This window comes from Zootoca vivipara, chromosome 6 (genome assembly GCF_963506605.1).
Source record: "Zootoca vivipara chromosome 6, rZooViv1.1, whole genome shotgun sequence".
Classification (NCBI taxonomy): Eukaryota; Metazoa; Chordata; class Lepidosauria; order Squamata; family Lacertidae; genus Zootoca; species Zootoca vivipara.
In genome coordinates, this window is record NC_083281.1 from 60,277,991 (window position 1) to 60,349,652 (window position 71,662).

At 47.7% G+C, this 71,662-nt stretch overlaps 1 protein-coding gene across 1 annotated transcript; it reads left to right on the top strand.

The window, feature by feature from the left end:
* Positions 1 to 22,840: 22,840 nt before the first annotated feature.
* On the top strand, positions 22,841 to 56,762 carry CPNE7 (copine 7). The gene is made up of 15 exons (XM_035118586.2): positions 22,841 to 23,014; positions 38,773 to 38,955; positions 40,882 to 40,956; positions 41,216 to 41,290; positions 41,839 to 41,922; positions 42,579 to 42,668; positions 43,822 to 43,920; positions 44,475 to 44,561; positions 45,875 to 45,934; positions 49,831 to 49,964; positions 51,778 to 51,832; positions 52,013 to 52,064; positions 52,415 to 52,548; positions 53,742 to 53,978; positions 56,377 to 56,762. Exons 1-15 carry the CDS (start codon positions 22,841 to 22,843, stop codon positions 56,518 to 56,520), a joined length of 1,683 nt encoding a protein of 560 aa, XP_034974477.2. The 3' UTR covers positions 56,521 to 56,762.
* The last annotated feature ends 14,900 nt before the right edge of the window (positions 56,763 to 71,662 follow it).

Genomic DNA, 71,662 nt, shown 5'->3' on the forward strand with positions numbered 1-71,662 from the left:
GATTGGCCCACTCCTATGGAGCTGTCAGGAGCAAACTGGGAAGGAAATTGACAGATGGAGATCCCCACCCTTTGGCCCTGCTGAGGATGCTCTTTCTTCTGGGCTGCCCCGCTATGAGCAGAATCTTCCCCAGAGCTGTCAATCATCTTGCAGGCACAGGGAAGCTGCTAACACGCGCTGTGAACTAGAAAGAGACCCCAGTGGAGGAACAGGAGTCATAGTGAACTCGCCCAGCTTGATCAAATCCCGGGTGCTGGCAGGTTGTGAGGGGGACATGCTTGCCTGCTTGGCAGAGGCCTCACGGAGCTTGATGAGGGTACAGCGGGCAGCTGCTTTTGCCAGGGGGCTCCTAATCCTCGGGGCCTGCGGAAGGAAACATTGTTAAGCAGCCACAGTGTGAGTTTCCCAGCCTTTGGTATCAGTTGCTATCTCCAAAATCTCCATCTCTCTATGGTGACTTGGAGCAGGCAAATGTGCCTCTTGCTTGTCTGGATGGAGGACAGAGCAGGATATGTAAGTGTGCGTAGAAACCAACTTACCATAGAAAGGTAAACTTTGCATTTGTTGCTCTGTCCACTTTTGCATCTGGTCCTGCCCTCCACTGGCATCTGGTGGGCGGCCCAGAAAGAAATGTGGCTCTGGGGCTGACAAATTCCCCACCCTGCATTAGATGGTGGATAAGACTTGCTTTGGTTTCCTTATATACGTCACCAGTAGTTCTTGCCCACAGACTGAGGAGAGGGTGAGAGTAAGCCCTGACAGCAAGAGCCAGACTTCATTTTCCCTCTGAAATCGACCCGTGTTTGTACCTCTGCATATAAATTAGCGTACGCAAACATCATGCAGATTTATGCCCTGGGCTTGTGCCCTGAGCAACACCCCTGGTGGGTAGATGATCCACTTTGTATGCCGAAGGTCCAGGGTTCAATTCCTGGCATCCCTAGGTAGGGCTGAGAATGTGCCCTGCCTGAAACCCTGGAGAAGCCACTGCTTACTAGCTTAGATCGGCAATGCTTTGACTTGATAAAAAGGCACCTTGCTGCATTCGGAGAAACCAAGCTGTCTTTTAAGATCTTGGATCGTATTGTATAAAAATGGCCGTAGAGAAGGACAGCCTTTCATCTGTGGGTGAGCGTTGCTTATTGAGAGGGGGAAGCCTAGTGGGCCCCCCTCCCCAAGGACCCATGTTGATATTAATTCAGCATGTGATGGAGCCGACTCTCTTTCCCCCGCCTTCTCCTTTTGGCTCCCAGGCACTTGTTAACACTCATTTAATTAGCAAATGCCGACCTTTTGACTGAGCGGCTTAATTAGCCTGACTCTCTGGCAGCTACTTGGCCCAGGCAGCTGAACCTGGGCTGCTCTGCGAGGGGGAAGGAAGGAGGCCTCTTGGCTCCGTGGACCACAAAAAAGTCACTGACTGATTGGGCCGGAGGGGACGGGACTGAGCATTCTGGCTGATTCACACAGTCAGTTTGGATGTGCTCGAGTCAAACGTCTCTTTGCTTTTTACCAGGGATTCTTTGACACATCTCACCCTGGCTTGGTGAAGACATCAATAGGAGGCTCTCGGGACTGAAGAGTCAAGCAGCGGTTTAAGATACGGCTTATTTATTTAGGAGACTCCTGTGGTTCCAAGCACATCCAGAGTTTGGTTTCCTTCAAATGAATCACAGAATGACAGAATTTCAGAGTTGCAAGGGGCCTCAGGGTCATCTAGTCCAACCCCCTGCAATGCAGGAACCTTAACTAAAGCATCCATAACTGATGACTACCCAACCTTTGCTCAAAAGCCTCCAAGGAAGGAGAGCCCACCACCTTCCGAGGGAGTCCATTCCACTGTCAAACAGCTCTAACTGCCAGAAGGTTCTTCCTGATGTTGAGTTGGAATCTCCTTTCTTGTCACTTGAATCCATGGGTTCGAGTCCTACTCTCTGGAGCAGCATGAAGGAGGCTGTGAATGAGCAGAAACTAACCTACTCTGCAAATATAAAACTTCAACAAACTGCTCTGCCCACCTTTGCTTCTGATCCCCTACGGTACCACCACTGCGGGCATATTGGCCTGAAGAGAATGTGAACCTCAGGCTGAAAAATGTTCCCCACCTCTGCCTTCCCCAACCTGGTGCCCTCCAGCTGTTTTGGACCATAACTTCCATTGGGCTGAGCCAACTGCGGCTCATGGGAGTTGTATTCCCAAACACCTGGAGGGCACCACATGGAGGAAGACATGCTGTCTCAGAGGGCTCTGGACAGCGGCCACTGTGGCTTGTGTCTTCACAGCCAGCATTGGGCTCTGCTCTCCTCCTCCTCCTGCCATAGCCACTAATGCCCTCCCTCTTGCACCTTGGAAGGAAGGGTGGATGTGTGCAAAAGGCAAGGGCCCTTTGAGGGGAGGTGTACCCACTCTGCATATGCTCTGTGAGCCTCCCTTTCGTAGGGAGAGGAAGCTGTGTTGCCAGGTTGCCGCTGCTGAGTTAGAGAGATCGAGCCAATCGCCAGCTTTCTCAGGAGGGGTCTCCTCATCACTGTTCCAAGGACGCGGTGTGTCTCCGGCGGCATGTGCCTCCACGTAGTTACGTTCAGGGACAGGCTCACGGTGGAAAGAGGAGGGCATGTTAGAGGTGCCTGTTGCACAAAGTGGGTGGGAGGCGAGAGCGGATGTGTAGGCATTTCTGGGAAGAACTTTTGAATTAAAAAATGACCTTCAGATGTTGGAGTGTTCGGCGGCAAACAATAAAAATGAAATTGCAGGCTGAGAAAAACCTACAAGGGGGGGCAGAGAGTGAATGTACAACAAACATGAAGAGGAGGAGAATTAGTGCTGACGAATGAGTCATCAACGATTTGTTGCTGCTGAACAGATAAATACTTTGGGATGCGGCTGAAATCCGTCAATAGTGGGACTTGCCTGTCAATTCAAAGCCCTCTTCCAAACATTAAGGCAGCGTCGCAGAATTAATCCCACGGTGCTTTTATTGAATCCGCTGAGTGTTCAGCCAGGCAGGTTTTCAGCTCTCCGATGTTTTCAGCGCCACAGCAATGAGCACATTTTGTATTCTCGATATATTTTTAACCCATCCATGCCAGCCATCTGTGTAGTCTAGATCAGAGACAAGAACGCAGGAAGCTGCCTCCTACTGCGTCAGGCCATCGGAGCATCTAGCTTACCGGTAGTATTGTCTGCACTGACTGGCAACAGTTCTCCGGGATTGCAAACTGGGCTCATTCCTAGCCCTACCTGGAGATGTCAAGGATTAAACCTGTGACCTTCTGCTTGCAAGGCAGATGCCCTAACCACTGCGCTATGGCCCTTTTCCAGCCCAGAGGCCATATTCGCTCATGGCCATATTCGCACCTGGGGCTACGTGGCCGCAGTGGGTGGGAGGGCAGTCAAAATGGAGACAAAAATGGGGGAAGCAATAAACGAGGCTCTTAGCCAGTCAGAGGTTTCCATTCACACCCCTCTCCTCCCAGGCAAGTGGGAGCCAAAAGCATTCAAGGAAAGTGGGGCTTGGACCAAGTGAGCGGTATAGCCTAGAATGGGAACCCTGAGACCGGGAGGACCACAACTGAGGTTCCCTTGGCCCAGATTCCCATGTTTGAAAGGCCAGGTTAAAAACAGTGGATGTTCTGTTCTTCAACTCACATCTCTGCTCCTCCAGACATGAACAGAAACATTAAGACTGTCTGTGAGGCTGTGCAAATTTAAGCAAAAGATGCCTGGGTGAAAATGTCTGTGCAGCATTTATAATACACAGTTTACTGAATTTATTTACATTACCTCTTTTCAGACCAGCTAAGTTCCCAAAGCATCTTGAAAGAAAGAAAGAAAGAAAGAAAGAAAGAAAGAAAGAAAGAAAGAAAGAAAGAAAGAAAGCACCCTCCGTTCAGGAAAATCCCATGTGTCAGCACAATCCTAACAATGTCTATTCAAGATATAAGCCCTGTTGTTTTTGGTTGGTGGGCTGGTAGTTAGATGAGATAGATAGATACTGTATATTCCTGCGTATAAGACTACTTTTAACCCAGAAAAATCTTATCAAAAGTCGGGGGTTGTCTTATACGCCGGGTCATATTTCTTATACAGCGAGTATATCCCAAACTCTATATTTTAACTGGAAAAGTTGGGGGTCGTATTAAACGCCCAGTTGTCTTATACGCTGGAATATACGGTAGATAGCTAGATAGCTAGAGAGAGAGAGATAGAGAGATAGATAGAGAGATAGATAGAGAGATAGATAGATAGATAGATAGATGATAGATAGAATGTAAGTCCAGTTTAATGCTGTATTTGGTGAAACTTCCTCCGAGGTAAGAGTGTGTGTGTGTGTGTGTGTGTGAGAGAGAGAGAGAGAGAGAGAGAGAGAGAGAGAAAGAAAGAAAGAAAGAAAGAAAGAAAGAAAGAAAGAAACTGACTGAAGAAGCCTCCTTCTCCAAAGTGCTGACCTGTGTCCCAGGCAATTATCCATGTTGAAAAACAAGAGGCAGCAGGAGGGTGATTTTTCCTGCATTGATTTTCCTTCTGCTAATTACAGCCATTTGTTATAATTAACCTGCCTGCCGGCTCACTTGGGACACGGAGCTGTATGGCTGCAGTGGCTCCCTTGGCCCAGCAAGAGGAAACAGCTCTTTCTTTCTGATGGGGGCAAGAGGAGTGTAGCCCCTCGCAGTCCCAGTGGAGCAGGGTTGGCAGCCCCTCACTGATAACACAGGGAAGAAGAGGCTCAGATCAAAGGGTCTGGGGTGGCAGCTCTGGTTAAAAAACAACCCTTTTCTCCTCCAATCTCCTGCCAGCTGGAAAGCAGCTGCTGCAGCTCAGTGGCGAAGCTTCCCTTCTGCATGCAGGCAGTCCCAGGTTCTACCCCCGGCTTCTGCAGGTGCAGCTGGGAAAATATCCTCTTGGAAACCCTGGAGATCTGTTGCAGTTAGCATAGTATGGAGACCTCCAATCAGCTCCAACTAAAATGGCTTTGGGCCAGGGATGATGGGAGTTGCAGTTCAGCATCACCTCGAGGTTGCTCTGGAGTCTCCAGGTTTGTCTGCCCCCCTCCAGGGGGCAGATGGGGGGCTTGAATCTCCAGAGAGCCAGTGTGGTGTAGTGGTTAAGAGCGGTAGACTCGTAATCTGGGGAACCGGGTTCGCGTCTCCGCTCCTCCACATGCAGCTGCTGGGTGACCTTGGGCTAGTCACACTTCTCTGAAGTCTCTCAGCCCCACCCACCTCACAGGGTGTCTGTTGTGGGGGAGGAGGGGAAAGGAGATTGTTAGCCGCTTTGAGACTCCTTCGGGTAGTGATAAAGCGGGATATCAAATCCAAACTCCCTTTATCTTCTTCTTCTTCTTCTTCTTCTTCTTCTTCTTCTTCTTCTTCTTCTTCTTCTTCTTCTTCTTCTTCTTCTTCTTCTTCTTCTTCTTCTCCACATGGGGGAGAGTGCCTTTAAAAAATGGTTTTTATTAAGTTGGACCTGGGATCAACCTACTTTAGCTAAGGTTTAACTTCCAGCCAATAACATATCTGCTAATTTGTTAGACTGTGTTTTTGTTTGAACGACATGCTCTCGACGATTGTGGCCAATGTTTACTGCATCATGCTTAATGACATCACCCTCCATGACATCACTGGGGATTGCCTCAGTGACATCACCAGGGCCCATCCCTAGGTTTCAAGTTTGAGCCCTGAAATCTCAGGGTCTGGGATGCTTCTGACCTGGCAACCCGACCTGGAGGGACAAAGGTTCCTCACACCTGGTGTAGACAATATTGAGCCAGATGAACCTAGTGGTCTGACTGGGTAGAAAGCGGTTTGCTGTGATCCTATTTAAGCCAGCCCTTTATTCAGAACCAGGAGGAATGGAATCTTAGTCCCCTGGTGAAGCACATGCTTTGGGTGCAGAAGGCCTCAGATCCCGTCTCCAGCATCTCTAAGTAGGGTTGGGTGGGTGGGGGGACCCTGTCTGAAACCTTGGAAACCCCCTGGCTGTTAGTGTAGACAAACCTGAGCTAGGGGAACCAATCGTCTGACTCAGTAGTAAGGCAAGCTTCCCCGGGAAGGGAACAGTGCCTTGACTGGCACAGCAATGTCTCCACATAGCACACCATCCCTTGCCTTGGAAAAGCAGGCTTCGCTTGAGACAAGGAGTGGGTGCTGACCAGGTCATGTTGTAATGCAACTTCCTTGGGAGTATGTAAGAAAGCTGCTTTGGATCAGATGAAATGTTGCTTGCTCAAATGTCAGGGCAGCAGCAGAAAAGCCTGTGTGCGTGTGAGCCAAGGGAGCCGCCTGAGTAATCAGCAAACGGCACGTGGAAGAGCAAGAGATTTTACAGAGATTTTCAAAAGGGAGAAAAACAAAACACCATCGCACACATGTAGGGATTTTCATGCTGATGAGAGTTCTGGAATAACAAAGTTCCATCTTGAATCAGAGTGATGATACAAGGATGATGCAACCAAGGGGGGGGGGGAAAGCATTTAGGGAAGAGGCAGTAACTCACTGGTACAGTACATTCTATGCATGCAGGGGAAAAAACAAAAAAAAAACAAGCCAGGTTTAATTCCCAGGACTTCAAGTCGCAGGACTGGGACAAACGTCTCTCAGTCATAAAGACCCTGGGCTGGGCCTTTTAAACCTTCCTGGTGTACTTCATACCATCCTACAGATGTAAATGTCTATATATTGTTGTTGTTGTTGTTGTTGTTGTTTGTTTATTATATACATTTATATACCACCTTCCCCTCCAAGGATCTTGAAGCAATGTGCATAGTTCTCCTCCTCCCCATTTAAGTCCTTGCAACAACTCTGTGAGGTAGGTTAGGCAAGTGACTGGCCCAAGGTCACCCAGCTAACTACATGGCTGAATGGGGATTCAAACTCTGGTCTGCCCTGTCATAGTCCAACACTCTAACCATTATACCACCTGGCAATGCGAGCTTTAGAAAACCCACTCTTGTATGTGGAAATGTGTGAGATGAAGAGGAAGGATTTTGGGTGGGGATGTGGCCAAACAACAAAATCGGGGTGGAATAGGACTGGGGAGAACTCGCTGGGTGCAAACACTCACCCACCCACCCACTGTCAGGGGCTGGGCTAAGGAGGAATGGTGGGAACCATCTGCCCCCCTCTTCTTGCACCTTCCCGAGAAGAGGACAGTATAGATTTAGAACAGTGGTTTGCAGGAGGTCATAGTTCCGAGGCTGCAGAGGGAAGGAGCTGGGAAATATTGGGAGAGCAGCAGGAAGAAGCACTAGGGGAGAGACAGCTTACAGACCCAGTGTCTCTTGAAAGCATTCCTGACTCACCCCCGTCTCCCAGAACCAGGCGTGCCTTGAGTGTAATAGAACAGAAAACTGAGAGGCAGAAAGCACAGTTCAGCTGGCGTAGGGGTGACGTAGAATAGGAGGGACTGAGGGGATGGGACTTTACTTGGAGCCATGCCATTAACTAAGAGAAACTACATTCCTTCATCTCTCTCTGTGAATATTGAATAAACTACCTGGTAATAACTCTTCTTGTTTTTCTGCATGAGAGGGATAGGATTGCCTGAAACCTTGATACCCATGCATCACAACTGGTGCCCACAGACTCCCAAGTTTGCCCCCCCCCCAAAAAAATCAGGTGATGTAAGAATACTTGCACTGACAGATCAGAAGCTATCTTTTGCTGGGTCAGACCATGGATCCTACACTGATTGGCAGTGACTCTCCAGGCTTTCAGACAGGAGTATTTCCTAGCCCTAGCTAGAGATGCTAAGGATTGAATCTGGGACCTTCTGCATGCAAAGTTGATGTTATACCACTAAGCTATGATGGCCCTTCCTCTAAAGGGGCAGAGGAAATATGAGCAGCAGACATATGGGGCCCATCCATAGAAGAGCACAGACTGGGGTGGGGTTAATGAAAAGGTTGGCAGCATCTGTCTGTCTCAGGGGACTTTGGAAGACATTGGACTTCACCCTTCGGGGGTGAAGTCAAAATGTTGGAGAGCTACAGTGCCTGCTGTGGCTGTAGAGACCAATACGGGAAAGACATTGGTCATTGTGTGGGTTGCTTTGTAGCTGAGTGTACTGGGCTGAAAGAGAACAGAGTGAAAACGGACTGGTTGTGGGGGAATGCCAGGACGCTTTCGTATAGGGGTGGTGACTTTATTTTACATTGGGAGCAATCATGAGATCTAAGCTTTCAGAAGGAGCGTTTTACACTATGTCTTTGGGGATGTGTGGCCTCAATATTGCAAGAAATCTCAGCCACAGATAAGACACAGACCATCAGACCTGCAGCACCTCCTAAGCTTTCTTCACCAAGGATGAATGGCAGCAATAAGAAAGGACGACTAATGAAAAGCATCCATCTGCTGCCATCTGCCCCCAGCAATGGGAGCATCAGTGGCTGGGTGCAGCCTTCAGCACCCAACGCCAAGGCATTTATCCTGGCAGGGCAAGGATCTCTGGGCTGCTGCATCTCCTTTCTGCATGCATGAGCAAGAACCCGGCATCCAATGGGCTGTTGCCCACAAAAGCTTAAGCTACAATAAATTTCTTCTAGGCAAATTGTTCTTCAAACAGCCTGTGTGGTTTCTCATTCTTGCAGACTTGCTAGCTGATTACTTGCTTGGTTTCTTAACCCCTGAATTCAGGAGATGGACGTGACCTAGGGGCCACCTAATCCAGCACCCCTTGGAACACAACTGGGTTGCCCCACACTTCAGCCCACTCAGAATCCTTCCAGATCAGCATAGGCAATCCAGACTCAGTTCAGCCAACATGCTGCATGATGCATAGATCAGATTGACCACAGAAAAGGACTGTTGTCGGTAGGGAGTGATGGAGTATCTGCTTTGCATGAAGAAGGTTCCCAGCATCTCCAGAGACCCCAGCCGAAGAGACTCTGGGGGAGGCATTACTAGTCAGTAGGCTATCCTGGGCTAGGTGGATCAATGGTCTGCAACTGGTTTAAGACAGCTTCGTATGACTAAATAAGAACCTAAGAAGAACTCTGAAAGACCAGGTCAATGGCCAATCTAGTCCAGCATCATATTCTCACAGCAGCCAACCACAAGCAGGACATGAGTACAACAGATCCCCAGTAGCTGGTATTCAGAAGCACACTGCATCCAATAGTGGACGTAGAATATAGCCATTGTGGCTAGAAGCCATTCATAGCCTTACCCTCTATGCATTTGTCTAATCCTCTTTTAAAGCTTTTCAAATTGGTGCCTTGGAGTTAGCTGGACATTCAGAAGAATTACATTCCCTGGGCTTTAAGTGCTGCCTGGGTGATGATACCTGCCTCTCCAAATCTTCTACAGATCCAGAGCTGTTTTGCTGCTTATGGGCTTCCCTTAGGCATGTGGCTGGCCTCTGTGTGAAAAGGCTGCAATCACAGTGGGTTAGCAGTGGATTTGTACTGGGCTGCGTTCACACATCATTTCTCCTTCTGAGTTGTTCTGTGATGCTTCCCCATTATTGCCATCTGGAGAGTCACTCTTGCACTCTAGCACTGTTCAGCAAAAGCACCCAGGGATATTTGTATGATGAAAAGTTACAGGATTTCAGCAGGGTGTTCCAGCATATGCACCAACTGGAAAGAAAGTGGCCTGTCCACCATTAAACTTTTGCGGGTGTAAACAGTGTTAAAAGTGGGCTTGTGGATAACCACTTTGATACCTTCAAGAGCACAAATCATACAGTTGCTCCATCGAAAGGATGCCTGGATGGGCCTAAGGGCTCTCTGCCAAGAATTCTCTCCCAGAAAAGGAATAACTCATAGCCACTGTTTGTTGGTGACTATTTGGAAGGCGTGTCCAGAGGCCCACGGGGATTATGCATTGCCCAGGCTAGGAGTTCTGAATCACCAGCATTGGTTAGGATTAAAACATAGAATCCAGAAATGAGATGCTGCTGAGCAGATGCTGGGAGGAAGCCAGACATGCTCTCGGATAGAGAAAGTGCATATTACTGCGTCATGATTATGGATGAGAGCCACAGGCATGGTTGACTCAGTAGGGCTGCCTATTCTTCAGAATGAGGACTTCCTCTCTGTCACCTGAACCTTCCTGCTCATGGCTCACACTAGTCAAATTTCTGTAAAGTCGTAAAAATGTGTCATTTATTCTCTTGAGTTCTGAGTATGTTGATATATAGAATGAGTGAACTGGGATGGATTGCCCCTTCTATTCCAAAGGGGTTAGGGCAGCCTTTGCCAACATGGGGCCCTAAGGGACATAACCTGGATGTAGTAAGCCATAAGCGTTAAGAAATGCTGTACAGCACACACTTATTTTCTCTTGTCTGGAGGGTCCCAGCTTGGGATATTGTTTTCCTTGCCACTTTGCAAGGAAGAGTTTCTAGGCTTCTCCAGATAGTCATTATTTCACAGACGGTCTTCCAGCACATATGGGAACTTTAGAGTCACACGATTGAAGGCGTTTAAAGGTATTGCCGTAGCTCGACATAATGACTAAAAACAACAATTCACATTTCAATTGTTTACTGATTTGATCTGTGTTTTAATTATAACAATTTTAAGTGCTTTTTAAAATAGTTTTGTTGATTTTTAGCTGCATTGTAGCTTTAATTTTATTTGCACTCTGCTTGGAGAGCTCTTTGACTAAGCAGCTTCTGAAATGAATAAGTAAATAAATATGCTAGTAGTTGTTGAAAAGAGCAAAGTTCAAGCTTCTGTTTGCACCTGACCCCCCCCAAAACCGCTGCCAATATTCATTGCTTCTTTTTGACCTTATTCCTTTCCCACCCTACAGCTTCCTTCATAATCTTTTTGCTTGTTTTACCATAAATTGGATTCCAACTGCTGTGTAACCAAAAGAATGTCAGAGAGATGAACTCCTGTAATCCTGCATGAATCTTCCAATAATGATTAATATTTTTAGCACTTATGTAGTGCTTTAGGTTGTTCAAAGTACTTTGCATAGGTTAGAATAGTAATCCTTTGCATACAACAGCCATGCAAGGTGAACCTGTATAATTATCCCTCCATCCACCTGTATTTCAAATTACTGTATCAGAAGCCAGGAGTCTACGTAACAGTTTAAATATTACAGACAGATTCCAAAGGAATTGGGAGCTCAAGAAAACTGAGGCAAAGGAAAAGAAAGGCCAAGGAAAGGTGAGGTAGAATTTCCTAGTTAATGCCAGTGGGGTTTATCATTTGATTGTTTGAGGGGCTGGCTGGGGTCCAGCAATATGGCAATAATTGGATGAGATTCCAGGTTTCCTGGGATGAACATATGACCCAGACCTAACCCAGGGTCTCTAGGCTGTTGTCCCTGCCTTTCAGTGTGTCAGCTATGGTATACCTAGGGAGGCGAATATATATTTCAGATTCTCTCAGTTGCTCATTTTCCCAATCTCCACTATTCCGCATCATTTTGCATTCTTCCTCTCCTCCTCCTCCTCCTCCTCCTCCTCCTCTAAAAAGCTCATGAAAATTCACCAACATTTTAGTGTACATTTTTCCATGTATATACACACACAAACAGTCTTATCTAACACATGCATTTGCAAAGCAATCTCGCCCTAATAATTTTGGATGCTGTTTTCGCTAATATATACATTTATATGCATCTGTTTCTCCGCTTGAGATCTGCATTGTAACATTCTGAGAAGTGAGTATTTTGAAAGATGCATGTGTTTTGGCTTGTGTGTTCCTTCAGGAAGTCTGAATTAGTCAGAATCCCTTTTACATGCAAAGTGAACCTGATTTATTTTCTCCTTTACTTCTTGTGCCTCTTCATCAGGCACCATCCTGGCTGATGGTGGCAGAGCCCAGCAGAGGGCAGTGACAGCTTAGTACAACAAGGAGCAGGGAGACCCTTGAGAGAGAGAGAGAGAGAGAGAGAGAGAGAGAGAGAGAGAGAGAGAGAGAGAGAGAGAGAGAGAGAGAGAGAGAGAAAGAGAAAGAGAGAGAGAGAGAACAGCCCAGTGCTTACCATGTCCTCTCACACCCACCTGGCTCCATCAACTTATTGGTGCCCAGCAGGAAATCATATGGCATCCTAATTTAGTTTCATCCCCGGGGATCAAATAAGCAATGTTATGGCATTAGCTGGGATTTATCCCGCCACAACCATCACCTTTGCAAAATGGATGAGTTGCTCTGAGCACGTACAGAGCATCCCTCCCTCACCTTCTGAACAACTCACTCGGGATTGGAGAAATTCATGGAGGATAAGCCTATCAATGGCTACTAGACACAATGGCTATGTTCCATCTCCGCAGTCAGAGGGCAATAAATGCTTCTGGGTGCAAGCAGCTGGAAACCTCGGGAGGGAGGAGTGCTCTTGTGCCTGGGTCCCACAGGGCCATCTGATTGGCCATTGTGAGAACGGGATGCTGGCCTGATCCACCAGACTCTCATACCCTCCAACATTTCTCTGATGAAAACAGGGATATTTAATAATAATAAATAATAATAATAATAATACTCCCAGCTATGCTGGGAGGCTTCCAACATATATAGAAACATTTTAAAACATTAACCATTAAAAAAACTTCCCTGTACTGGGCTGCCGTCAGAGGTCTTCTAAAGGTTATATAGTTACTTATCTCCTTGGCTTGGGGGTCGCATAACTCCATTCCCTCTAACATTTCTCTGATGATAGTAGGGATGTCTTAAGGAAAAGTGGGACATTCCGAGAACAAATCAGAAACATGGAGGGCTTCTGTAAATCCAGGACTTTCCCTGCAAAATAGGGACAACTTAGAGGGTCTGGACTCCTCTTATGCTATTAACCGCAGCCAGTCCCCACATTTCTAGAATTAGGAAGCCTGGTTCCTTGCCAAGCAGATCTGCCCACCCACACAATTTCACAAGATTAGCACCACTCCAGCAGCACCGGCAGCGCGGCTTCCTAATTGTGGATGTCTTTGGGGGGCCTTCCTGCCTGCCTCCAGCCAACCACTCCTGCTCTGATTTCTGGTCTGTTGTCTGACTTACTTGGCAGCCTCACGAGAAGAAGCTTTGGAGCTCCTGCATCCAACCTGTTGTTCCTGCTGGGGATCAAAGGGCCCGGAGATAAGGTTAATCTTCAGTTCATGCACTGGAACAGGGTCCTTGTTGGTTGGAGTGGCTCTTGTTTCATAGACTCTCCGTGTCATTCTAAGTTAAGGTTACCAGACGTCCCCGTTTCCCAGGGATAGTCCCCGGATTTAGAAATCAGTCCCCTGACAAAATCCATCCATTCCGACTGAAGTTGAAAAGTGTCCCTGGATTCATTGAAAAAAATCTGGCAACCTTATTCTAAGTGGTAAAAGACCTGCAATCAGTTGCCGCTTGGCCCCATTACTGAGGAGCAGAGGCAAGGGATCAGGCCCTCCAGGTCTCTCTCTGGCCCTCAGAATGTTCCCCAAACCACACACCCTCCCCAGCCACACCCCTTCTGACCAAGCCACGCCCCTCACCAGCCCCTCTTCACACCTCCTCCTCCACACCCTCCTCCTCCTCCTCCTCCTCCTCCTCCTCCTCCTCCTCCTCCTCCTCCTCCTCCTCCTCCTCCTCCTCCTCCTCCTCCAGTGTTTTTGCCTGGCCTTGAACTCTGACAATGCATCCTGGACTAGATGGAGGATAGAGAAGCTGTGCAAGTGTGGGTAGAAACTAGCCTCCCACATTCAAGTTACACACATTGCTCCACCAACTGCTGGCATTTGGTCCTCCAAGGGTTGCCCAGAAGCAAATGATCTCCCACCCTGTTAAGGAGGGTAGAACATTGACTTTCCATGTTGATGGCCTGGAATTTGTTCCCCAGCATCTGTTAGCAGAGCAAAGAAAGCCGCTTTCCTTGAAACCCTGGGGAGCCGCTGCCACTCAGTGTAGACAATGCTGGTCTAGATGGAGCAGCAGTCTGACTCAGTATATAGCAGCCCCTTATGTACCTATGAGAGCAGAGCATACTGTTTTGCTCTCTTTTAGACGTGAGCCCTTGAGATCCTCTATAATGGAATTCCCTGCCCCGTCACAGGGACGCGGGTGGCGCTGTGGGTTAAACCACAGAGCCTAGGGCTTGCCGATCAGAAGGTCGGCGGTTCGAATCCCCGCGACGGGGTGAGCTCCCGTTGCTCGGTCCCAGCTCCTGCCAAACTAGCAGTTCAAAAGCACATCAAAGTGCAAGTAGATAAATAGGTACCGCTACAGTGGGAAGGTAAATGGCGTTTCCGTGTGCTGCTCTTGTTCGCCAGAAGTGGCTTTGCCATGCTGGCCACATGACCCGGAAGCTGTACGCCGGCTCCCTTGGCCAATAATGCGAGATGAGCGTCGCAACCCCAGAGTCGGTCACGACTGGACCTTTGCTTTTACCTTTAGATGTGAGCCCTTTAGATCCTCTATAATAGAATTCCCTGCCCCTTCACAATTCCTTCCTGCACTCCAGGGAACATAGGGTCAGTCCATTAGTCTAGCCAGCTCAGTATACTCTACACTGACTGGCAGCATTTAAGGTAGAGAATCTTTAAGGTAGAGAATCTTTCCCAGCCCTACCTAGAGATGCCAGGAATTGAACTGGGACCTTGTGCGTGCACAGGAGATGTCCTTGCATAAGAGCATGTCAGCTCCCAGCTTTCTGCATGGAGGCGCACGTGGACCCCAGCATGTGGACCCCACAAAGTTGCCTCATGCTGTGTACCTTGCTGAACTAAGAGGCAGGTGTCCTATTTCTGCCAGCAGTGAGGGGATTAGCTCCTGCTGTGGCCTCCATCAACAGGCTCATCCAGAGCATTTGCATTGCAAAATCTTTGAAATATTGGCTATTTCCGCCATCCCACCCATCTTTCTTGCACCTTCCTTCCCTTCCCAGAAACAGAGTGGACAAGTGTGTATGCACATAAGAATTGTGTGCACTCTCACACATGCAAAAGGTGCTAGGATTGGTGTGTGGACAGGTTTCTTTCGAGGAGAGAGATTAAAAATGTGAATAGCCCCGTTGGAGAGCTGTTGTTAAGACACTGTTCTTGAGTTCAATGGTAGGGCAGGCCAGTTTATGCCCCAGGGGCAGCAGTTGGATTCACATGCAACTGTTGCTTGCAGTTTGCCAGCGCTGCAGTGCTGGCCTGGCTGCCATGTTGCAGAGCGATAACTCTGCACATGCATTCACTGGGCTCCCTTTGTCTGGAAGAAGCGCTGGCATTGCAGCCCTGTGCAAATGAAACAAAGGAACACGGGATGCTCCCTAATACCAAGTCATACCACTGGTCCATCTAGCTCAGTAGTGTATATATACTGACTGGAAGTGACTTTCAGGCAAGGGCCATCCCCAGCCCCACCCGGAGACGCGAGGGATTGAATCTGAGAGCTTGTGTGTGCAAAGCAGATGCTCTACCACGGAGCTACAGTCCTCCCGCTAACTTGTTGCTGTAGAACTGGCAGGCTTGGCGCACCATTCTGCCTACCTGTGTGGCCTGAAACACTAACCAGCTGGAGGGAGGCGGGTATCACTTCCTATGGCAGAGATACTGGTGCCAGCAAATTTTCAGCAAAATTCTTCAATGCAAAAACAAACAACATCTGGTGCTATTTTCTTCAAAGCAGCTAATTGCGACAAGATTTTATGGCTTTAAAAAGGGACGGGTCTCTCAATGGCTGCTATCCATGATGACTAGAACCTCCCTGTTCAAAGGCAGTCTACCTCTGCCCTGCTGCCCTGGTTGTGTGCTTCCCAGAGGCATCTGGCTGCTCACTTTGGGGGAAAGGATGCTGGACCAGATATGCCTTTGGTACCACCCAGCAGAGATACTTTTATGTTCCAAACACATAGTGCTGGAAAACAGGCTTGTTTTGTCAGTCTGCAGCTTGGAAGAGGGTTCTGGACAGGGACGGCCACCCCAGAAAAATTCCCAGAAAGTCTGTTGACAAAGAAAACAACTACGGTATATAGGAGCCCCCAGGCAGGAGAGATCAAAGCTGGCGCATTGCCCAGAATGATCACAGGATGGCAAATTATTTTTCACAGAGACAGGTGTGAAGCTTTTGAGGCAGGTTCCCGCCAAATTAGCGGCTAAAAATCGAAGGCAGGGGAAATTAGGAGGCGCCAAGTCTGCAAGCAGAGGTGTGATTCTGTCCCTGGTATGAAAGGAGGAGGGAAACTGAGGCAGACATCACTGAGACTTCAACATTGAGCAAAATGGAAAGGCGGGAAGTTGGCCAAAGACTGCAAGAGACAGCTCAGCCCAGCAACTGAGCTGTAGAAAGAGGACCAGTTGGAGAGGCCGATATGATCTGAGGTTCTCCAGAACCATGAGATGGATGGACAAATCCAGAAGGGACTCCCTTGACCCCAAATGTAGGAGCAGGGTGCTTTCAGTTCTAGGGATGCAAACTCAAAAATGCTTTTTATTTTTTATTTTTGTATTTTATTAATATCCCCTCTTTCCTCTAAGGAGCTAAAGAAGAAGGAGGTGACTTCACAACCAGCTTGTAAGGTAGATGAGGCAGTATTTTCCCCAACAACCCTGGGAGATAGATTAGGCTGCTGGCTATCCTGAGGTCAGCCTGTACACTTTTGTGGCCGAGTGGAGATTTGAACCCCAGCTTCTCAGGTCCTAGCCTGACACTTTAACCATTGCACCACACTGGCTCTGACAGATTAGCCAGCATGCTACGCATTGAGCTCTTTGTGCTTGCAGCCAGGCTGATCCACCTGGAAATGAAAGGGTGGATTTGGTAGTGGAGGAAGGTTATTGTTTCAATAGATGTTTCTTTTGTTTTGCGGTGAATGGGGTGTTAGGGGAAGGGTAGTACCTCTGGTGGGGGATAAACCATGCTCCTTCTGGGATAGTTTGTCCACCTTTGGCCCCCACTCTGCACTCAGCTCTCACCTGTGGTTCCTAGAAGCTGTCAAGCATGCGACAGTGGCCACACCCTGTGAAATGGTTTTGACTGCAGTGGCCAGCTAAACCAGGTGAGGGTAGCCGATGGATCTCAAATATAGCAACCCACTCCAAAGTTGATAGGCATTTTCATTCAAATGGTGTTCACATGATTGATTGTGTGGGACGGGACTTATCTCTCTCCCCCCCCTATTTTATTCAAGTTGGCACCTCTGGTCTCAAATCCTTGTTGAGTTATGGACTTTCCCTGCATGTGAATACAAGCTCCAGTGGATTGAGTGGAGGAGACCATTAGTGGGTCCAATGGTCAAGAAGAGGGAAGATGTAGGGGGAAGTGAGGGGCAGATGGGGCTCCTCAATCTGGGAAGGGAGCCCTTCTAAGAGAAGGAAAACTCTGATATTTAACTGCTGCTACCGTATCTGGAGTGGAGTCCTTAGTTGGATGGCACCTTATACTGGCAACTCCTGCAGCCAAGCTGGTGCCAAATGTAATGCTCTGCTTTCCTTTGGACATCAGTGAGGCGGAGAGGGGATTCTTGTCATCTGAGCAACCCAGGACCTCCACATCGCAGGAGGTCAGTTGGGTGCTGCAAACGAGACAGGTGGATACCAGCAAGATGATTTTGGAGAGAGGAGGAAGATGATTCTAAATGGGGTTTTGGGATGTGAGTTCTAGGGCCAGCACGTGCCACGACGCTGCATCAATTCATCTGGAGGGAAAGGTCGCTATCTGTTGCGTGCTGTCGGAGGCAATGGCCCCACCTTTAAGGGAGAGGGCACAGGTGTGCTGTTGGCTCACTGAGTCGAAGCAGCACAAGCAGAATTTCCCACCACCAGCAGCCAGGCCAGATTTTGCAAAACGCTGAGCATTACTGAGATTGGGGGAGAGTGTACATTTATTTTGCAGTAACCTGTTTGCAGGCCAGGATGGACGTGTGATAAAAATGGGAAAGAGGGGAGGCTCTGGTTTCAGGCAAAGGACCTAACCCTCCTCGGAGACAGAGACCCCTATCTTGAGCGTTCAGAGGTGGCTGGTGCCCATTGGTCTGGCAAGGAGGAAGGCATGGAGCCCAAACAGCAAGAGGCCCCAGAACCAATGACTGGCAACTCATCCTAATTTTGCCCCCCCCCCGCTAAGCTCTACAAGCACAACTCTTGATATTCAAGAGGGGGAGGAAACTGGCAGGCGGTGCCACCCCCTGGATTGGATGATAAGTAAGTAAGCAGGCAGGTGGGAGCTGGGCTGGCTAAGGGCAGGTTGGTGGGACAGCGCCCCAATCTTTCCACTGTGAGGACTGAGCAGTCCCCCACCCTCCACCCGCGACTGAGAAGAGAGCCGGCGCTGAAGCAGTTAATCCCTGCGCTGTTGCTGTCGTTGAGTCTGGCTCTCGGAGCTCCGCAGGAGAGAGCGGGCGCAGGAAGGCAGAGCGCGGATCTTGGCGCTGGCAGAAGAGGCGCAGCAGCGAGCGAGCGTTGCTGGCAGGCGGACAGAGGGACGCGCGCTGTGGCTAAAGCCGGTGAGTGGGGGAGCCAAGGCGCCAGGCGGCGGGTGAGCTGCTCCGGGGTGGGCAAGGGGCCAGAGCCAGGGAGGTCAGCACCTTTGCCGGCAACTTTGGCAGGACGAGCTCCGGACGCGGCGGGGCAGCCGACGCTGCCAGGCAGCCTTCCCACCGCCGAGCTCCAGATCCGCGCAGGGAAAGGGAGGCTCTCTAGCTACTCCGGAAGGAGACACGTGAATGTTAAACGTGTGGATGCGTGAACCGAAATTCCAGACACGTGGCGTTGAACATGAGCACAGGGGCATTACACCCATGCCTGCCTTTTTCTCTTTTTTGTACGTGGGAAGAGCCCGCAAACTTTGTGCAGGTGTGTTTGTGGCAGCATGGGCGTCATCTCTGTGCCTGAGCAGTTGTGTTAGCCTGACAGAAGTGTGCATGCAGGAAATTGTGTGTGTGTGCGTGTGTGCATTTGGGGTGCATGCACCAGTGAGTGTGTAAATACACCTGGAGGATGCTCCCTGCACTACTTTTTTAGACAGCAATATTTATGTGTCAGCAAAACTGTATTTGCACCATAATGCGTTGGTAAGAAGATACCTATACTGGCTTCCTGATAGGCTTAGAAGGAGCAAAAGGAAGCACACCAATGTTTGCACAGTAAGGTGTTCATTATTGGATTGTGAATGAAACCTCTGAGGAAAATGACATGCAACAGTCAGGAAATGGGTGCATATGCAAGGAAACACACACCTTTGCATGAACATTTATTTACCATTTGGGTGGCAAGCAGGGTAATTCATAGCCTGATTGATGCTGTATTATACATGTTAAGTGTAACTTTGATTTTATGCTTGTATCTCACAAAACATGCATTTCTCTTTCTGGACAATAACAAAAATAGCTAACAAGCTTATTAACTGCCCATGCATGTGGGAATGTTTACAGAAGTGTGCATCTATAATCGATGGCGTTTACACTGAGGAATGTGCCCACATGTGCGTGCATATGGGACTGTATGCTTCTGAGCATCTCCATGCACTGGCAAATGTGGGTTGTATGTTTTGGGGGGGGGGGGAGAGACAAACATGCATCAAAAAGTCTCCTCGCCAATCCCAGGCACTGACAAGCCGAGGCACCAGCTGTGTGCAATTAAGTAAGTGCTTGGCCACAGGAACGCCCCCAACTTCCTCCCCTTTGGGGGGACCCCCTGCTGCGCTTTCCACTTGCCATGGGGTGTGTGTGTGTGCAGGGTCAAGAATTTGGAACTTCCCAGAGCCCAGGAATTAGTTGCCAGAGAAAGTTCTGAGCTCTGCTCTGACAGAATGGGCAGAAAGAAAAGCCACAAGAATTCCCATGTTACTCCCATGACACCCTATACTATTTTCTATATTAAGTTGCTGGTGTGCCAAACACCACAATGACAGTCCACTGCACTGCCGGTTCTGGTTTGGGGCCTTGGCAGCAAGCTTGCAACAGGGCTTCCCGGGTTAGAGAAAATCTCCAGGAACCGTTCAACCCCAAACACTGACCAGATGGACTCTGAAGAAAACAGGCTTCTTTTCTGTCTTCTCTAGTTTATGGGGAAAGCCTCTAAAGATGTCACCCTGTTCATCCTGCTGCTCCACCAACCTCCAGCGAAGGTGTGTGTGTGTGAGAGAGAGAGGGAGCGCTCAATTGACATGACCCAGAGTTCCAAAATGTCTGTGAGCCATTGGATGGCAATGGCTCAGGCAGAGATACCTGACACAGCTGACTGCCAGCATGCATAGTGGAGGGTTGGAATCTAGGTGCACCATTGCAGTGATAGGTGCTCACGACTTTCTGCTCTTAATTAAAGTGTGCATACATGACGGAGAGTTTTTGCAAATGTGTCACATGGAGACGCGAGGACTTGGCTACCTGTTGCTGGGGAACAACAGAGAGTCCTGCTACATCAGACCAAAGGATTTGGTTACAGCCAAGGTCTATCAAGTCACATGAGCAAAATACAAGCTGGTGCCCATCCAATCCCATTGGATGGAAGGGTTGGTAGGGAAAATACCTGCAGAGATCAAATAAAAAAATTCCTTCCAGCAGCACCTTAAAGACCAACTAAGTTTCTATTTTAGTATGAGCTTTTGTGTGCACACACACTTCTTCAGATTCTGCAGAGATCAAGTTGGTGATGGTTGGTGTAACTCCCCTTATAACACACACAGAGAAATAGATCAAATTTCCAATAGCAATTCTTAACAGATATCCAATGTTTTGTTTAGCATCTATCTTTAATTCCATTCACATCAATCTACAACACCTTGAAACTTCCTTGAATTTAATCTATATCAAACTGGCCATTATATCCAGCATAAGGACTCTGCTGGATCGGACCAAAGACTCACTTACTCCAGCATCCTTTTCTCACATCAGCCAGCCAAATACCTCTAGGAACCCTCTAGCAATTCACAAGTGCAAGGAGCAATCTGGATCCAATAATCTGTTTAGAAAAATAGTGCATAATATCAGTCCAATTGGTTTAGGATCTTGGTGCAGAAAAGAAAAACTATTTCTTAAAAATACTCTTTGTTGTTATTATTTACTTATTTCTTCCCTATTTTTCATTTAGGGGAAGTGATTCTGACATATTTAACTAAGGACCATATCCTAATTTGCCATTCAATAATTACCAGTGCTACCAAAATTCTTGATGCTAGTAATATTTTAATTTTAATTTGATCCTTTTCCTTCCAGATACCCTAATAAAAAAGTTATAGCAAAGAGTCTTGTGGTTACATTAAAGACTAACAAATCTTCTATAATATACACCTTTGTGCTCTACAATCTACTATCAGATGATCATATGACTCTGCTGGTGTGCACTGTAGCCTATGAAAGCTTATATCACAATAAATTCGTGAGTCTTTAAGATGTGATAAAACACCTGGTTGCTCTTGCTGCAAGAAACTAATACGGCTATCTTTGTGGAGAGGAATTATAGGATCTATAGAGATTCCCAAACCTGTTACTTCTTTGATTTTTTTTCTCCTTTGTTTTTGTGTTCATAACTCCCGTATAAATGGACAATTCCACTAGGTAGATGGCATAGCAGCTTTTTTGACAATTACCATAGCGGCACTCCAAAGACAAATGAGAAGATACATGTTTAAGGCCTTAATGGAGTTATAGATCATTTGGCAAATATTTCATAATAATTGTCAGTTAAGCTAATGTTTGGTATGACTGGTCTGACATGGATCAGAGCTCCACTGCATCCTCACCTTTTGAAAAGCTTGCAAGAGAGACTCTGCTCTTGCCGCTCAGTTGTGATGATTCAGAAATGCTCATGTAAATTGACTTCACTGTCTCCAACTCAATCTCAGCCCTTAGTCATGATGCTTATGTGGAGCCTCCAAGTTCAAAGGCAGTCTACATTTGGATACAAGTTGTTGGAGAACAGCTAGGGACCACTATGCCTTCATGCCCTGGGTGCTTCCTCAAAGCATTGTGCAGCCATCCCCAACCCCGCATGAAAACATGATTCTGGCCTAGATGGTCTAATCCAGCACAGCTCTTATTACATTCTTAGATATCTCCTGATTTCTGAATGTTTGGGATGCGGCTTGTCAATTTACCTCCCCTGTGTTTTTTATATATCCTTTAGGCAGCTGCTTGAGTGACCTTGTCAGCACATTTCCCATGGCAAGGTAACCCTTTCTGCCAGTCTGTGAGCATCACACAAAGACCCCGGTGCTGCTGTGGATTGCTGTTTCCACCCATGTCTAGAGATCCAGCCTTGAGTCAGATACAAGAAGACGTCAGGGTATCCTCTGGTAGATCTGCCTTGTGAAATCCGTGCCCTGTCTCCTGTTGTGTCAACCCAAGATCCAGAAATCCAGGGGACTGCCAGGTTATTTCTGCTCTTGGTGACTTGGAAAAAGAGCCTCGTCTCTCTCTCTCTCTCCCACACTCCTATCCTCTTCCCCAACCTGACCTGTTATTCTCCGAAGTCCTGAAGACCAGCAAAGGCCGGAAGACAGAGCCACCTCCTTCCCCAATCTCTCCAGGGAGGGTGCCAGGCTACATATGCACCCAGGCTAGATCTGTGCCAGCAACGAGGGAAGCTGAGTGGGATCTGGCATCCGGGTGAGAGGAAGAAGAAGGAGGCAGCAAAACACAACTTGTTAATTTGTAGGGAGAAGACAAACTCCTTTAATTAGCTCTGCTTGGCAGGAGCCAAGCAAACAAGAGGCAGTGCCTCCTTCAGGCTATGCTCCTCACATTTCTGGGATTGCATTGACCACATAGACTGCAGACAAAACCCAGCAGTCCCTTGGTAAGTGGCGACGCCTCAGGGCTGAAGGTGAGCCAGGCTCCTTGGCTGTGCCGTAAGCCGCCCTGCAGCCAACCCATCATCACCGGACCCCAGATCTGGTTGTGGATGTTCCTGGGCACCCAAGCCCTTGAGCCACTCTTATCTGCTGCCTCTGCTACCTGCAGCTGTTGCTGAGTGAGGGCCCTCCTCCCTGAGCAGGATGAACGAGTTACTGGACCCAACTTCCCAGGCCAACCTGGGCGTTGTCTCTGCCACCTGCGTCTCCAAGGTGGAGCTGCGGGTCAGCTGCAAGCACCTGCTTGACCGTGACACGCTCAACAAGTCGGATCCCTGCGTGGTGCTCCTCATGCAGTCCCAAGGGCAGTGGATGGAGGTAGGCAACAGGCTCGCGGGGAATGGAAGGTCAGAGCGGGGAGGCAGGCAAGACGGGCTGGTGAGGGATGGGAGTATGGTGTTGCTAAGCAACCAGGTTGGTTTCACCTGCTGCCCTGCAACCATCTTCAGCAGGCGCAGAGCAGAGTGAACCAACTGCTGGTGCTGGAAGCACGAGGGCCACTACTGCAGGGGCCTCCCCTTCCTCTCACCTCTTCTTCTAGGCATTATTTGAGATATATTGGACCCTATGCTATAGCTCATCATCTTTTAGCTCATCCTGGTCATGAAACTGACTCAGGGCACCCTCCTCCCATTTCCACCCATGTGCCACATATAGAAGTGCAAGGGTGTATTTCTGAGAAGCGTTTTTGATGGTGGTTCTGCTTTTATGGACCTGCAAAAGTCCGAGTATAAGCCTTTTCTAGACGGTCTGGATTTTGTGGACTAGGGTTGAGCTAGTAGAAGGGCAGGGCTTTCAAAATAATGGTTTCAACTGTTGAACTGGATATCACTGAGCTTCTAGGAAGGAGAGGCCTGAATGGGTTTTTGAGTGAATGAGTGAGTGAATGAATGAATGAATGAATGAATGAATGAATGCAAACCTTTGCAATCCCCATTGCCTGGATGGTTTCACTTGGACAAGGCTCGTGAGGAGAACATCAAAATTGGAAACCGGGCTGCCCCGATGAACTATAGAGCAGAAAGATGGATTCGCTGTTTGCTTCCAAAATGGCAGCTCCCAGGGTGTGGTGGTTGCCATGCAGTTGTGTTTCAGCCACCACATGGGCTTGTGATGGTTGAATTCCTGTCAACAGATGGGAATAATTGTAGGCTACTTCACAGGAGTGTGGTTTTGTGTGTGTGAGGATCAGAGGGGCACAAAGGGCTGGCTTTGGGGAAGACAGGGGTGGGTGGGACATAGCCCCACTTCCAAAAGCCTTGCATTAATTGCCCAGGTGTCTTGGTTTTACAATGCCCAGCACAATTGATTTGGCGGAGACTCACCAGACAGATTTTATCATGTTCAAACTCTGATTGCCTGATTTGCGCTCAAGAAGGACGATTTCCCCCTCCACACACACTATAAAGTTCAACTGATTAGTAACTTAGGCCTGTCACTTGATTAAAGAAATCTTACTCAGTTAATCCTATGAGATTTAGTTAATCTAGCAATTAAAATTGCATATATTTTCATGTGGGTAAATCCATATTCCTGAAGCAAAATGCAGACGTTTTTAGAGGAAGGATGCCTCTGTTATCTTTGCAGTGTTCTCCCTCTTTTCCATGAGAGAGTAAAGGCAGGGCCTCTGCTGTTTTTACAATTTTGTGTGTGTCCGTGTAATTTTAAAGCAGGAGCCTGGTTAATTGGGGGACACATTTTAGTCATTTTTTTTTTTAAAAATGAAGTTAACTGATTGGTTAAAGATTGTAGTTGTATAAGGGGCATTTTGTCTTCCTTCATAAATGCAGCTTCCTTCATAAATGCAGCTTGGCTCACTCTGGAGCTCTGAGCTTGGCTGGCTCCATCCTGTTTTGCATTGGCTCTTAGCTTGCTGTGGTGGACTGGACTGCATACACCTAATGTGCAAAACCTCAGGCCCAGGACTCTCTATCTGGCCCTGGGGACACCCCCTTTCAGGCCACGCCCCCTTTCTCCAGGCCACACCCATCACTGACCCTATTTTGGCCATGGAGATTTTTTCCTCTCTGATTGGAGTGTTCCCTTAAATGCTGATAACGACCCTTGTTTACCAGGATGGAGGACTGAGAAGGATGTGTGAATGTGTAGAAACTAGCCTCCTGTACAAAAGTAAAATCTGCATTTGTTGCTCTGCCTACTTTTGCTTGTGGCCCCACCCACCACTGGCATGCGGCCCTTGCTAGCTCACCCAGAAGGGAATGTGGCCCTCGGGTTGAAAAGGGTTCCTCACCCATTGCATAGACCTACTGGTATGCCACAGGTTGTGCCCTAAGGGAGTCAATTTGAGGATGGTCCTACCTTGCCATGGTGGTGCGTGAATGTCGAACAGCTCCAGTATGACTTTTTACCCCTTCCCATTCTCTGGCAACTCCCAGCCTAGAAGGGAATCCATTGGGAGATGCAGTGATGCAATGAAAGGGTCTTTCTGGAGATTCTGCTCTCAAGCACATCTTTGGTGAGAATGAATGCATCTCTGTCAATCTACTGAGTGCTTTGCAAGAGTTAAATACAAATGGATCCCTACTGAAAGCACTTACCTGATGTTGAAGACAGGAGCACTTCTGGAGTAGCATGTGCCAGGCATTCTTACTCTTAGCTTCAATTGATGCTGGTTCCTGCTGGCTGTGAACTGTCAAACTGGCCTGGGAAGAGGATACCAGGTCCCCTGCCAGCCTCAGTGGCTACTTTCTAAGATCAAGGCACTGGGGAGGCCAAAGTTTGCCCTGGACAGCATCCCTGGCCTTTGCTTTCCAATAGGAGATGACGGGCTGTGGCCACTCAGTAAGCAAAATGCATTTGCATCACAAACTCACCTTCTCCTCTGCTTAATTATTTACAGGTTAAATGCGTCTGGTGATAAACCAAAGATAAAAAAGCAAATAGTTAAAAAGAGAGAGAAGATACCAATAAATGCTATTAAAATCTGGAACGTTTTCTATGCAGAGCTTGAGGAATGCACATTCATAGTGCTTTGATAAATGGGAATAGAAGAATCTGCATTTCTAATTAGTGTTTCGTGATGATAGTGACCTTAATTACTTCTTCAGCTGTTCACAATGATTTAAAATAATAATGATAAAGAATCTTTTAAATGAATAGAATTCTGTCCCCACAGAGGGGTGCATGGCCTCTATGCTATGGATTCTTAAACTGATTTAGAAACCATGCCTTTATTCTGCTTCCTTTTCTTAAAGGCTTTCCTTGCAGCGCTATGTTACAAAATTACCTGTATATTCCGGCGTATAAGACGACTGGGCGTATAAGACGACCCCCTACTTTTCCAGTTAAAATATAGAGTTTGGGATATACTCGCCGTATAAGAAATACGACCCGGCGTATAAGACGACCCCCGACTTTTGAGAAGATTTTCCTGGGTTAAAAAATAGTCTTATACGCAGGAATATACAGTATAGCTCTGCTTAGCTGTTTTTGTTAGTCTTTGTAACTGTTTTAAGCTGGCTTTTTATAATAATTGTCAGTGCTGGTTGCCATTGATTTTTTTTTAAAAAAAGATAGTATTTATTTATTTATTCTGATAATGTGAGCCACCTTGGGACAGCAATGCCCCAAAATGCAGCACGTAAATAATTTAATTAATAAACAAATAGTGTTATTGTTGGCATCTGTCTGTCTTGGGAGACAATAAAGAAGTGCGCCTTTGGGGGTGAAGTCAAACTGCTGGAGAGTTACAGCACCTGCTGTGGCTGTAGAGAATGATACGGGAAAGACATGTTTTGTTGCAGCTGGGACAGATGAAGGCGTCTGGTTGTGCTGCTGCAGATGCACCAAGGCGTCTCTTCTGTCTGTGTTCATCTCAGCAGTCATTCCTTTTCTGGTCACTGCTATGGCTGCACAACGTAGTGGGTAAGGTTCATTACAACTCCTAGAAGAGATGCAGCCCATCCTTGCCCAGAGGACCGCAACTGCATGAGACCTGGTGTGGGGAGCCTTGGGAAAGCTAGATGTTGCTGAACCATAAATCCCATCAGCCCCAGCAAACGTGGCCAATGGCCAGGGACAATGGGAGCCTTTGATCAGCAAAATCTGCAGGGCAAGAAGTTCCCCAGACCTGCATTAGATGGACAAGCTGCCTAGAATTTTGAATCTCTGCTCCCTGATCCCAGAAGCATGGAAAGTTGGTGGGGATTATTCAGTGAGGTGAAGGCAATGCCCTCTTGATCTGCTCTGAGGCACCCTTCTCCATTATCAAGTCACATACGTCAGGAGTAAGCCCTGACATCGAACAAGGAGATGTTCTGGGACTAAACCATGATTATTTGTGGCTTCAATTCCAGGTCAGCTCTGACGCATTTTCCTGCCTGAGCTAAGGGCAAAGTGGTCTGTATCCCCCCACCACTCCCAAGCTGTATTCCAAGTAGACAAACCAATCAAATTGGCAGTTGAATCTTATTGCAATACTGCATCTGAGGGCAGCAGGCAGGCTTAAGACTCCTGCAGACAACCTGCTTCCTCAGCATTCATCCTGATTTGCCAGCACAAAGCTTATGTGGAGGTTAGACTGTGTTCAGTCTTTACTGAAATGGTTTGCAGAGAGGTTATACAACCATAAGCATTCACCCTGATTTGCCCTGCATGGTGTTTACACGTCTTCCTGCGGCTCATTCATTCACCATCCCACACTTCTCAGTGCATTTCTCTGCCCTTTTCTTAACCACAAAAAAGTCTGTGTCTTTTCAAAAGGGGGATTTGTTTCACCAGGGCAACAGAGCACTATAATCTGCTTTAAATGCACAAGCCTACAGTTCCAGCATGTGCTTGAATTCCTCCTGCAACATGCTGACAGCCTGGAAGCAGACTTAGGGTGCAGAGGGCAGCCTCCAGGGCACCCACAGCTCTATCCTCCGACACCTTGCCTGAGCTGCCTGCCCTGCTTCACCTGCCGCCTGAGGCAGCTACCTCACTCTGCATAATCCTGATTAATCTGTGTAAAGGGGAAAATTTGCAGGTGACTTTTTGCAGGATAAAAGGGTTCGATCCTGTGATTATTCTCTCTTGGAATGTCCTGGGGAATGAGGTTGGTTTGCCATGCTGCTGCCCCCGGGGGGGGGGGGGGCTTCTGAGGAGTCACAGCAGTGAACTGCTGGGTCACGACACCTGCAAACAACTCTTTGCTCACTCCCTCACCTGGGCCTCTTGCCAACCGCTTCCTGCCTGAAATCTTCCTTTCCTTCCTTTGTACACTTGCAAGCAAAGGAGGGGGAGAACGCCTGGCTTTCTCGTTGCTCCTGGCTCAGGCTGATTCCCTCTCCTCACTTCCCGGCACATGGCTCTTTTGTAACAGTTTCAGGGTTAATTGCCTGTAGCTTCAGATACTCGTTAGATGTTGGCACTGAAGGTTTTCATCCTCTGCATGAATCGCTGAGTAGGCAGTGGCAATAGAGGCCAGGAAGGTGGGCTAGAAGAAATGGACAGCCAGTCCCTTGAAATGTCAAAGGCCCTTCTCTCCATTAGGGGCTTCTGGGGTTGGAGAAGATGCTTTGGCTATCCATTCCAGAGGATGTGGGTTGATGTGCTCAGGCTGATGGACTTTCTGGCTCAGCTTGCAGAGGGAATCCACCAGGCACCCCAGGGCATGAGAGCAGGTTGCTGGCACAAGGCATAAGACAAGCCTGACTCCTGGGTAAAGCCAAAGAGGACCCATCTAGTCTAGCTTCCTGTTCTCACTGCAGGGCCGGATCTACTGTGAAACTAATGAAGCTTAAGCTTCAGAGCCCTTAATCCTGGAGGGGCCCCAGACTCTGAAAAATGTGGTGTCTAGTTAAAGTCAGAAAACTCAAAACAGCATCTTGAGGACACAAAGCTGGAAGAGGCTAAAGGGTCATTTCCAGAGGGGTAGCAGCTGTGGTAAGTCAGTTGCAACGAAGTGTCTTGTGGCACCTTGAAGAGGAATGTGTTTTTATGACTGCATAGACATTAATGGACTACGGTCCACTTCATCAGATGCAGGAAATGTAGCCCTTCAGTGCTCCCCTATTCATTTGGGTCTGAATGGAGACCATGCCTTCCTTTCCCACTAGAGATGTTAATTCACTCAACATTGCCAAGTGGATTGTTTTATCGCCTGTCTCTGCTGTTGTAAAGCATCACTCTGCTCACCTCACATTCATTCTGGCTCTAATTGAATTGTCACTATGTGTACACCTTTTGAATTTCATGTTCATCTGGCACCACGACTTAGAGCCTTTGCTCCCATACAAACTAAGTGCTCTCTTTCTTTCTCTCTCTGCCTGCAACTGAGGATTATGCTTCAAGCTTCTGATGAAGAGGACCCCATAAAATCCATGATAAAATTTGCTATTCATCTTCAAGGTGCCATAAAACCTTCTGGGAGTCCACCCCTCCCCAAAGGGCATGCTTACTATATTTGCAGTGGTTAGTAAGGATCCAGGTGAGGTTTGGGACTTGAGAGCTCCTGGAATTCTTTGAACTTTCATGTCCTTCTTGCCTCTCCAAAAGGGGTTTCTTGTCTGCTACTAATTTGTGCAGTACCCTGCTCACGTTCTGCAACTTCTATGGCATCATGAACATGGAAAGGGGGAAATGTTTAGGGGATTCAACCCTATTAAAATCTATTCAGTTGCTCACAGCTGCTACATCGGTACCAAAGGATCCATTTTCATCCAGTGTGGGAAAGAGTTCTGTGATACCCAAAAGCTTGCACAAGAGAAGCTTGCACAGTCCTCAGCTGCCCCCTTTCCTGCGGGATCAGGCTTTACTGCAATGATAAGCATAGTTGCTCACAGTGCACTCTTCAGTCCTCCTAGCTAGGTCCCAAGAAGATGTCATGCTATCAACAGAGAGAATTTGGTCAGGGTTGCCAACTGACCAGGAAAAGAATGGCCCCGGCTGCTCCTGTGCAACTAATGTTGGCTGGATCAGGTGAAGCTTTTATGGCATGGAGGTCAGTGCTGTCTCCTCCTGTTACAATCTGCACAAGAGCATATGATGAAGCTAGCTTTTACCAAGGAAGACAAATGGTCCATCCAACCCAGTATTGTCTACACTGACATGCAGTTGCTTTCCCATGGTTTTAGGCAGAGATCTCGCCTGGCTCTACCTAGAGGTACTGGGAATTGAACCTGGGACCTCCTGCATGCAGTGCATACGTTCTACCATTGAGCTACAGTTCCTGCTCTCAAGATTAAGCCGTCGTTAAGGGCGCAGGTGCCGAGCTGGTAAAAAAAAGTTGGCAACTGCTAAGCTGTTTGTCCCCACCGCAGTGTCAGGAGAGACATCAGTGGCTGATAGAAAGGAGCAGCAGGAGAAGTGTTTTGGTCAAGGGCAGAAGAATGCAAGGTTGCCAACAAGCTGGGATTGTTCGACAGTTCTTAAAAATTAGCAAAAATCAGCTGTTCTGCCTCCACTCAATCCCTGCTTGTAGCAGCCGTCAACCAACGTGCTTGCCAACTTTTGAAAATTCAAAAGAAGGCAAATTAGCATGCAATCCTAGACATGCCTACTCAGATGTGTAAGCACCACTGAGTTCAATGAGACTTACTCCCAGGAAATTGTGTACACAGGATTACAGCCTACATACATTTCCCTGGGGGAAATCTGTCAATTTTCTCGCTTCTCCTTTCCCCCCCAATCCTAAATTCAGTTACCGTACCCACACTTACACATCAGTTTGCAATTCATTAATTTTTCTAAGTCACCCTGAAAATTCTGCAGCCATTGCTTTTGACTGTTAGGCATCCCTTGGAGACCTTTTTATGCCGACAGGCTCTTGTAGCAGTTTAATTATTACTTTTTTGATTATTCAGTCTCTTCATAATTACCGGTATCTGTTGTTGTTCTTTTTAATGCTGATTGCTGTCGTTAGTTTTATATCCCACCTTCCATTCAAAGAGCTCGAGGCGGAACAGTTGTTTCTCCTGCTCTCCATGTTATCCTCACAACAACCCTATGAGGTAGGTTAGACTGAGAGACTGACTGGTCCAAGCTCACCCAGTAAGCATAATGGCAGGGATTTAAACCCTGGTCTCCCAGGTCCTAGTCCAATGTTCTAACCACTATGCCACACTAGCTCTCCTTATGTTTTAGTGTTGTATAGTGCCCAGATGTTTTATGATATGATATAGCGGTATAGAAATACTCCATAAATACTGGAGTGGTAACTCCAGGCTTGCATGGTCTGAGAGTGCCTCAAAAATGCCACTATTTCGCAGGAAGGGGGGTGGATGTGATGTGCATACTGGAACTTAATGTTTGTGCCATTGAAGCGGATGAAAAGGCTCTGTTGCCCTGGTGCCACAAATCTGCTTTTAAAAAGAAACTGACATCTGTGGTTTGGAAGACCGACTGGGAAATGCACTGAAACACGGGGGGATGAACAAAGAGCTAACGGCAAGACATAGAAGCACCAAACTAGGGTGGATGCTGGGCAAGCTAGAATGAAGGCAGGACGAAGGCTCATTGTCATAGAACTTCCCCACAAACAAATAGGAATACAGCTCAGTAAAGACCAGCTATGTTCTAAGCTCCACTCAGGTTTTTGTGCAAGCAAATCAGGGCGAAGGCTCAATAAAGGAGGTCATCAGGAAGAACCTTAGGGACCACAGACCCACAGCAACACTGCAAGACATCCTGAGGTGAGGGCGCCAGACAGCTGCCATGAAGAATAAAACAATGCAGCCCTCCTTGAGTAATATAGATCTTAAGATTTGCATTAATACAGATCACACTCCTCACGAAGCCTAATTGTGGAGTTGGGGTGTGTGTGTCTCTAAACAGCTCAATTTTACAGCAGCACGGCCTACGTTATTATCTCTTTTTAAGTGTGTGTCATTATCTGTCATTTGTAAGTTCTGGGTCATGCGTCACCTTCTTACCAGACTGACAAAGTTGCTGCATGAAAGCTCTGTGGCATTTTTTGTATATCTGAGCTACCTAACAGCTAAGGTTTAGCAGAATCGCATTAATCTGCTCTGGTCTTGCATGGATCTCTGCTTCAGCCTCTCTTCATTCTACAAGGCTTACTTTAAAGAAGCTTAGTTTCAGAATAGTTGCCAGAGGGATGCCTAGCCCAAAACTGTGCCAAAAGGGGGCGGGGGGGGACATAACTCAGTGGTAGAGCATTTGCTTTGCATGCAGATAGTACCTGGTTCAATTCCTGGCATCTCCTGCAAAGGAAACCTAAAATCCTGGAGAGTTGCTTCCAGTCAGTGTAGTCTAGGGGTGAGGAACCTTTTTTAACCCAAGGGCTCCACTCAGTCCTGGGCAATCTTCCAAGGGCCACATGCCAGCAGAAGGTGGAGCCAGAGGCAAGTAAGATTAATGACCAGAGTTCAAGGGCACATTCCATCCAGGCAAAAAGCAAAAAGGGCTGGTGGAGGTATAAGTAGGGAGGGTGTATGACATGAGCCAAGTCCCAAGGGCCAGAGAGAGAGGCTTGGAGAGCTGCATTTGGCTCCCTGCCTCACGGGTAGGCAATACTGGACTGCTGATCTGACTCAGAGTAAGGCAGCTTCCTATGTTCCTCTGCTCCACCATTCTCTGTCCCAGCATGGCAGAAGGCAATAAGCAGCCTGGGCAGCCCCAGACTCAGCAGAGATGTGGTGCATTGCAGAATGAGAGAAGCCAAAGTGAGCCAAGCCACCAACGAACTGCAGGGGAGCCAAACCTAGAAAAGCCTCCTAAAAGCTAGATTTTTATTTTCGTTTTTTATTTTGGTTAAACACCCTTCTCAATCCCAAATATATGACAGACCCTGAGCAAAATGTGGCCCACCCACCTGGTCATTCCAAAAGAAATTTAATTGGCAGCAAGCAACACCTCTCATGATTCTTTCATCTGGTCTAGCGAGCTGAGCTCTGGAAAGCAGGCTCTAATTGCCTACCACATTGTGAAAAATCCACAGTGAAGTGGAAACGGAGCCGAACAAAGGCTGAATTAAGGGAGCTGCTTTCAGAGGGAGGGAAGCCAGCCTGAAAGTTGTTTAGCAGGAGGAGAGTTGTCCAGTCCTAGCTTTTGTCATCCCCTTCTCTGGCAGAGGCCCAGTAAGCCAGACTCGGCCTCGATTCTGGGGAAGAGCTACTTTGAAATGTGACGATGAAGAGACAATTATAGCAGAGCCAGAGAGCATGTGACGCTTTTCATCTGAGATCGCAGCTTTGTGTTCTTTCGTATCAATAGATCCAAGGCAGTATATTCTGAAGCCTAATCCAGTAGATAATGAGCCAGCTATGCACACCCACTTCTTTGGGCAGTTGGATCCATATTGTTTGAAATGCACTGGACATACCCTAATAAATGTGTCTGCCTTTGAGGTGCTACAGGAATCTTGGCTGGTTTCTCTGCCAGGGCAGCACAGCTGCTGTCTCTCTGCAAAAGGTCTCGTGTCTTGTTTGAAAGCCTCCCAAGGGCACTTGGCTAGCCTCTGCCAGAGAACAAAGCTCTGGGCTAAGTGGATCTTTGGCCCGGCACAGCATGGAAAGCGTCCAGAAGATCACCCTGCGAAAGGGACAGGTCCGAGCGGTGCTGAGCATAGTAAAAGTCTTCCTTCCTGGAACAAGCCCACTTGGCTGTTGTTGAGGCTAATTTATTGTCTGAAGCAGGCAGTGCAAATCCACAGTTTGCACTTAGATGGCATGGCGAAAATCAATATTGAAATGGGCTCTTGTATTTTCGAGGGAGCCCAGCAGTCTTGGCCCATATTAGCGGCCATGGAAAATCACTTTGGCCAGCATCCCGACGGCGCGCTTTGCCCTGACGTTGATAAAGTTACCATTTTGTGCTTTGTCATTATTTAAAAATCATTACAGAAGTACAGCAATGTAGCAGCAATTTCTGCCTTCCTCTGGGAGCGTCCGTGGACAAAGGGTTATTGGCAGCTGACACCGAGGCCAACTCCACAGCTCGGCACCTGTTGCTTGCTGTGTAACCAGGACAGCTCTGAGGGCGGGAGAGGAAACAACCATTTACCTTCTCTGGTTGCTGGTTAGCAAAAGGTGACTCGAACCCCAGGAGTCTGAGTAACCCACCCAGGGAGTCCGTGGTACATATCCCTCAACTTTCTTGAGACATCCTGTTTTGGGGGGCTGTGCTCTTGCATGAGAGCATGGCACCCAAAAGCATGCAAGATCATGCATGACCAGATACATATCTTGCATGAGATTGCAATGCCCAAAAATTTGCAGTTTGGGGCAACATGCTCTCATGCGGATCATATGACTTGCACAGTAGTGTAGCCTGGAAGACACACATCCCAGTTTTCTGCTGGGTCATGTTGAAGGGTAGGGTGGCACCGCTCACATATCAAACACTACCACAGAGACATCAACATTTTCAAAAGTAAGGAGTCCATGACTTAGCTTTTGAAAGACCAGGGGTCTGCAGTACTTCGCTCATTGGGAACCACTGAGGTAGATCACCTATCTTTGTGCAACTGAAAATGGACGGCTCATTACAGCATCTTTGCAAAGATCTCTTTGTTTCCAGGCTACATGCCAGGGCAATGCCTGCCTCATTGCAGATAAACACATGCTCCAGAATCCACTAAAGGCAGAACACAACAGGGATAATTTTCCAAAGTCTCATTTCCAGCAACTAGCACAGCCTCCTTCAAGCTGGGGCCCTCCTGATGTTTTGGCCAGTTGGGGCTGGTGGGTATTGTAGTCCAAAGCATCTGGGAGGACCCAAGGTTGAGGGAGGCTCGACTCGTTCAAGGAAACTCAACCTCAGCCTCATTTTTTGTTTCTCTCAAAGCCCTCTGCTGTTCAGTGCAACTGGACAAGCAGCTTTGAAGCGGCTGTCACTTAGTGGGGAAAACTGAGCCAATCAATCCATTAAACAGAAAATTACAGCCAGCAGCTCCAGCTGGAGCATACATGATGGACAGGACTTGGAAGCTGCCCTGTCTGCTCTGACATGTCCAGTTCGGCCACTGACCCTTGGCATTAAACCCTCAGAGTGCATCTTGAGGGATGGTGAGCGCTGCTCCAGGATGATCTTAGCCATACATTTGGAGGAGATTAGAGCTGACAGTTATTGCATCAAATTAATAAATTCCTGCTCATTAGAAGGGAGGTTTTTGGTGAGGTTTCCTGAGATGAAGGAGCTTTAGGGGAATCGATTGCCATGGAGCGTGCATCCCTCCGGCTGGCTCATTGAAACTCAAATGAAATCAGGATTTGGGGAAGCAAATGGAAGGGCCCTCCCTGCTGCTGCGTAATCAATATGGAAAGCAGAGAGGCATTGTGCCAGGCTAATCTTGCTCCCTTCCCTGCCAGGATGAGAAAGAAAGTTCCCACTTTCAGGTGGGAAAGCAAGCAAGAGCACTTTCTTCCCTCCCCCAAAGGAACAGGCTGCTGGTCTGAAAGGCTTTAATTCAGCTTGAGGAATTGGGAACAAAAAAAAGAAATCGCTTTTGGACAAACAGCACCAGGAGCGCCTCCTGCACAAGCTCATTGAGCGAAGCGGGAGCTGCTCCATAGGGCCACAGCACACTTGCACACCTCCCGTTCATCTGCCTCCTTCTCCAAGGCATGGCCAACTCTGTCATCGGCTCCTGCCGCAACCAACTGAAACAATCTCCACTGCCACAGTGTGCCAGAACTGGAGAGCAGAGGCACTGAAAGTGGTGCCCGCAGAAGGAAAGTTGCAGATGGCTCGTGCAAGCAAGCCAAGCCACATTCCTGGGCTTGGTCAATGCCAATCTGAACTGCTATGAAGCAGTGGCACCCTGGTACCCTCACTGGCACCCCAAGGGATGCTGTCATGAAAAGTTGCTGGTGCCAGCCCTGATGGAATATGGAGCTAGAGTGGATTCTGATGCCATCATTGCGCTTGCATGTGTTGAGGCGGGGGCAGTGAAGGGACAGCAAGTGAAAGAAAGCTCAGGCTGCCTGGGATAGATTCATAGGATACTGAGTCAGGCCTTTGGTTTATCTAGCTCAGTATTTTCTACTTCACGGACTAGCAGTAGCTCTCTACAATTTCATGAAGGAGTCTCTCCCACCCCTATGTGGAGATGCTGGGGACTGAACCTAGGACAGCCACGGATCCACCACTGCCTAGGGGTTGTTGTTGTTTACAGAGCACTACTCACATACTAGGAACAGAGGACCTGTGATCTACTTTAGACAAGAGAGAAAGGGGACAGCCACTGACCAAGTGAGCAGAAGGGAAGGACCCCCTTTTATTTTGCATTCCTGATTATTTGTGCTTACAATGGTATTGTGGTGGTCTCACGAGGTTCTGCTTTCCATACTGTTTGCACCTGCAAAAGTTTTTTGGACTGCTTCATTTCCAGTCGGTGCATGTCCCATAACTTTCTGCTGAAATCCGGCAACTTTCCATACCCCAAATATTCCGGCTTATTTTTTTGCCTCGCTTTTTGCATGGCCATGATGTGGCGACATTGGTGAATTATTACAGGATAACTCATCATTGGTGAATTATTACAGGATAACTCATCATTCAGACAGATGTGTGGATGGGTCCAGTTTATACCCACCGCCAGCAAACTATGGTTGCATCGGTGTTGCAGTATACGCTGCAAAAAAACACCAAGCACCAGTCTGGAGTGGCCCTCTTGAACGCTGGTGGAGAGGCAGGGCAGGTACCTTCAGCTTGAGGCTGCCAGCCACCCTGACAATCTCCCCACCCCACCCCAAAAAACCTGGCACCCTCACAAAGCCTCCCCACAAAAACTGGGATCAGTGCCTGAGGAATGGCTCATTAGCATCTCATCTGCATTCACCACAGTAACGATTCCATTCCCCGAATGTTTAGGCAAAATTCTATTCCATTTCCGTAAGAGCACCAGCTTCTATCCCTTAAGAAGGTAGGTAGGAGGAGGAGGAGAGGAAGGGAGGGAGCTGTGATGCTATCCGGGTTCCGCAAATAACCAGCCTCAAATAACCAGCCCTCTGGAGCTGGAGATAAAGGGCAGGAGACGGCACTCACTCTTCCCTTCCCTTCCCACCACGAATATCCTTTCCTTCATCAGAATAATTCCACTGCTAATCCAGGGGAGAGAGAGAGAGAGAGACTCTGATATTGCTAATGTAGAGAACGCAGAGAACAGGGCCTGCGGATTTGCGGCATTTTCTCCAACATTTCATATTATTTATAAATAAAATATTGGCTCCAGAATTTGTTTTCTTCTTACTCTTGGTTTGGTGTTTTGTTTTTGTTTTTTTAAATCACCCATTTCTATTTTTTATATATTCAACATACTCGTATGAGCCATCGTGTGACCTTTATTTTGTTTAAACTAAATGGTTGCATATAATTTAAAATGATAAAATAACAAATACAAGCAAACTCAGCGTTAATATCTGCAGAAAGAAACCAATGCAACAGCAAAGCAATAATATCTAGCAGAAATAACCAACTGGGGAAAAACAAAAACTGCATCAGTAACATGCTGGAAGTCCTGGGCAAGCATAAAAACTCTGCCTAGCACTGGAAAAACCTCAAAATTGTATGTGATGCAAGGCGGGACCCCCCCCCCCCGGAAGGCTTTCCACACATGGGGTGCCACAGCCACAACTGCCCCGCCCCCCACAATCCACCTGCCTAACTTCAGAAGACAGGGGACTTAGAGGTAGGTCTCTGGAGAAAAACGTGAAGCTCATCATCACTTAGCTGGTGAAGCCCTGAGTACTTTCCAGTCACAGGAAGCTGCATTCTACTGAGTCAGGCTGGCAGTCCATCTAGCTCAGTATTTGTTTGTCTTTAAGGTGCCACAAGACTCTTAGTTGTTCTGAGTGGCAGCAGATTTCCAGCGTTTCAGACGGAGTTTTCCTAGCCTCACCTCAGTCCTCATGATATTGAATAAGAGCTGATTTCAATAGGAACATTGGAAGCTGCCTTCCAATCGTAACAAGCGGCAATCCACAGAAAAAAACTGAATGGTGTTTGCTCCAGTTCAGCAGTAAAGTGCAGGTTTCCCCAGGTAAGCTGCCAGGACAAATAATAATAATAAACACCATTTGGACACGGAATTCTAAAGTCTGCACCTGTGCCTAGAAACGCGGCACAGAAGGAAGTCAGAATGAGTCCTGAGTCAGACCATTGGTCCATCTAACTCTGTATCATCTTCATTGGCTAGCAGTGGCTCTCCAGAGTTTCAGACAGGGCAGTTTTTCTCTGCCCAAGCTACAGAAGCTAGGGGTTGAAACTGGGTGTGTGTGCTGTACCACTGTGTGACAGCACTTTCTGAACTCAAAAATAATGCATACATACCCCTGTCCCTTTTGCATTCTGTTTTAATATGAGCTAAAAGAACAAATGCTTTGGTGAGCTGGACTCAATGATATTTCGCCCACAAGACATAGGAGAAGAAGGAAGTGATCAGAGTTGGGTCTGTCTTCACCACAGGCACTGTGTTCTGGCTCAGGGACACCAAATGGTGACTCCAGCATGCAGTGTTTCAACCTCCCACTACAGGCAGTGAATGGCACCGGTCTGCCGCCTGCTTTGCCTGCTCAAGAAACTGGCATTACTCCAGGTGTAGCGACCCTGTGCTTGTCTCCTCTCCCCTTCTCTATAATGTCTACACTATGTTTAGGCTACAGTTCTGCGCACACTTAACTTGTCAGTCAGCTCAGCCAAGTACACCAGTGGGACTCACAACATGCCTAGGATTGCACTGTGAATTTGCAAAACAGCTTACAGTCTTTGTTCGACTCTCCTGAGGCCACAAGTAAGTCAGTGGCAAAGGTGGTTGGACTTGGATCTGATGTCCAGGGCTGGCTGGCCCAAGGCATTTTGCTGTCTGAAGCAAAAATGGCACCTCACCACTCCATGAAAAAATCTAACTTGCCTGGTAGCTGAATCTTATTTTGACACTGGTGATAGGATAGGGTCCTCCACTTGCACTGAGCACAGCAGAAAGACTGCACGGTACATCCATCTGTGTTCAATCCCTGGCCCTCAAGATATGCTGCAAGAGGTAGTTGCCTCGCTCTGCCTAAGAATATGGCCAGCCCTGTGAGTGGCTCATTTCGAAGCTTCCTTTCCACTATCCCTGAACTTGATATCCCACTCATCTTGAATGTCTGCTTTTCCTCCCATGTGTTCCACAGGTGGACCGATCAGAGGTCATCAGAAGCAACCTGAACCCCATCTTTGCCAAAGTCTTCATGGTTGACTATTACTTTGAGGAGGTGCAGAAACTGCGGTTTGAGGTGTATGACATTCATGGCCACAGCAGCATTGGGACCCACGATGACGACTTCTTGGGTGGCATGGAATGCACAGTGGGCCAGGTAAGGAGGGGCAGGTGCCGCCTCATGAGGTTGGCACAAACAGTGGTAGCAGAACAGAACAGCTCTCCTTTGCTCCAAATGAGAGAAAGAGAAAGAGCTGCAGGGCCAATTTGGGAGCCAACAAAAAGGCCCAGTCCTTGGATCAAGCTAGTTCAGCATTGCATTGCATTGCATTGCATTGCATTGCATTGCATCTATATCCCACCTTTTCTCAAAGGAGCTCAAGATGATATATGTGGTTCTCCCTGTCCTTGGACCAAAAATTTGCTGAGGATTGCTTGGAAGAACGTGAATTGAGCTGTGCAATGAATGTGAACTGAACTAATTCATTTTGCAAAGGGACAAATGTGAACTGGGTTCAGTTCCCTTTGAGATATGCTGAAGCTGAGTTCAAACAAGTCCCGTTTAAAAATGGACTTTCCGAATTCTGCAAAGACCTGCCATCCACTTTCCTGCTGCAGCTTGTCCACAGTGATTGCCCCTTAAAAGCAAGAAGCAGCATGCAGACTGGAGCTCTCCACTCTCTTTCGCCATGGGATGATTGCCAGCCATTGCCAGCCTCCTGTGGCTTTGCTGTGTGGCTCATGTGCAAAAGCACTGATGAGCAAGTATCTTGAGGCTCTGAGCAGCTTCCACGGGTCTGCCTGCTGAGTCTCCCCCACACCCAGCATGCTGCAGGATTCCCCCTCATTGTGCTTTTTTGTCAGGCAGAACCATTGTGTGACTCACCTATTTTGGTCCCTGAGCCAGTGCTGAGATCATTTCCCATTAAAAAAAACCATAAGAAGAGCCTGCTGCATCAGGCCAATGGCCCATCTAGTCCAGCATCCTGTTCTCACAATGGCCAACCAGATGTTTGTTGGAAGACCACAAGCAGAAAGTGAGTGCAATAGCACTCTCCCCATTTGTGATTCCCAGCAGCTGCTATTCAGAAGCATTACTGCCTCTGACAGGGGAGGTAGGGCATAACCACCAGGGTTAGTAGCCATTGACGGCCTTATCCTCCATGAATTTGTCCAACCCTCTTTTAAAACCATCCAAGTTGGTGACCACCGCTGCCTCCTGCACTGCCTCCATAACTATGCACTGCATGTCTATGTCTATGCTCTGGTAACGTCTAGGTTAGGTTACAGAAACGTGTTATATGTGGGACTGCCTCAAGCTCCATCCTGCACCCCAATATGCCAATAGGCTCCAACACTCCTTCCAAGTGAAGCATGGAGAGTGTAAAAATGCATGAGGAGTGGTATACTGGGGCCCTGCAGAGCAGAGATAGAAAGAGGTGACTCTTGCTAGTGATCCAAGTCAAGCATCAATGGGAAGCTGTCTTGTGGGATATACTAACTTGTGGGATTGCCTGACCCCCATAGTGCCCACTTGACCACTTCAGCCTGTTATAGATGCTATATAATAATCATTTCTCACTTGTAAGAAAATTGAAATTCATAGAATCACAGAGTTGGAAGGGCTCCTGAGTGTCACCCCATTAAACTAAGTCCTGCTCAGAATCCAGCCATTTAAATTAATGAACCAAAGTAAGTCATGTCCATTAACTTCAATGGGTCTACTCCAGAGTAGGAGTAGTGTTGAATTTTAGTATTTCAGTGTGGCAGCACCTACACTTTGGAGCTCCCTGTCTATTGACATCAGGCAGGCACCTTCTCTATGTACTGCTTTCAACACCATCTTAAAACATTATTCTTGAGGCAAGCCTATCCAGACACACAGATGTTGACGTGTTTTGATTTCTTTTTAACTTACTGTTCATTTCCATTATCTTTTAAAGGTTTTTGATTGATTGCTTTTAACAGATTTTTCGTGTTCATTTTAACATTTGTTGGGAAGCGCCTTGAGTTTTATTACAACCAAGCAGCACAGAAAACATGGTCAAATAAACAAATCTTTTCTCTCTGCCCTCCTTTGCAGATTGTGGCCCAGAAGCGGGTGACCAAGCCTCTGTTCCTGAAGTACGGGAAGTATGCGGGCAAGTCCACCATTACGGTGAGCAGCTCGGTCACAGAAGCGGAAGTTTTATGACAGCCTTCTGGCCTCCATGGTCTGAGGCCCTGTGGGGATTATGGGTTTGTTTTGGTGGTTTTGGTCTTGTTTTTATTAGGTGTTTTATGTTTTTATTTTGTATTTTTATGCGGTGAACCACCTGAGATCTTCAGGTGAAGGGTGGTATACAAAGTTAATAAATAAAATCTATTCAAGAATGGCTTCTGACTGGCTTCCCTCTTGAACCTCCGCCCCACAACAGGTGACGTCAGAAGAGATTTCTGGGGACAATGGTTTTGTGGAACTATTCTTTCGAGCGAAGAAGCTGGATGACAAGGTAGCGGGGGGCACAAAGGACCTTCTCTCTCTCTCTCTCTCTCTCTCTCTCTCTCTCTCTCTCTCTCTCTCACACACACACACACACACACACACACAGCAAGTGGTTGAACCTTCCATTTTTTAGCCACATTCTTTTGGGAGGGCTGGCTCTGGGGTGTTTATTGAAGCACCCATGGGCGGAGGGGAGCCAACAACACAATACATCTAATTAATTACTGTATTATTAAGGACATAAGAAGAACCCTGCTGGATCAGGCCAATGGCCTGTCTAGTCCAGCATCCTGTTCTCACAGTGGCCAACTGTATGCCTGTGGGAAACCTGCAAGCAGAATTCAGGCATGAGAGCAGGACACTCCCATCCTGTGATTTCCAGCAACTGATATTCAGAAGCATTACTGCCTCTGGCTGTGGAGGCACAGCATAGTCAGCATGGCTTGTAGCCTTCGACAGCCCTCTCCTCCATGAGCAGCAGCAGCAGCAGCAGCAGCAACAATAATAAATCACCTGACATCAAGATCATGGGACTCATACCCTCCCTCCCCACAGGATCTCTTCAGCAAATCAGATCCCTTTCTGGAGATCTACCGGATCAATGATGATGGGAGTGAGCAGCTGGTTCACCGCACAGAGGTAAGAGTGTCCAGTGGAGGCCAAAAGGTATAATTCCCCAACACTTTCACTCCAGGCCAATTGACTTGAGAACCCAGAGTGGAAGAGAAAATGAGGGTTCAGATCAAAGTGTGTTGCTCCTTTATCGTAGGCTCCCAGTATTCATCTTTGAGCTGGTCCTTCTAAAATCCTGGGGACGAGCAGTGACACCTCTTTTACGCCTGAGAGGCAATTGGAATGCCCTGAATCATGTGTTTATTTACTGGAATTCCACAAGGGCCTTAGATAGAGATACAGGGAAAAACCCCATGTCCACAGAAGCAGGCTATAAAAGCACTACTATCCTTAAGAAAACCATAATAACACTACCAGAAGGAGAGAGAAAAGCAGAACTGTGCATTCTAAAGGGAGTGGGGGAAGCCACAACAGGGAAATAAACCTGAAACTTAAATGTAGAAAGAGACCACAGTAGTTTACCCTTCAAACTACCATTCCTAGGGTTCTGTGGGAGGACGCCTGCCATACACTTCAAATGTATGGTGTGGATATGACCTCTGATTAGATGAGCCTCCAGGTGAAGGGAGCCAAGGATAGGGGCAGCCCCCTGAGAAGGAAAGTCCACTCCGTAAGACTTTGCTGTCAATAATCACCAGCCCTCTCCTGCCTGTGCTTTGCAGTTTGTCAAGAACAACCTGAGTCCCGTGTGGGAGCCATTTAAAGTCTCACTGAACTCTCTGTGCAGCTGTGAGGAGAAGCGGAAGCTGAGGGTAAGTCCAAAATGGGAAAACGGGGGAGCCTGTGACTGGACAGCACACTCAGCAGGGAGGCTGACCGTGCCAGTAGTGCAGGGGTGAATTCAGAAGTGCAGGGTCCCTTCATGATAGTCGCAGCAATACCCCCTTACTGCCATGCCCCCTTCTAAGATTATGCAAGCAATAATTTTTTAATTATTAAATAACAATCATTAGGGATGCATTGCCATGATCAGTACAGATTTCCATGTGCTGCCTTCCAGTGAGATCTGTAATTTAAGTTGACGGAATATGCGCAACTTGCGGGTTTAACATATAGAATAAGAGAGCAAGAAGAACATACATTTAAAGAAGGTTGGAAAACACTTCTTGAGTATATGGAAAATAACTGTACAGTGGAAAACGCTGGCAGCATTAAGATAAATTCAACAGAGTAAATAATTTTAGATGGATGTAATAGTAGAAAAATGATTGGGATAGTTATTGTAAAATATGCAGGGATGTAAGAGATGCAAAATGAACCGTGGAAAGAGAAGAAGGGAAGTCACTGGATATGTTAAAGTATGTAAAGTGTGTGTGTGTGTGTGTGTGTGTGTGTGTGTGTGTGTGTGTGTGTAATATGAATGAGAGATCTACTATTTTCTGTCCACATAAATAGGCAAATGATCTAGAGTGCTCTAATATCTAGTTGTGGTTTCCATGAAGTTTCATTGTACATAGCAGAACATGTACATATTCTCTTGAAAGGAAAGCAACTTGTGTTTCAGTGTTCCAAAAGGCTTAGCTCTGGAGCATCAAGAACCATTGCCACTCCCGCCTCCTCTGTGTTTTTCCTGTGTGCCTTCTCCAGAGTGACCCTAGGAGCCAATCCTTAGTGGAAGACTCGCCTCCTTTCACTCTGATTGGCTCCAATCAGCACAAAGGGTGAGAAGGCTACTTCTCAGTGGCTAAATTGCTCCCCTTTCATGCTGATGGGGCAGCTCTAGGATGCTGGAGACTGGAACTCTGCTGGGACCCTGCTGCAGAAAGCGTAATGGATCTTCGACCCTTGCCCCCAACCATGGACCATTACACCACTGGGCCTTGCAGCAGAAGGGACCTTGCCCACCCTTTCCACGTACTAAGCACCTCTCTCTTTTTCTCTCTCTTTCTCTCTCTCCGCATTCAGTGCGTCGTATTTGACTATGACTCCCGGGGCAAACACGACTTCATCGGAGAATTTTACACCACCTTTGAGGAGATGCAGAAAGCAATGGGGGGCAACAAGGTTGGTGTGTGAGAGAGTGTGAGAGAGTGTGAGAGAGGCCCATGTGACAGCCCACCATGCGCTTGTAATGGACAAGAGTTCCCCCTCTCATTTTGGAGGGCCCTTGGGGAAGACATGCTCCATGGGGTCCCCTCTGCCATTGAGCCAACTCATCCCGGCAGAAGGGCTCTTTTCAGTGGGGCCCTGCTGGGGTGGGGACCCTTGGTAGATGCCTAACCATGCCATCCCTTGGCACCAGCCCTTCCCACCCACTTTCCCTTTCGTTGTTCTAGATGGCTTAGTGTGAGCATACCCTGGGGAAGATGCCTCAAGGGTTGCCATACTACACACAGTCAGGTTCCCCTTTCATTCAGACCTTACCTGGTCCCAGCTGAACACAACATGTGTCCAGCACCAGGTGTTGTGATCTCGCTTGCTCAGAGCCCCCACTTGTCTTGATGGAGCTTGCAAGGGAGACACCTGGTATGGGAAGGGAACACTTTCATTTCCCAGCAGTGCCTACCTCTCATAAGGTCAGCATAGCTGCTCACCTTTGCTTCTCCTCCCCAAATCAGATCCAGTGGGATTGTATGAATCCGAAGTACAAGCTGAAGAAGCGAAACTACAAGAACTCGGGTGTGGTCATTCTCTTAGACTTGAAGGTGAGTTGTGTGGTGGGGAGGGTTGTACACAATATGGGAGAGTTTTCCTCTGAGAGAAGAGGTTGCCCAGTGTCTGGGCAGGGGAGGGGGAAATCTACACGGGTAGGGATAGAAGGGTAGAAAGACATCTTTGCAACCCAGCAGAAACACTGAGTCTTCTGCTGCTGGCTACCCCTTCACTCCCCCAGTCTGGCTGCGTCAGTTTGGTAATATCAGAGAGTAGGGATGAGGAAGAAACTTGAAACTTGACTCAGTTTGCATGGGGAACTGACCCCATTTACACAGTCCCAAACAGTAAGCCAGGGGTCCCCAGACTTACCGAGCTTCGGGCCGGTGCCCGCCGCGCCGACTGCGCGGCGGGCTGGAGGGTAGGGGAGGGTGCGCGCAGCGGGCCGGAGGGCGGGGGAGTGCGCGCCCCTGCACGTGCGCATGCGCACACGGTCAGAAAAAACCGCCGAAAATCGCTTGTGCACATGCGTATGGGCCTCCCCCGACCCGGAAGTGCACCGGAAATGACCTCTTCTGGGTCGGGAGAGGCCCATACGCTTGCGCACAAAGGATTTTCGGCGATTTTTCCCCCCGATTTTGAAGATCACCGCCGCGCCGCGCGCCGTAAGAGCGGGTGGCGGCAGTGGGTGGCGGGGGGCGTCGCGGGCCGGATTGGGAGGCCAATTGGGCCACATCCGGCCCGGGGGCCGTAGTCTGGGGACCCCTGCAGTAAGCAGACTAATTCACAGCCATCTTCGAAATTCACAGTTCTGAGAATTTTGTAAAGTACTTCTCCAAACAAGTAAGGTGTTCAGAAATAATGTACATCTAAAAGAGTAAAGCATGCATATAAATGCATATGATAGTGAAAGTAACATACAAATATGCATTACATATGGGGAAATTGCTTTGGGAAAATGTGTACTTTTGGCAAAACTGCATACAGGGTTGTATATATTGGGAGAAATTAACACTGAAATGCTGATGAAAACTTTTTTAAAAAAACAACAACAACCAACTGATGTGGAATTGCAGAGAACTGTATTTAAGATTGGAAAAAAAATGAGAAATGGAGAGAAAGCAAGATGGAGTATATTTGCCCATCTCTGACTGGGAATTTCTCCAGATCTTTCCCCTCTGGAATCTGGTGGGTTGCTGTGCTGTAAGCAAGGCCAGGTCCTTCCAGGTCCTCATTGAATTCTCTGCCCCCCCCCCTCTAACTGGATGTGCAGCCTTAATGGCTGCCTCCTCATGCCTGGAAGACTGCAGGAGGAAGGAGGGTGTGCCTATCCATAGCATTGGCTAACACACTCTTTGTCTGAAAGATTCACAGGGTCTACTCCTTCCTGGATTTCATCATGGGTGGTTGCCAGATCCATTTCACGGTGAGTAGCAACGCTTGCCTTCCCCTGCTGCACAGTGAACCCATTCTAGCCTCTACTGAACATCATTGGATGGTTTGGGTTTTTAAGGCAAGTCTTCTGATGAGTGTGTGTCTTTCACTGGAGGCCAGTCCATTAGGGCAAATGGGGCACTGCCCCAACAACCTCAGTCTATGCTCAGCCATCCCCACCTGCCTGCCTTCTTACTTCCAACCAGTCCTATCAGCTTCTTCCACCTCAATTACAAGGGTTGTCCATGTAGAATTCAGCAGGGAGAAGGAGGATGGGGACAAAACTAGAGCTAGTTGGCTCTGTTTGCCATTGGCTCTGGTGCCACCTAATGTTGGGCTCCCTCCCTTCCGCCCTACCAGTCTAAATGGGCACCAGCGAGCCCTTTATATCTCCATACGTGAAGCAGCAACATCCTGCCTTTTCACATGCTGCAAATCCGTGGGAGCCTGTCACTGTCCTGGACCGCCATGCTTGTTCGAGGTTCAAAAGCATGTTCCACACATTGCAGTAGAACAGAAATACAGAAAACCCTCCAAACACTGCATATGCTCAAAGGCAGTGTAGATCTCAGCAAAGATACTAGGCTTGTCAGCTCTCCTCCATATGGGGATGTCACTTCCCTGGTTGCTGTCGCTAACACTGTTGTAGGATACAGGCTTAGGGTATGCTTTCTGCACACATGTGCACACAGACAGCCTTGCCTTAGCAGGCCAGCTTGTCACGTGCAAATCAACCACAGGCTTGGCCAGGCAGTTTTGCAAATGGAGGCTTCTTCAGTGATCCTCCCCCAGGTCTTGGTGAGATGCCAGGTGGGCATGTGTGGGGAGCAGCTCCTTTTCCTCCTCGGGCTTTCACAGTCCCTGCTGCCAGGCCTTCACTGCAGCTTCGCACAGATTTTTCTCCCTTGAAAACAACCAGTGCCCAGATTGCGTTTTGAAAGAGCAACTCTCCTTCTTGGAGTGAGTCAGATCCTAGAACATTCAAGGAACAGATTGCTGGCTCTCAGCCTCTCCGCTCGCTGGGATACGAGCTGGGAACGATCCCAGGAATTAGAGGCTCGCCATGTCTGGAGGTGCCAAGGCCTGTTGCTTGTTGGTGCCACGACGTAGAGGCGAACAGCAGAAATGGTATCAGCAGGTGGCACAAAGCTGAGCTGTGCTTGGTGCTGCCCCTGGTGTGCAAAATGGGAAAGCGCACCAAGATGGCACTCCTCCCTTTGAGTCCAAGTCTAGGAGCAAATGCCAGTTTTCAGGAGATATCAGGTTGGGATGGATCCATTCAGCTACTTAGCAAGGGGAGGAGAAGGAATCATAGAACTGTAGAGTTGGAATGGATCTAGTCCAACCCCCTGCAATGCAGGAATCACAACTAAAGAATCCCTGGCAGATGGCCATCCAACTTCTGCTTCAAAACCTCCCATGATGGAGAGTCCACCATTTCTGAGGCAGTCCGTTCCACTGCCTAATAGCTGTTGCCATCAGTAAGTTCTTCCTAAAGTTTAGTTGGAATCTCCTTTCTTGTAATTTGAATCCATTGGTTCAAGTGCTACCCTCTGGAGCAGCAGAAAAAAAGCTTGCTTCATCTTCCAAGGAAGAGAAGAGGCTCATTGCTCTGGGCCCCTCCTTTCACATCCACAGTCAGAAAATTGCTTGGCTAAATAGCAACCTTCTCCAACCTGGTGCCTTCAAGGTGTTTTGGACAAGAACTACCATCAGGTCCAGCCAGCACAGCTGTGTTGTCTGGGGCTGCTGGGAGTTATAGGGTGCTTCACTACCGTGTGGGAGGAATATAAGTGAGTGCCTACAAGGAAGCTTAAGTTTGGGCAGTGGATTAAAGCACCCTAACACAACAAATCCACTTTAGAAAAAGAAACCCTCTTTTCTCAATTAGGAAAGTTACAGGAAAATGCATTGAAAAGTATGGAATGAATGAATGATCAATGGGAGATGCATAACTGCTATGTGAGCAAATCAGGATGAATGCAAGATGAATGCTTTATGCCTCATTGGAAGGGAACTCAGGGTAGGCAACCTAAGGCCCAGGGGCTGGATCCGGCCCAAGCGCCTTCTAAATCTGGCCCACGGACAGTCCGGGAATCAGCATGTTTTTACATGAGTAGAATATCTCCTTTTATTTAAAATGCATCTCTGGGTTATTTGTGGGGCCTGCCTGGTGTTTTTACATGAGTAGAATGTGTGCTTTTATTTAAATTGCATCTCTGGGTTATTTGTGGGGCATAGGAATCCATTCACCCCCCCCCCAATAGTCTGGCCCACCACATGGTCTGAGGGACGGCAGCCCACGGCTGAAAAAGGTTGCTGGCCCCTGGAACCATTAGTGTTGAACCTGGGAGCATGGGTGTAGCCAAGATTTGTGTGGGAAGGGGGGCAGGACTGAGCTATCTGCAATGCAATTGGTAGTTACTGTAAGTATTTTTTATTTATTTACTTGATGGGAGGCAGCTGTGCCCCACCCCCGCGCTGGCTATGCCCATGCCTGGGAGAGACCAAGGTTCAAATCCTCACTCAGCCATGAAGTTCACTGGGTGACCTTGGGCCTCTCAGCCTAACCTACCTTGCAGGGTTGTTGTGGGGATTAAATAAGGAAGGGGAAGAACCATATCCACCACCCTGAGCTCCCTGAGAAAAAGATGGGATATAAATGTGATAAATAAATAAATTAGTAGTTCCCCGCAAAGAAATCTGAAGGAATGCTCAGTAAGGACTGGGTCTATTCTAAGCTCCGTGTCAGCTTTGTTTGAACAAGTCAAGATGAAAGCTCAATAAACGGGAGTCATTGGCGGAGCTGATAGTCAGAAACATCGGCTGGCCGGGTGTGCATGCTGAATTGGGGAGGCTTTGCCAGATATTTCAGGGTTGCTCCAAACTCTCCTTGTAAAACTGCTAAGCACTGCAGCTGGATTGGAGATAGAGTGAGGATCTTAGCAGATCTTCCTGGTTCTGCCTTGTTGAGTGGGAGGTGGCCCATCGTCAAGGCTACCACCTTCAAGCCTACCACTTTGGGATTTATCTGCCTCCTGCTAACTCGCTTCTGGTTTTGACGGGTCTATTCTCATAAACCTGCAAACGGCAGGCCTGCATCACTGCATGAACGGTTTATTTCAACCCAATAAACGCACTTGGAGCTCCTGTTCTTTTCTCGGCTGAGAGAGGTGTGAAAGCGGAGAACAAGTGGGAGAATGAGGCGGCTGCTTTGTTAAGGCAAATACAAATTGTTGTGACTTTCCTATCAGGCATCTGTGAGAAGGGCGATCTGGTTGCCCTGAGGCAGTTCCTGGCTAGACAAAAGTCTTGTCACAAGAGTGTCAGTTGCAGGCATTTTGTTTCCATGGGAACTAATTGTTAGAACATTTTCTGGGTGTGTGTGCAAAAGACAGAACTCCCCACCCGCAGCAAAGGGGTGTTTTAATCTAGGTGTCTGTCTTGTAAAAGAAGAACAGACTGTAGCTTGAGTGAAACTGAGAGAACGAAGCAGGGAGATGCTCTTGTAAGCATCTTAGTGGGTTGCCTGTCTGCATTGAGATCTGATGTGGGGACTGTGGACTTTGGCATGTTTAAACCAAAACAAGAGGATCTGTAACATTTCAAGGTAGTTTGGACTCCCACCATCCCCAATCACCCTGTCAGACCATCACAAATCAAAACATGAATGGCTGTTTGTTTCTGATTCAGCGTTAAATACCATGTTTTCCTTGGAAAAGTGGGGGGGGGGGGGACGACAACACTCGGACATGGAACTTTTTCTGTGCCTAGAAAACGTGTGGCAAAAGGTAAGTGTGGATGGGAGGTTATCCAAGAGGATAGTTTGGCTAGCCAAGTGGAGGATCCTCCTGTGTTATATTCCCTCTCTGCTCTTCTGCCTTCCAGGTGGCCATTGACTTCACAGCTTCCAACGGAGACCCCCGAAACAGCTGCTCCCTCCACTACATCAACCCCTACCAGCCCAATGAATACCTGAAGGCATTGGTAGCCGTGGGGGAGATTTGCCAAGACTATGACAGGTGACCCGATGTGTCTTGGCTCCTACTCTTGCTTCCTGAGCAGACCTGAGCCCCCTCACCTCTTACTCAACAGCCCTGCCCAAGGACATCTGGGCTGGGGTGGGGCAGAGAGAGTAGGGCAGGAACAGCCATAACATCCATGTGTTGAGGTGGGGGGAAGAGGAGACTGGGGGCTTGGAGTTGACAAGTCTGCCTCCTCTTTCAGCCAAGCTTGTAGAAGGATGATGATTTTGGACTCCAGCTCCCATCAGCCCCAGACAGCATGGCCAGGGTTCAGGGATGATGGGAGTTGTAGTCTGGCAGCACCTGGAGAGCCACCAGTGCTCTACTCCTGCTGTAGCATATTCATCAATGTACTTGGTATAACAGAGTCACCCCCTGCAATGAACACAACTGTCTCTTGAAGAACATGGTCAGGACCAAATGAGATGTGGTCTTAGATGTATCTTCAGTTAATTATTTTATTGCTTTAGATCCTGCCTTTCATCCATCATCGAACCTAAGGTAGTGTACAGGTAGTTCCCAGTGCATCCAGACACTGACCAGACACGGACCTTCTTAGTTTCAGGAACATGGGGGTGGCCTCTAGTGCCTTTGGACTATACCCTTAATGTGCACACTTTTTAAAAATAATGCAGAGAGCTGATGGGTGGGTGGGGCTGATCATTTTCCAGATCTGAACAAGTGAGGAGTTTAGCCCTTTCCTCATCTGCTGAAGTGTGTGGCACTGTGGTCTAAACCATTGAGCCCCTTGGGCTTGCTGATCGGAAGGTTGGCAGTTTGAATCCGTGCAACAGTAGTGAGCTCCTGTTGCTCTGTCCCACCTTTTGCCAACCTAGCAGTTTGAAAGCACACTAGTGCAAGTAGATAAATAGGAACTCCTGTGGCAGGAAGGTAAACAGTTTTTCCATGAGCTCTGGCTTCCATCACAGTGTTCCATTGTGGCAGAAGCAGTTTAGTCATGCTGGCCACATGGAAAGCTGTCTGTGGACAAATGCCGGCTCCCTTGGCCTGAAAAGCGAGATGAGCACCGCACCCCATAGTCGCCTTTGACTGGACTTAACCATCCAGGGGGTCCTTTACCTTTTTTTACCTTTCATCTGCTGTACTTCTAACAAAAGTTCCAGGTTCCACCCCAATGCAACTAGATGCTCTGGGAAAAGCCATTTTCGTCAAACTAAACTCTCCCTCAAAACCTGCTGCACTTCTGATAATTATCGCCACCCCCTAGAAGCTATTGTGTACATTTACAAAAATGCACATTAAATGAAGATGCATTTAATGGTTGCATCCAGTTTCACCTTCAGTGCTAGAACAGTTGCACAAGCAACCATTGTGTCTGCTTGGGCTGATAATGTTTCATCCCCAGCAACAAGGGAGAATGGCACACGGACATCATCTCTGTGCCACAATAATGAAGGATGATGGGGAAAACCTCTCACATGGTGAGGCTGGATGTTCTGGGCTGTCCCTGAGCATCTTCCAGAAGTGGGTGGGTGGAGGAACAGGAAAGAGGTCCCTGGTCACATCTGCACCATACTTTAAAGCCACCACACATGGCTTTCCTCAATGAATCATGGGTGCTGTAGTCCACTACTCATAGAGCTATAGTTCCCAGCACCCTTAACAAAGTACAGTTCCCAGGATAGCTTGGGGAAAGCCATCTGCTTAAAATATATGGTGTGGGTGTTACAGTGTGAATATGACCTTGGTTTCTTGGGACGCCTCTTCATGCGTTTACGGTGCCAAACCAAGAATGCAGGGAAACCACTCCAGTACACACCCTAAGACCTTGCACCCTGCTTCTCCACAGTGATAAGAAATTCTCCGCCTTAGGCTTTGGAGCCAGAATCCCACCCAATTACGAAGTAAGTGATGGATCATCTGGGAAATGATGGGGCTGGGAGGGCAAAGAGGCCGCTGGACAGGGTTGGAAATAAGGGAGGATGGGGAGGGATCAGTGCCAGAGGAGGGTATGAGAAGAAGGGGCTGGTGTTGTGGGTCCCTTTCATATACATGCTGATGTTTGTCTTTCCTGTCCTGGGCAGATCTCCCATGATTTTGCCATTAACTTCAACCCAAACGATGATGAGTGTGAAGGTAAGAAACTGACTAGGGTTGCTTTGGAGTCTTCATTCTATCACCCCCCCTCAAGCCAATGCCTGAGTCTATCAACCCCCCATCCCCCACCCCAACCCCTGAGTCCATCAGGAGTGTACTTGAACCTAGATTGGCACTTCCAGGTCTGTTTTCAGGAGAGGGCCATAGCTCAGCAGGAAGAGCCTTGGCTTTGCATGCAAAAAGTCTCAGGTTCAATCCCTGGAAGCATCTCCAGCCGGGACTGGAAAATGCTCCTGCTTGAAACCCTGGAGATTGCCTTATCACAGTGCTCCACCGAAGGCAACGGCTTCTGGCCACCCCTAACTCCAGCCTTTCCCTCTTCGTGCTAGGAATCCAAGGCGTGGTGGAGTCCTATCAAAGCTGCTTGCCCAAGATACAGCTCTACGGGCCAACTAATGTGGCGCCAATCATTTCCAAGGTAGCCAGAGTCGCAGCAGACGAGGAGAAAACAAAGGAAGCTTCCGTAAGTGGGCCACCAAGCCTGGGGCTGCAGCTCAGTTGTGGAGTGCCTGCTTTGCATGCAGGAGGCTCCAGGTTCAATCCATGGCATCTCCAGGCAGGGCTGGGAGAGTCTCCTGCCCAAGACCCAGAAGAGCTGCTGCCGGTTAAAGTGTCAGCAGTACTAAGCTAGGTGGACCAGTGGCTTCCTAGGTTCCCTGTATTTTCTCACCATAGCTCGGTAGCAGAGCATCTGCTTTGTATCCAGAAAGTACCATGTTCAGTCCTGGCATCTCCAGGCAGGGCTGGGAAAGTATCATTTCTGAAACCCTGGAGAGTTGCTGTCAGTCAGCACAGACAACACTGAGCTCACTGGTCCCTCGTCTGCCTTGGCATAAGGCAACTTCCTATGTTCTGGGATGGTTAGGATGGCAAGGCTGCTCACACCCCAGAATTTCAAGGATTTGTGTGTGAGATGAAATTTGGATGCTTCATAGCCCTGCCCCCTCACCTCGTCCTGCTTGATGGAAATCTACCGAGTGCTGGGGCTGGGGGATTTACATTCTGGAGGGTTTGCTTAGGCCATTTGCATGCATGCACGAAAGCCCTGGACAGGCTAAAGGGACTTTAACTAAATTCTCCTTCATTATTTACACACACCAAGTACTCTGGGACCCAGGGACATGCCAGTTTGGATTCTTCTGGGATCTTGTCAGCTCTTTGCTCACTAAATGTCTGAAAGCTTTGCTGCTGAGCCCATCAATTAGTGACAGTAGTTAATGTGGCGTTACGGGCCTGAGCTTCAGGTGGGTGGGTAGGGGCTGCAAATAGCCTTTCCCTGATTTGGTTTGAGCTGTGCATGAAGGATGTCAACCTGAGGGGGCTTTATTTGGGGTGGGGGTAAGCAGAGACTGTATTGTGGGCTCAGTGTGTTTGATGACGGGGAATAGCAAGCTTGGGGGTGTGAGCCCACTGCAGTTGTTGTTGGACTCCAGCTCCCAGCAATTACCAGAGCCAATATCTACGGTAAGGATGATAGGAATTGTAGGCCAGCAATTTCCAGAGGGCATAGGGACCCTCTGTGCTGGTGACCTCAAGGCTTTTATTGGTACCCTGAAAGCTGCATCTCCTCTTTGATCTTTGTGCTGCACTATCTGTTGAGCCGCCCTCCTGGTTCCCTTTTCCCTGACCCCTCATCTTTTTCATCTCTCTCCGCAGCAATATTTCATCCTGCTGATCCTGACGGATGGGGTCGTGAGTGACATGGGAGACACACGGGAGGCCATCGTCCGAGCCTCCTACCTGCCCATGTCCATCATCATCGTAGGCGTGGGCAATGCTGATTTCACTGACATGCAGGTCTTGGATGGGGATGATGGCATCCTGCGCTCCCCGAAAGGCGAGCCCGTCCTGCGTGACATTGTGCAGTTTGTCCCCTTCCGAGAGTTCAAGAATGTAAGTTGCCCTGTAATGCAGACACACTTGCATCTTCCCCCTAGTTTCTCCCGCTCTGTTAGGACAGACTTGTTTTCTCTGGTGTTGCATGCATCTCTTGCAGATTCTAAACCCAGAGTTACAGGATCACAGGGCTGGAAGGTACCCTCTTCTTAACACATCTGATAAAACTTCTCTTAGTACCAGTCCGGCTGGAATGTGTCCTTGAACTCTGATCATGCATCTCGGTTACCTGGGTAGAGGATAGAGCAGGTGTTTGTGAGCGTCTATAGAAACTAGTCTACTGATTTTTATTTCAGGAAGCCTACCCAGGCTTATGATTTAGTTCTGCCTAGTTGTCTTTAACATTTTGCTGAGTATATGTGTGCATTATCAATAATTGTTTTATGCACACCACTTAGAGGTGTTTTTTTTTAAAAAAAAGAAATATCTCACATTTTTTTAGAAATTATAAACAACACCGGTTCTAAATCCATTTACAATATACACATTATGCTCATAGTATGATAACACAATTTGCCCTATAAAATCTCTATTTCGGGGGGGGGGGGAATCTACTGTATCCAGTAAATCTACTTAATTATAAGAGACAACGAACAGAGACACCCCCTTTTTAGATAAATTAATGAATAACATTTGGCAAACTATTTAATTCCATTTCCATTATATTTCACAAACTTAAATGTCTCCCCACAATGGGCATTGTTCACAATTTTTTATTAAGTGGTTTATCCATTCCCCGCCCCCTAAATAAAAAATAAATAAATATGATTGGGTTGTAAAAAAAGAAGAAAGAAATTAGCCTTCTCTACAAAGGTAAAAAAAAAAATCACATTTATTGCTCTGCCTGCTTTTGCCCTCGAACTGAAAAGGGGTCCCCCAACCCCTGGTTTTGCAGCTGAAGAGCACAATGGTGCGGGAAGCATGATCTAGGCCACTAGCATAGACTGTGACTTGCAGTGTCTCCCCCAAAACCCTCCCAGCCCTGAAACATGAGGGGGTGGAGAGGGCTGAGTAGTGTAGGAGCAGGGCAGGACAGGCCTGCTGGGGGTTTTCTCTCTCACTTTGCCTGTTTTCTCACTCCACAGCATGTCGGAAAGGAAAATCCATAGTTGGGTATTTCTGGCAGCCGGAGGCACAAGACGCTTGGCCATTGCGAAGGCCTAATTGGGCTTGATTGTCAGTAATTTAGGCCTCGGGAGACAAGCTGTCTGTTGCTTAGCCCGAGTGAGCTGTGAGGCGAGATTAACCCTCTGGGCCCTGGCGCCAAGAGCGCCGAGAAGTGACAGGCGCTATTAGTCGAGAGAGAGAGGCAGACGTGGACCTTCTCTGCGGGAAGGAGGAGGGAGACAACTTGCCCTTCCTCAGAATGCCCTCATCCTAGCAACATTCCCAATCCTGCTCAGGAGGAGGAAGGGAAGCAGCAAAGCAGGAGCCTTCCTTCTGTGGGGGGGGGACCTTGCAAGGCTATGAGGTCTCTGCATTAGGGATTTTGGGGAGGGGCTGTAACTCAGTGGCAGAGCATCTGCTTTGCATGCAGAAAGTTCCAAGTTACAGTAAATCCCCATCATCTCCAAAAAGAGTTGGAGCCCTGGAGAACCACTGCCAGCCAGTGTAGACTAATTGGGCCCAGGATAGGTCCCTGTTTAGTTCGTTCAGTCATTCACTACAAGCTGCATCTACCTGCCCCCACTTGATGTGGCATCAGGTCTGGGGAGGATGCAGCTACAAATGAACAATTGGGAGCTTAATGTGACCTCCTAATTGTTCCTTTGCTAGCTGGGCTCCCGGTCAGTGCTGACCACCTGATCAGCACAGGCAGGGAGCTATGTTGGGATCGCCTGTACTAGGGAGCTCCCCACTGGGAAATCCCTAGTGCAGCCAAGACAGCTGGAGGAAGCAGTTTGGAGCAGAGGAAGCAGTATGGCTTCAAAAAGGACTTCAGAGGAACTCTCTGTAAACCGCACCTTTGAAGGCAAGCTCCAGACCCAGTCAGCTGATTGGCACAGGAAGTGCATCTTAAAAGGAAGCTGCTGTATCTGCCAAACAGCTGGTGACGGCCACCTCTTTTGAACTGTGGCAGGTGTCAATCACCTGTTGTCATTGTGGCACCAGGTGATTGACAGGTGGGCAGCCCTGCTCACCTGTTAAAGTTCACCCAGAGGGGCAGAATGGGTGGCAATCAGGAATCTTGCCTGCTGGTTGAATCCAGTTTTCCACTCTGGTTGTGTAGACAACACTGAGCTATGGCCTGGCTGTTTCCTAGGTTCCTAATCCTAAAGTGACAGCGCACAGCAACATGTCCTTCCAAATGGCCATTGAAATGCATTTTGATGTCAGCATCAATTCTAGATACGGGAAAGAGACCAGCTAATCTTTTCCTTCCTCTTCCTTCCAGGCCTCCCCGACTGCCCTGGCCAAATGTGTATTGGCAGAGGTGCCCAAGCAGGTTGTGGAATATTACAGCTACAAGGCCTTACCTCCCCGATGCCCCAAAGGCAGCACCCCTGACCCGACTCTGAACTCACCTTCACCCCAGTGACAAGGGCCCCCACCCCTTTGGGCCTCAGCCACATTGTCTGTCTTCCCTCCATCTGCCAGTTCCTTTCCCCAGTGAAGTAGAAGAGAGAGAAAAGGGAGCCCAAACCAGTGCCAGGGGGGGATATAAGGTTCCCGGGTCTGCAAGAAACTTTAGCCACCAAAAAGGGAGAGGAGAAGGCCAGCCTGCCACCACCACCACCACATCCCTCACATGTCCTTCTCCCAGTGGCACTATAAAAGATCAGAGCTGGCCCCTTGGAAGCGAGTGAGTTCTCGGAGGACCCATCTCTCCCAAGGGAAAGAAAAGGGCCACCACTACCCCAGGCAGAACACACTGTATGACAAATTCCCTTGTTTGGATTTGGATTTGATATCCCGCTTTATCACTACCCGAAGGAGTCTCAAAGCGGCTAACATTATTCTTTCCCTTCCTCCCCCACAACAAACACTCTGTGAGGTGAGTGGGGCTGAGAGACTTCAGAGAAGTGTGACTAGCCCAAGGTCACCCAGCAGCTGCATGTGGAGGAGCGGAGACGCGAACCCGGTTCCCCAGATTACGAGTCTACCACTCTTAACCACTACACCTTGTGTATGCAGTTTCGCCCAGGAGATACCTAAAGCTCAACGAGAAAACCCACTTCTATCTCACCTACAGAAAAGGGGAGAGAGGGCATTGGGTGGGCAACTGGCATTCCCTGTGTTGGCCATTGGGAGATGGGAGACAGGGCAGGGAAGGATGCAGAAAGCTTAATGGGTGGGGGCGGAATGAGTAGCTTTGTCCCCATATCATTCACACACACACACACACACACACACACACACACACCATTGCCCAAAAAAGGTAGTTCTGACCTTGTTTACTTCTGCTTTCCATCCAGCCCTCACCCCCAGGGTGAATATGCCTCTCTCTTCTTGGATGACACTGTGGCAAGGGAGTCTGCAGCTCCCATTTGCTTCCATGGAGAGGCCTGGTGGAAGTGGATGAGCTAGTGAAGCAGAAAGGATGGTGGAAGAGGAGAGAGGGAACAGAGGAGAGGAAATGCCTCCCCCCTTATGCTGCTGGAGTTGGTGCTGCCTTTTCCCCTTGACTGCTGGTGTGTGTTGCTGTAATAATGCCAGGTGCCCCCCACCCCATAGTTTAAGAAAGATGAGAGGAGCAAAGGCAGAGTCCCTGCAAGAACATGTCAACTGGAGAAAACCAACCCCAAACCATCCTTGATTCTCTTGACCAGCTGGAGTCCCTCAACTTTCCCTTGATGCCCAGCACCATGGGGGGGCATTGACATTAGGGGCATGGCTCTCCCTCTACATGGCACACAGGGTGTGGCCTCAGTGGACAGCTTGAGCCAGCCTTCCACAACCTCCAGATGTTTTGGACTGCACCTCCCATCACTGTTGACCATTAGCCATGCTGGCTGGGACTAATGGAAATTGTAGTCCAAAATGTCTGGAGAAATACGTGACTGAGGAAGACTGGCTTAAGAGGGTCCCCAGATACATTGCTATTGCACTTATGTCCATTTCACCATCCCATCCTGTGCATGAAGTTCATTGGGTTCCTGTGGAGGCACCATGCCCAGCTCTGCCTACTCCTCCACATGGTACGTGGTTGTCTTTCACTATGATGTTGTTGTTTGCCTAAGGTTTGCATGACAAATCTACTTGATGTACCAAAAGAGGCAGCCAAATAAAAGGATATGTTCTGTTCCCCCTTGTTCTCTGCACTTTTTCTGATGTGGAAAGTTAAAATGCGCCCCAAAGTAAGGCTACTGAACAGTAGTGGTGTTGGAGCCAATTCACAGGAGCTGAGATGAGCAGCATCTCAATAAGAGCTGCTGGATCAAGCCAATGCCCCATCAAGTCCAGCGTCCTGTTCTCAAATGCATGTGCCTGTGGGAAATCTGCAAGCAGAACCCAAGCGCAGGAGCATCCCCTCCCACTCATGGTTTCCAACAACTGCCTCCAACCAGGGAGGCAGAGCATAGCCATCATGGCTACTACATCATGGTGTTGTTCCTGGAGGCAGTGATTTTTGGGAGGGTGCCCACATAGTAGTTAGGTGTCACCCCAGAGGCCTCTTCCCAGCATGCCTTGCAATGACACAAATAATTGGTGGGGCAAACACCTTGGCTTATTCAGTACAGCATTTTCTTGACAGCAAAATATCATGGCATGTCTGGGCAGCTTAGTAATTGAATTTGCAAACAGGAGGTGGCCACATCTACACAGATTCTGTTAAATGTCAGAACTGGCTCCACTTTAAAGAAGCAACAGAAATGATGCAATTGCTGGAACCTTGTGCATGGTTGCAGTCCCACAAATTCCACTGAAATAAATGTGCTTCCCATATGCATACGAGTGTGTGTGTGTGTGTGTGTGTGTGTGTGTGTGTGTGCAGAATTACACCCCTGCTGTGTTATTGTGCCGGTTGTTCCATGTCCAACTGGGGTGTTGCTTTTTCAGGGTCTAATCAGGCTCTGAATTTCACTAAGACATTTTTAAAAAATCAAAAAAATCCTGGTCCTATGTTTCCCGACAGTTACGCATACAAGACATGTCTGGATGGAGACCAGTGATGCCAATTAGAGATGAAAAGCAGCGACCTCTTAATAGGAGCTGAGGCCGCAGTCTATTTTACAAATAAAGTGGTGGGAAGCCTAAAAGGCAACCCTGCTTAAAACCACTGATGCTTCTCTCCTATCAGCCTCTCCTTTTTTTTTGAAGTTCAGCCACATAGGAACAGACAGAGGTCTGTTTGCATAGTGTTGGCGGCTATAGAGAGCCTGAAATCAAAGCCAGAGATTTGATTTCCTTTCTTTGAATCTTTGAAATGGCAGGATTTATTCATTATTATTATTTTTCTTTTGTAAAAGCTTGTATCAGCTTCTATGGAGTTAAAGCCAGGCTTCTTCTGCCTTAGTTTGACTCAGGGCTCCCAGGGTATGCTGGTTGGAAGCCACAGCATATGCAGTACTAGAAGGACAGGGTCATGTCCAGAATTGGAAAGTTATGCAGGATTGCAACAGGCAAGGCCAGCCTTTTCAGGACCTTGGACAGATCACTGTGGCCATACTGGCTCCAGCTCACCTAAGGAGAGCTGTTGCCACAGAAGCATGCTGAGGCCGTCTGAAGGCTGGCTGGTCAAGCTGTTTACACCACCTCGCTCAAAAGCTCCCTGTGTTTCTGCAGTTACGGGTTTTTTTACGGAGTGGAGGCAGTAAGAACTGCATCTGGGGTATGTTCCAAGTCTGAGGAACCCAGCAAAGCCACATTCTAGTCTATAGTGGGTGGAGAGGACTCCTCTCACTCTGAATCTTCCCCTAAGCTAGGGGGATAGAGGCCAGATAACATGACAAGGCTGCAACATGGTACTCAGTCCCTAGGGCCACCTTTTGTGCCTAATTGCCAGAAGATGTGCAAGTATGAGTAATGCACTCCAAAGCCAAACTGTACCCACATTTCACCTACATCATCTGTGCTCCCTCCTTTAGGATTATACAATGGGAGACCTGAAAACCACATATGATGCCTTAAGATCCTTCAAGGAAAAGTGGACTTTAATGTAATAAATTAAAGCAGAGAATGACACACCCACCCAATGTCTTCAGCCAGTAACAGAAATGTGAAAGGGGAAGGACACCAAGTATCTGGAGAATGGGGAGACAGAGACCCCTCACAAAGAAGCCTTGCAAGGTATCTTGGTGACAAAGTGCTTAGCTCACTTGCTGCCTTCTCTTATGCCCTCTTTCGTGAGCACATGTACAGCCCAGCATCATACAGTAGAATCTGGTCCACTAGGGAGAATGAGGTACTATCCCATCAGTCTCAATCTTCCCACAGCCAGCCCCCACCTGCATGCCTTCTTACTTACAACTGGTCCAGGAGTTGGCACTGTCTGCCAGCTTCCTCCGCCCTAGTCTCAGTCTTGTAGAACTCATTAGGGAGGAGGAGGGGGGAGGGGGACCAACTAGAAGTAGCTGGCTCTGCCTGTCCTTGGGTTGGCTACACCTGCTGTTGATCTCCCTCCCTTCCGCTCTAACTGTCCCAGTAGGCATCTACCACAATCGACAACAAGGTTGGTCTACTGGTCATGGAAATATTCTTGGAGTTGGATCTCAGTGGGAAGAGGACTGTTGAAAATTAAGAAACAAGTTGCAACAACATTATTTCTCTTACTTCCCATGGATTTTCCCATGGAGTCCATCATCTAAGCTCAGAAGCAGGTTGCTTTGGTTAGCATATCCAAGGCTTCTGAGATCTATTGTTATGTAAAATAATGCATGGGTTCTCTGTTCCCACAGGGATAACAAGAGGAAAAATAGAAAGACTAAGAACTAGAAGAATCAAAGCTGGCTTGTAGAAAGCCTAAGAAAAGTTCTTTCTGGACTCATTTCGATTGACTAAATCACACCTGATAGATCAGGCTTCCTCAACCTCAGCCCTCCAGTTGTTTTGAGATTACAATTCCCATCATCCTTGACCACTGGTCCTGCTAGCTAAGTATCATGGGAGTTGTAGGCCAAAAACATCTGGAGGGCCGAGGTTGGGGAAGCCTGTGATAGATGGTTTCTCCCCTTTCTATTAGACAAGGGTAACCACAGCAGTACTCTGCAATTCCCATGAGCCTCAGCTAACATGGCCAATGGTCAGGCATTATGGGAGTTGCAACTCAGCAACACATGTGGGCACTGCATTGACTACCCCATCTTAGACAAATTAGGCCAGTTAGGTGGGAAAACTTCTTAGTAGCTCTTGATTAGTCACTGGTAAGGACAATAATCAGGATGCTCTGCCTTCCAGTAGGAATTTGGTTGGTTGGCAGAAAATAGTGAACAGATGCATGATCAATAAAGCCAAGTCATTGCGAGTTTTTGTTTGTGTTTATCAGTCACATTGTGGGGTAAGCTCAATTCAGGGTAAGTCTCCACACCGAAAGAATGCCTGTTCAGCTCACAGAGAATTACTGAACAGAAATCTGGACAGGAAAACACACAGATGTCCCAAAGCAATTTCGGTCATGGTCATGGAAGTATCATAAATCTATGTATTTATAACTATCCAAACCACAATCTATTTCTGCCACTGAGCCACCCAACACTCTCCTCAGCTTGGACTCTAGATAGAAAGCTGAGCTCCAATCTTCAGGGAAAGAGGTGAGGGGGAAGACCTTGTGCCAAGGTTTGTGAAACTCTGCCATTTCCTTTTTAGTGACCAGAATATTCTACCTGCCCTTCCCCCAAGTCTCAACTGGATCATGAGAAGACCAAATGAATGCTTTGAGCATCAAATGTATGATGCTCAGGGGTGGGCAAACTTCAGACTTATGGAATCTTCTTTTATTTCTTTAATAAGACCAACTATTCATAGCCTGGGACAAATGATACAGGCTTACACTTGAAGAGCACCGAGCCCATGAATTTATTTTGAGTACCAGAACAGAGCTCACCATCCTTCCACAAAAATGCCTACTTCTGCTTAAAGGTAAATGGACCCCTGACCATTAGGTCCAGTTGTGACCGACTCTGGGGTTGCGGCGCTCATCTCGCGTTATTGGTAGACCACCAACAGACCACCAAACTGTGTATCATCAAGACTGCAACTTGGTTGCCTATTATTTCTCTTGCCTTCTTAGATAAACCGTTCCTGGTGTATGTCCCTAGATGACCATCTTCATTTCCAGTTTCAGTGCACACCATGCCAGTCTGTGAACAGAATATCCTGTACATTCCTCCTTTTGATTGCAGCCACCCTGATGGGATGCACATGAGCACAGAGGGAACAGAGCTCTAATCCAATCACCATTTCTGTGTCATTAAAAGGCCGTTTCACAGCATTTGCAATAAATACTCCAGCAAATAATAGAAGCTTTAACACTCAAGGGGAAAATTTAACATAATCTGAAGAGAGGCAGCTTCAAAGCCTATGTGTCCCATTATAAGAAAAATCAGAAAAACAGAGAGAAGAGAGAAGGCGGGAAGATTTGTGCAATACACTCTGGGCAGCTGCAATAGCTTAACTTGGTCAGTCTGACCTATTTAGCCTTTTCAGGACGTTGGACAGCATCTGCAATCGGGGCTCATGGCAATTCAGTACCATGGACGGGGAATACTGCAACTACGGTAGTTCCTTTAATTAATCAAAACTGCACACAACTTGTATGTAGCCCAGAGGACCCATTACTGGGCTTGTTTGTTTTTTGCCAATATCTTTCTACTAGGACCAACCAAAATACTATAAACTATAAGCAAGATTTTGAGTTTTCTGGAACTCTTTTTCAGGCTGAAGATTAAGCAAAACATTAAGCCTAAAGAAGAATTGAGAACATAAAAAGAGACCCACTGGATCAAGCCAAAGGCCCTTCTAATCCAGCATCCTATTCTCGCAGTGACCAACCAGATGCCTGTGGGAAGCTCACAGTAGCACTCCCCGACTTATGACCCCCAGCAACTGATATTCAGAGGCATACTGAAGGCAAGAAATATTGCCTTATCTTTGTGATTTTGTCTAAACTCATTTAAGAACCATCCAAGTTGACAGCCATCACTGCAACTTGTGCCCTGAATTCCATAGCTTAACTGGTGAAAGTACTTATTTTTATCTGTCCCAAATCTCCCAACTTTCAGCTTCACTTCTTATATTTAAGGGGGGGGGACTGCTTTCTTTCCACACTATGCGTATTGTTTACACCTCTGTCATATCCCTACTTTTTTGCTTTTTTTCCAAACAAAAAAGACTCAAATGTTGCAGAGGTGCTCCATCTCCTTGATCGTTGCCTGTTAACCCTTTCTGCCAGTTTTACAGCATATATATCGGCACAGGGTAGGGGAAATCACACAAATAACCCACAGCAACACGTGGCAGGGCCAGCTAGTGTGTGAATATATGTGTGTGTGTGTATGTTGTTGTTTAGTTGTTTAGTCGTGTCCGACTCTTCGTGACCCCATGGACCAGAGCACACCAGGCACTCCTGTCTTCCACTGCCTCCCGCAGTTTGGTCAAACTCATGTTCGTAGCTTCGAGAACACTGTCCAACCATCTCGTCCTCTGTCGTCCCCTTCTCCTTGTGCCCTCCATCTTTCCCAACATCAGGTCTTTTCCAGTGTGTGTGTGTGTGTGTGTGTGTGTGTGTGTGTGTGTGTGTGTATGGGGGGTGGCAACCAGACCTGTACACAAAACAAGAGCAGTCACACCACAGATTTGTGTAAAGGCATTAGGCTGAATCAACATGACCTGGAAGCTATACGCCGGCTCCCTCGGCCAATAATGCGAGATGAGCACGCAACCCCAGAGTCGGTCATGACTGGACCTAATGGTCAGGGGTACCTTTACCTTTACCTTTACTCTGAGTAGAACTTAGTTCAATCCAACCCTATATGATATTGACAGTTTTATTTTCAGTCGCTTTCCTAACTATCTCCAACGTGGAAGTTTTCTTTTCATGGCTGCTATGCATTGAATCCACTTTTTATTCAAGCTATCCATCCCAAACCCAGGATCCCTTTCTGGACCAGTGACTCCCAGCTCAGACCCCATCAGTATATGCAAAGCTGGGCTTTTTGTGTATCACTTTACATTTGCTTGCATTGAACTTCACATGCCATTTTAATGCCCATTCTCCCAGATTGAAAAGATCCTTTCAGAGCTCTTAGTTATTCTAACAACAACAACAACAACAACAACATATTTATTTATTTATTTATATCCCGCCCTCCCCGGCCAAACCGGGCTCAGGGCGGCTAACATCAAAATATATACCGTAATACTCCAAAACATAAAATTCAGCAATCAACTGAAATACAGATTAAAATCATTATGGTTTTACAGCCCTATATATAATTTCGCGTCATCAGCAAACTCAGCAACCTCACTGCTCATCCCTAACTCCAGATCATTTATGAAGGAAAAAAACATTAATCCCAATATGATGATGATGATGATAATTAATATTCCATTATGATTACAAATTCTTCACCCTAAGGTTCCACAGAAGGTCACAACATTAAAATACAATATTTAAAACCAGTTTAAACCAGATTTCAATATAGATCATTGAGGGACCCACTTCCTTGTGAGAACTGCCCCATTATTCTTACTTGCTGCTTTCAGCTACTCAACCAGTTATTGACCCATAAGATAACTCATAGCCTTATCCCAAAACTGCTAAGCTTAGTCAGGAGTCTCTGAAAAACTCAAAATTGCTTGTTCATTACTTTGTGACATTTTAATTGGCCCTCATAAAGGGAATACATGTTTGTAGATTTTGGATTTCCCTCCAGAGTGATGGCAGGTGAGAATTATTTCTCACATGAGAATTATTTCTGTGTAGGAAGGTGTGTGTATGTGTGTGTGTGTAGAAACACTATTTCTGGAAAAATCCAGGAAGTATTTGCCAGGAGGAAGCTCAGTTGTTGCCAATCACTGTCCATAGTTAATGCTTGGAAAAGCCACGTGGGTTTTGGATTCTGACTACATTTTTTCATAAAGGGATAGAACACTATTCTCCCTTCTTCCATTTGTTACAAACTCTCATAAGAGGAGCCCTAATGGATCAGACTAAAAGTCCTTTTCATCCAGCATCCTCTTTTCCACATTTGGTGGCCTAGCAGATGCCTCTGAGAAGCCCATAGACAGGGCAGGAAAAGCAATTGTCCCATTGTTGCTCCCCAGCAACTGGTATTCAATGGTATACTGCCTCTGAACATGGAGGTTCCATTTAGCTATCAGGGTTTACTAGGCTTTGATAAGACCTCTCCTCCTCCCCTTCCACTAATTTATCTAATCTCCTTACAGCTAGCTGAACTAGCGGCCATCACAACACCTAATGACAGCAGATCCCCTATATTAACCACACAATATTTTAGAATGAAAATTTCTCCCAACTGATTAGGAATATAGTTATGCTTCCCTGGAGGTATTTAAGCACCAGTCAGGGATGCTGCAGCTGCATCCTGCACTGAACAGTGGGGTGGATTGGAGGACATCAAAGGTCCCTTCCATTCTGTGATACAGCCTTCCTTCAACTCAAACATATGTTTATTTCAGCAAGCAATGTACAGTAATGCAGTCATGGAAAGTAAAGTCACTCATACACACTCTTAAGCTCCATGCAAATCGGCCTTAGAGTTTGGACATTCAGCATCAGCGCAATTGTCACTCTCCCCCACCTGACCGCCCCCCTTCCACACTCATCCACACCCACAAAAGAGATGGGCTTTCGTTACAAAAACAGCTCTATTCAACAGGGACAAAGTGATTATTTCTGACTGCCGGGATAATTGCTCAAATTGTTCTAACAATAAATGGGGCTTGAAGTGAGATGCATTCATGCTGACAAGGATGAAGTTTGATGGGAAAACACCTGCTGCAGAGAAGAGCTCGCGTGAACCCGAGACTCCAGCAAAACTGCTGGAGTCGGATATTTCCCTCCTCACTACACTGAACTGTTCAAGTGAGCCGTCTCTGCCATGATTTGCCAACTGCTGCTAGAAGCAGGCCTGGCTCCATAGGAGGCTGCTGGGTTCACCAGTGCATAGACGCCCCATTTTGACAACTGAGCAGCTCTGAGGATGCCTTTCACACTTATTGCCATGCATAGGCTAATCCCCCAGATCTCTTAATAGGCAAATGTGTCAAGGAAAGACAAATTGTCCACAAAGTAAGGGAAACTGGGAGGAAAAGAGGCTCACTCTATATCTAGAGAATGCAAAGACAGAGGTCAAACAAGTCCCTTCCAACTCTACAAGTCTATGGTTCTAAGCCTGAATAGCCACATTGGCTCCAGAAAATAGCAAACAGAGCACAAAGCAATGGCATAATAGGATTATTTGGACCAACTGGTGTTCACAGCTCAGGGATCTCTTCCCCCTTTCCCTGGGGGTTGCTGCACAATCATATCAGAAATGAGAGCAGCAACAGAATAGCCAACAGGGCCAGGGCACTTTCAGAAGGCTGATATTTTTGGATGGGAACCAATCACATATGGGCAAATTCACGTTGCACAATTGTTGTTGATTGGGTGATAAGGAGCAACAAATCACCTTCCCCCAAAGTTCAGACTTTTTGAAATAAGGAAAGTGAGCGGGAAATGCACTGGAAGGTGTGGGGACACATTGCTTCAGTGCAACTTCATCTAACTTCCCCACAAACCAATCAAGAGGCAGGTCTTCTGGAAGTACCTGAGTTCACAAATACAAAACCCTTTCAAGCTCACCTAAGGCCATTTGGCTTTGTGCATATGGATGCAGCCTCTGCTCTAAGAGTTACCCACCTAGTATAAGATGCAGCTCGCAGCTGACATGCACATTCCCATCTGCCCTGTGCAAATCTATAGACATCCTTCTGTCCTCTGAGCTCTCTCTACAGTTAGGAAGAAGCTGAACATTATTCCCATCAACCATTTTGCCCCAACCACATGCCACCTCTCATGGATCAATCTGCTACAGATTTCTTATTTATAGCTCCTGATTCTTCTCCCTATAAAGAGGGATAATAGACGTCGCCATAGTAACTCCTGTGCCTGATGCATTTCACGCTGGAGCCTATCCCTCTGCTTGAAGCAGATGTTTCTTGAGTGAGGAGAAACTGGAGACTCCCTCAGAGACCTCCGTCACAGCAGAGCGGGCCATCCCACCCAGCTAGCTCACTTTCCTCCTGTGGCTGCTCCAATTCCATTGTTGCTCTTACTCAGTCCTGTGACCCAGCAAAGGTGCTTGTCTGTCTTCATTAGCCATTATTTCCCCCCACTACCCATGCTGTGCATCTCCCCCCCCTCTATTCACCAGGATGATGCTGTCCTTCAGCAGAGCAACCTTGGGGAAGCAACTGGGTGTGGAACAAGAGCATATTCTATATCTGTTGGTTGGTAGTTCTGTATTGCAAGCTCAAATATTCTGGGCCAAAGACCAGCCATGTAGCTGCACATTTCTTCTCTTTCTGAAAGGCTGAATTGTACTTGTTATGTTGGTGTAGTGGTGAAAGTGTCAGACTAGGGCAAGGGAGGCCTGGGTTCACGTTTGCACTTAAGTTATGAAGCTCACTGGATGACCTCAGTTACCGTCTCAGCCCAGCCTGCTTCATGGTGTTGCTGTGAGGATAAAATGGTGGTGGTGGAAGGAAAAGCAACTGGGAGCTGATTGGAAGACATGTGTGATAAAAATATCATAAATGCATTGGGGTGTGTACTTTTCTCTCCTTCTAGTTTCCCAATAATGAGCCTGGTAAAATCACGAATGCTGTTTTTCTTGAGTCAAGTTATTACCTATTTACACTTTTGCAACAATTACTCATCAGTTCTCTTTCCTGTTCTGACCCACAGCATTTTTCTCCCTGAAGCAAAAGACAAGATGGCAGGCAACCCCCACCCCCACCCCATTCCACTCACAGAAGACGACTGGAATGGCAGCTGAATCTTGCTTCAATACACACACACCCCAACACACCAGAAGGCAGCATGACAGTTCAGGGGATGCAAGCAGGGCACACGGCACACCCAGATCTATGTTCCAACAGAGGGGAAAGGCTGGGGGACTCAGGAGGAACAGCCGCTACCTCTCAGCACCTGCTGCCTGAAGCAATTGTCTAACTGTGCCCAATGGTAGGGATGGCCCTGTTTTTAATTGTGCAGATGCCTCAGCAGAGAAGGCCTGTTTTTCCTTTGAGCAGGGCACAGGCTCAAGGTTTTAAAAAACGAGTAAGAAACACTGATAGATAGATGAAAGAAAGAAAGAAAGAAAGAAAGAAAGAAAGAAAGAAAGAAAGAAAGAAAGAAAGAAAGAAAAAGAAAGAAAGAAAGAAAGAAAGAAAGAAAGAAAGAAAGAAAGAAAGAAAGAAAGAAAGAAAGAAAGAAAGAAAACTGTTGTTTTTTTCCACTCTGAGCTAAGGTGAACATTTCCTTGTAGGGACAGTCCCAGGGCTGCAGATGCTACCATCTGAGACCGCAGAGAGAGCAAGTTCACTAGACTAGCCAGACCACAGAATGAAATTTAGGCTGGGCAGGAAGCAGAGAGGAGAACCAAGGGCATCAGGAGGTCGGCCTAGGGCAGCCTTGGCAGGTCTGCACTGCGACAAACCTGCCTTGGCTTGACTCAACTGGACCCAGGCTCATGCAGAGTGGATGCAGCCAGGTACACTTGCCCTGGGTCTCAGAGGGCTAAGTTGGTCAGCGGCCCCTGTCAGGGAACTGCCGTACTTAAACTGTCATGCCAAGAACAAGACTCTCACCCCGAGCAAGAACAAGACAAGCTTTGCACGGGCCTGGCTGGACTCAAACCTGCCCCCTAAGGCTGCTCTCTGTGACAGAGTATGTGGATGCCATCAAATGGATTCAAGTGCTTAAGGGATGCCCCTTCACTATACTAAGGGTGATTCAATCAAGGAGGGCTGGCTCTTGGCTGCTGAATTAGGTCAACTTTGATAGGTACCGGTAGGAAGAGCCATCCACCTGTCAATCACCTCACATCATAAGGACATCAGCTGAAACCTTGGAAAGGAACTCCCCTTTAAAGTCCATTTGTGAGCAGTTTCAGTACAAAAGGACATAAAAAACGATCCTCAAACCTGGCAGGTGGGTGTGGCTTAGGGAGAATGGCATCATGGGCCAAATTGGGACCCTGTTGGGCCTGATTAAGCCTGCTGGCTGAAAGTTCCCCACCCCTGGTTCTATGCACTGAGCTATGAGATCACCCAGCACAGAAGTGAGCCTGCCCCAGAGAGCCAGGATGGGCACTGATATAGGATTTTACTGATACAGAATACAAACAAACAGCAGACATAAAAAGTACAGCAAACCCTCACAACCCATCCACTCCCATATGCCCCTAGTGATATTCTACATGGGATAATGTTGTGTGCAAACTTCCTCTAGAATCCGTTCCATATGCACCTTCCCAGCAACGGAAGATAACAAAGTGTTTATATAGCACTAGAGACATATTTGGCAGTTTGCCCCGATTCCTGTTTCCTTAGCATAGGAAATGCATTGACACCAAAGACCATAAGACTGGTCTGGTTTTTCAGTCCCTTTTAAGACTTCTATGCCATGAGTTTTCCAAGCAAGAGCTAATCCCCAAACATTTTTGTACACCATAAATCTGCAGGCAGACCCCACCCCACCCCACTCAGCACCTGGCACCCTTTCTTGACCAATTTTACTACGTACAGCCTACAGTTTCTGTGTGTTTTCACATATGCTCTCCAAACTCGCAATTTGAATCTTTAGGCTAGATTTAAGGAGTTACAGCTAATGTCAAGAAACATTAAACATTTAAGAAAGTCTGTGTCAATTGATTCTGTTAATTAACATCTTTTAAAGAAACGTGGTAATTCCCTCTTATTGAAATAAATTGGTAGTTTCTGACCCCATGAAATACCGGTTTCAGAACACACCCAGATCTCAAATTCAAAAAATTACCAAAAGACTGTTGTGTTTGCATGTGGGAACCTCAGGTTTGGGTTGCAAGCTGCATGATTCAAACCAGCAGCATGAAAGCTGCCACCCCAGCCCCCACCCCACCCCGCCGCTGCCTACCTCTTGGAGTTCAGGCCAAGCCCTGATTGGGGTTAAGTAGAAAATCGATGCTAAATGGATGTCTCCAGCTGAGGCTGCAGAAAAGCTCTTTTCCAGGCCCTGCACTTGGCTCCAGGCTGAAGGGAATGTGTGGGAGCAAATGGGTGCACAGGCAGGATGGCAAAAGGCCAGATCACTGGACCTCACGAGGCATGGCTGACAGCAACCACCAGGGCTAGAGCATTGTCTTTGGCAACACTTGTCCTGCAGGATGCATTGCCCATGTGAGGCACACTGGACTCCGTCACTGTGGGTTGCATCAGACCAAGTTCCACTCAGGATAGGCCCACTGGAATTTGGGGGTGGCTAATGTCTAAATACTGGATGTCAGGTGTAGGGTGTGGGGCAAAGTGCTTTGCAAGAGCAGACAATCAGTTGATTGGGTCTTTACAAGTTCCACCAATCAGCTGGTTGTCAAGGCTTGCTTCATGTGGAGCTTTGCAGCAAGGTCTTGCAAACCACGGCACACAGGACTTAACAAGTCCCAATGATCAGATGACTGTTGAGGTTTCAAAAGCGCCATCCACATTGTTCTTCAATGCTTGTCCATAGCACCATGCAAAAATAAGCCACCCATTTTTGCCTAGTGCTGTGTATCACTGTGATGTCGGGTGATTGCCATGTGGGCAGCCCCACCCACCTGTCCAACTTGGCCCATGAGGGCCAAGATAGATCCAGTTCCACACTTCTGCTATACTGTTTCAAGTGACTGGTGAAGACGTGGCCTCTGGCCCCACCAACCACCGGCATGTGGCATTCGGAAGATTGCACGGAAGGGAATGTGGCCCTCAGGCTGAAAAACATCCCCCACCCATGCAGGAATTAAAGGCGTGCACTGGCTCTGCATGGAGCTGTTGAGCTTCCACCCTCCACGGATGCGTTTTAATCTTGTCTCGCAGCCATTGATGCACATAGCCTCCCCAACAGCATCCGCTTTGGCAATGCGTGACGGAGGTGACTGGAGGCGCATTGTGAGTCCAGCCACAGCACATGCCAGCAGCTGCGAGCGGAGAGACACAAAACATTGCTAATTGCAGGGAGTGATTAAGGCGGGGAACGGAAATGATTGCAGGGTGCATGGGCAGCCATGTGCGCCCCCTTCCAGCAGCAAACGCCCACCCTTCCGAGACTCCAAAAAACTTCAGACCAATTCAATCACAGGGCTCTTCTATAGGGATCCAGACTCTTTTCTTCCTCTTTCCTTCCCTCTGTTACAGATTTCCATAATCTGCTAGGAGCAAAACCACAGTTTTGCAAGTTACTCTGCCCAATATTAAACCCTTTGCTGCTGGTTATGATGAGCATGACCAGCAGGAGTGGCTGGTGCCCAGTGGGACTGATGGGGCAGAAGGCAGGGAGACTGGGTGAGGGTAGACTGAGACCTGAGTGGTGTCACTGCCACTCCTTGCAATGCTGCTGTGGGGCTGGGATCCTGTGCAGGCAGAAGTCTAACCTACCCAGCTGGACAGAAGGATTCTAAGCTCTAGGCTGCTGGCAGGAGACGCTCCCTGGGGTGGCACAGAGCACTTTGCTTCAAGCACAACAATGCAGGGATGTTTAATTAAATCACTGGGATGAA

What these genes read in the sequence shown, in the direction of transcription:
- CPNE7 (XM_035118586.2), top strand. Translation starts at nt 22,841, where the DNA reads ATGAACGAGTTACTGGACCCAACTTCCCAGGCCAACCTGGGCGTTGTC. An exon ending in AGCTGGTTCACCGCACAGAG is followed by an intron (nt 41,923 to 42,578) that starts GTAAGAGTGTCC and finishes TGTGCTTTGCAG; the next exon opens with TTTGTCAAGAACAACCTGAG. An exon ending in AGAAAACAAAGGAAGCTTCC is followed by an intron (nt 52,549 to 53,741) that starts GTAAGTGGGCCA and finishes CTCTCTCCGCAG; the next exon opens with CAATATTTCATCCTGCTGAT.